Below are 72,089 nucleotides of genomic sequence, written 5' to 3' on the forward strand. Positions count from 1 at the left end.
CTTCTATCAGTAGGCTCATTTAATTTTAGTTATGTTAAAATAATTTCCAGAGAGTCAGAGATTAGGGCTGTGCAAGCTCTTTGACAAATTCTCTTTGAGAACAGGACAGGATTTGAGATGCTACTGCAGTCTCACACATGGCATACGACCACAAAGTCTAGCCATTTGGGGCTGCTACTCTATATACAATCTACCACCCTATTTGCATAAGAATCTCCAGCTTTGGAGACTTGTTTCTTCATAAAGCTTCAGAAATCTTACCCCTTAGGGAGAAACTGCATCAAAAAGTAACTAAATTCAACTTTTGCAGGCCCAATGGCCATGGAATATAGTATCATCTAGCAATTTCTCTTTTTTCTAATCTGTAGCAGTCATCCCGGGAGCCTCTCACATCATCCTATCAGCAGTTGTCCCAGGAATTCAAAAACTACCTTTTTTGCATGGCAAATGTATACTGGCATATATTGGGAGTTAAAAATCAATATGCTCCAGGACATAACGTCTGAACTTCGTTGCTATAAATCCCTTTAATATTTCCTTTAAGTTCTACTCAAGAATAAAAAAGGCAGTTTTTCGCTCCCTTTCCCTTATGTAAAATACACAGCTATATAAGTCATTGTCAACAGCTAACCAGAACTGTACGTTAAATAAATTACATTAATCCTTTACCGTTATCCAGAAATTACTGGCCCTCCTCCAGCTCTCTAGTGCTGAAACTAGTTCCAGTTACTCCCATACCTTGAGGACCCAGGACTACACACTATCAGCTCCCTGGAGCAGGGAAGGAAGGCACAAAGGTGTTGTACAGCCATGCTTATGCACACAAGTGTGCTAACAGCAGTAACTACCACTGTGCCTGATAGTAACAGATCAAAGTTTCTGTATCAGGTTTTATGACAACAGAGGCAGCCAAATGGAGCAGATTTACATCTTCTCATAGATGTTTGTAACACCCTTGTGCTCACGCTTTGAGCTAAAACTGCGTGACCACAGCAGCATAGCAAGGAGCTTAACAAAAAGCACATCCCTGCAGTTGCACAGCCTTCTGGAATTTGTTACTGTCTACAAGTACTTTGTGGACTTATCCTCTGTAGCCAGGGAAGCTTATTAATGTAGTGGGTCACATAGAGGGTGTCATTCTACCATTCCTCTGCAAAATACCTTCCAAATGCTTTCCCGTTCTACACGAGGACAAACATGACATCTTTTGCTGTCCTTTGTGGTGGTGCCTGCATGGTCCACCCTTGGCGCACGCTTAGATAACAATCCCTATTAAGATAACAATGTTTGTAAGGTGTTTGCCCAAAACTGACCATGTTAAAGAGGAAAATGACCACCAGTCAGGTTTAACAGTGACCAAGGACTTGCAAAAACACTTCTGAAACAGAGAAGGAGTCAGCCTGAAGAGAAATAAGAAAGTTTGCCACTGGGAGGGAGAGACCTTGGAGCCAAACCAGCAGTGGTCAAAACCTGGTTGGACACTGGTAGAAGCTGCTGCACCAGCATCACGCCTCTGCCTTGGCTGGGCAGAGCACTCTCCCTGCCAGGTGCTGCGAGCAGCCTGCATCCAGCTAGGGGACCCACTTGGGTGCACGTGTGACCTCGCAGTGGCTTTCTCACTGGCACGGGGATCAGCAGGTTGTAGGAAGCAGTGCAGACACGCATAAAGCTGGGGCACCCACAGGTCCAACAGGATGTGGGTGTAAATAGGGGAACCTGCATTCCCAGAGCGGGTATGTATGCTTGCAACGCACATTTTCAATGGAATAAGAGAGAGAGAGAGAGAGAGAGAGATGGTTATTCTGCCTTTTCCCAGAATAACTAATAGGAAACACAGCTAAGCTATGAAAGAAGCCAGCAGAGCACGGGCATGAGAACGGACCTCACACAGCTCTGTGGTGAGCTTTAAGTGTGAGGCTGTTGACAGAGCTAGGTTTTGACTATTAACCAGAAAACGTATCTCAACTTAAAAATAATCTTGAGAATAAATTCCCAGGAAATATTCTGTTTTTTTATTAACATTTCTAACGAAAAACTACACTGAAAACTTCCAAGGCAGTTTACTAAGAATGATGAACAAGCTTTCTAATGCAACTCTAACAGAGACACTGACTTCTTATGGCCCCTGGCCAAGTGACTTCCTTTTATACACTTTTGAAATAAGATCAGTACTTCTCACTGTAGGGGTAAGCTCTTAGCAGTGGCTAGTATATATTTCTAGAGTGTGCTACAATCCTGTGACTGCTGCCTCAAACTTCTTCATCTGTCCCCTGCGAAATATTCTGTAACAAGCTGGCAACTAAGTAGAGATTCCAGAAAAGGCTGTTGGGTTCGTTTTTGTAGAAGAAATTAGAGAAGGAGGACGTGAATCAACAAAAAAGATTGCCATTCACATGCTCTGTACAAAATAAATGGTAGATTTTTGGAACTGTAATAAAATTTATTCTAAAGAACCTTGTTACCGGCTTTGTCCTAAACCTCAAGTACTCGCTCCTTACCATGGCTTGTCAGCTATTGTAGCAGTGAAAAAAATCAGTTACCCTTTGAAAAAGGCTGATAAACACTACACAGACACAGGAAAACCACTCATTCTGAAGTGGTTTCCTTTTGCCAGCCCCTAGGGATAGTAGCTGCAGATGTTCTAGCATCCACAACTGCTTCAGGTATTTTGGAAAACGGAGCACCATGCCCCACATCACATGAACAGGGAGAGAGAAAAATGCCTCATAGCTTTGGTATCAACTCTGGAAGAAATAGGTTTGTGCAGGCTGGGTTTTCTGCATCACTGCTGGAGCCAATGTCTGGTAATGGGCAGATGTCACCGCCACCCTCACAAAAAAAAAAAAAAAAAAAAGAGACGTTGAAAACTATGAACCATCGTTCATGTCAAACTTGACTGTCTGTATTCTTAGAATGCTTGGCAAGCCCTGTCCTAAGGACAGTACTGGACTTTCTTTTGTTATTCTCATGGAAAGCTTCTGTAAACATGAGGAACTTCCAAGCAAAATTCTGCTCTCAAGGTTAGGGAGAAAATGAACTTGTCAATAGCTTCTTCCTCCTCTCGCTGAAGTGCGCTGACTGAAGACAAGACAGGTTTTGCCTTCATTCTGCAGCACAGCTGCAAGTTATAAGGAAAAAAGTGTCTTCTCACCCTTTACTTCCTTTATTTCTCCTTTCTTGCCAGATCGTTTGCTTATTTCAGTCACCTGCTGCCATTATTACCTCACAGCCCATAAACCTTCTGCACACTCATCATTTTAAAATTTGACTATAGCAATAGCACGATGGAAGGGCTGAGCTGAACGGCCTCTTCAGGACTCCTGGCATAGCTGCTGCAGAGAGAGAACAGGATGAGAAGCAAGCATCAATGGTCATATGGGAAAAAAATCCAGATAAACTACAGGTCCAGTTTCACAGTGTTTTTTCTTTTAGACATTTAGGTTGTTTTCTTGTATTATTGTTAGCCCTCGCTTCACTTTATTTCTTGAAAATGCAAGAAGCATATACTGTGCTGAGTTAGGTCTTGTGGTTGTCTGTCTTCGGAGAAAAAAAAGCCCTAAAGAGATTATCTTAGATTTTATATGTTCTTACTTTTTTATGAATACAAGGTAAAACACAAGTTAGGCAAAAAAAAAAAAAAAAAAAAAAAGGAAACAGGTGTGAGCATGAGCCAGTGAAAGCGAGAAAGTAAAATTCACAGAAATGACATTTGCAGACTTAGTAAATATACCCAAGACACGTCTGGTCTTGAATTGAGCCTGTCAACCGGAGTATCAGGTAAACATCATCCTCATTCAAGAGTATAATCAGACACTTTGTAGTGTTTTGAGGTCTGCGATAATCCTTTGGGTTCTGTGTTCCTATTTTCCCAATTGCTTTGTTCTGTGACTGGAAACCATGTGCAGCCCTGGGCTTTGTTATATCGCAGTTCCCTAATATTTAGAGCGTTCCATAGCAACACTCAGCGAGATTAAACTAGATGACAAGTGAAAGTGTTATTGGTTACTCAATGAACGTAAGAGGAATCAAAAGGAAGAGTGTCGGCTTGTAAAGCACAAATCTCACTACAAATAGGAGAAACCCCTCCTGCCTCCCCCCCCCGAGAATAATATGCAAACAGTATTCTGAACTTCAAGTGACATAAGCAAGTATTAGATCTCTCTTTTATTATGATCCGAGTTGGATTTTAGGGGTTGATTTCCATGAACGATGAGAATACAGTAAGAATATCTTCAATATTCTCTGAGGTTTGTTGTAGCTTTCTTTTCGGTTTGCTCTGCTTGCACCATCCTTGATGGTCAAAATTAGAGTGGCCATACCAAGCAAAAATATCAGACTACACTGTTTCTTCTGCGATAGTAATAAGATATCTGCCACCTTGTATGTAACAAAAGGGAATGTTTGCTATATGTTGAGGGGGAAACTGCCATATTCAATACACTAAACCAAATGTAATCAAGCAAAATCATACAATAGGAAAAAAAATCTTCTCATGGGAAAGAATCCATGAAGTAAAATATTTTTCGTAACCGGTAATCAGCTTAAAAGTAAGTGGTATGACGTGCCATTTGGTTAGAGAAAAATAACCACAGAGTAGGAAAAATCTTGCCATTTTCCAACGGTAGAAGCAAATCCATCAGTAATCTTCCACTATCTATCACTGTACTTTTGGTGCAAATAGGGACTGTTATTCATCATTCACCTCAAAAATTAATTTTCTTATCTGCTGAATATTTGTCTTTGCTCATTTTGTCTCTAGGTCCCAACCCTTAAAACAAGTCCAGGATGTCTTGCTCCACACTGTTTTGCCTTTCACAGCAAAAAGCAATAAATTTGTTAATATGTTTCCTCCTTCTGAATAACACTGATGAGAGGAAGGAGGTGTCAACTAAAAAGAAAGAAAAAGCTTTCAGGCTGAGGAAAGCACCTCTTTTAACGTTACAATTAAGGGGGATATTTTAGTGCCCATCAGCCTAGCTCCACTGACTTTAATTCAAAACGCGTTATTACCACGTCTAATTTTTTTCACTGAGGGTAAATAGGCTGGGGACTATCCTGCAGTGTTCAGAAAGATAAACAGAGCAAGTGTTAGCATTTCAAAGATATTAATAAACATGAGAAATGAGAGAGTCATACCTAAAAATCAAGTCATCTTCTATTTCCTCCACTTACAGGAGATAGTCCTAAATAGAGTTTAGAGTAAAATTGAAGAGTGCAATCAGAACCTAAACTCCTCAAGAAAAATCGTAGCTGCGCTTCTATACAGAATAATACCTTATTACATTGTTTTTTTAGTATCTAGGTGTAACACTGACTTAGGTTTGGTTTTTCTCTCTGTCACTGAATACAATGTTTCAAATACATTGTTTGAATGTTAAATAAGACAGCCTAGGTTTAAATGAAAACCAAGAATAAACTGTTGTAGAAAGAGGACTTGGAAACTACAAAGCTATTTTAAGTAACATTAGTAATAAAACATACGTAGAGAAGGACAAATATGTCTTAACAGCTATGTTTTCAAGAGACCTGCTGCAAACACTCTAATGTTATTGTACAACACAGATGGAATTAAATCCACTCCACTATTGTATTTAAGGGGAGATCGGAGGTAACTTAAAGGTACATCTACATACTTATCCAAACACATTTTAAAAAATATCTTAGCTATTAAAACAGAAAAGATATTAATAAGAAAGTTTCAGCCTCTTTTTTGTTTCCTCTTACACTGCCCAGGTTGTGCTAACCAATACAAAAATTCCATCTTCATCAGTGAATTGCTGATCCTGCGGCTTCCAGGCCTCGTTGCTTAGGCTAAGGTTAGCAGAAAATACATAAAACTTTCATCATTGCTTTCAGAGTAACTCAGAGCAGCATAAGAGTGTTCAGCAGGTTAACAGCAAAACTATTCTTGTCCCGAAACTTGATGGCTTCCATTTTCTGATGCTCATACAAAAACTTCCCTCCAGTTTTGCTTACTATGGTTTGAGAACAGCAGCCAGTTCACTGCGCATCTTCAAAGTCACTAAAACTAAATCACTTGAAAACTAAAAGGAAATGCTCACATATATTAAAACTCATCTGGTTTACATTACGGCAGTACTGAAGCGTACAGCACACAGTCGATGGGGAATCCCAGACCTGCCAACATATAGCTTGTGTTACAGGAATGAGTAACATTTCTCCTCTCTTTCTATGGACAATCACTTCACAGAAAGAAGGCTAAAGCGATCAGTTTTCACCCCACAATGGATGACTATAGCACTAGTGGGGAACTAGCTGGGCATATTTACAGTGTTTGTGTTTCAATGACAACATGTTAGGAAAAATCCATTCTGACAGTATGGCAACCCAATTCTTTTGAACCAAGATTATATTCAGTGTTCATGTGGAAGTCTAAGCCTTTGGTTGGTATAATAAGTAAGGAATTATACAGTGGTTTTGAATGGCAAAGGCCCAATTTTCTATGCCCTGTGATTTAGAAGAAATCAAAGTAGAGTCATTTCCCCATCAACTTTACAGTTGCTCGATACTTAGGGACCCAAACAGGCAGATAGGCATTTTAGTAAAAAAACCTTAGCACTCTACACAAGTTATATACTTAACTCCACAAGAAGCAAGTATGTGAAGAATTAGGCTATTCTTACTCAAGCTCACGCATCAGATTTTGCTAAGCATTCGGACCGGCATGCTGAACGATGCATGTCTGAAATGCAGGTGCCACTGGTAACGTGAGAGAATACGTACGGGGGTATTTGAGTTGTCAAATACAAGACCACTCGTTTGTTACAAGTAACTCGTGCTCACTGAAAGGTACCTGATTAAAGAGAAGTTCTATTTTTAAAAGAAACTCAGTAAACTTGCACTGTATTCCCTTTATCCACATTCTTCCCAGGAGTTAAATAAAGCAGTTGGTAGCTGGAATTCCCCACATGCACAGAAGTGCCAGGACTTCATAAACAGCAGCCAGCTCTCAAGTTGAGATTTCTGACAGGACTCTCTCCCATTATGCTAAACTGGCATTGATTACCCTGCTAGCAAATTCAAAACCCTTCCCCAGACTAAGTTACAACTTTTCAGCAATCTTTATAGCCTGCCGTTAGCTCCATCTTCCTCAAGCATCTGAAGGCTCTCTGAAGTCCTCACAGAGCCATCTCTTTTCCTCCTAGTTTCATCCTCCCAGTTTCAGCACTTCCTTTGTAGCCCCCATCTGCAGCAGCTGCTATCAAATACTAGTAGAACATCAATCCCTCCCCAGCCAGCCCAAGCTCTGCAGGAGTAAGTATGCAAATTCATAAGGCACAGCCAAAGTTTTTGCTTCAGTGTGGATTAGCATCTGGACTGACTTGGTCTTAGAGACTGAATGGATTGAGGCAGGTGGCATGATAGGCAGGAAACCATCTTCTTGAGCATCAGAGGGGTCAGAGATTCAGCTGTGCTATCCGTCAGCAGGATGTGTCAGGTGTGAGGCATATGGAAAGGTAGGGAGATAGACTAACAGATGGTCACAGTCTGCCCCTGTAGCGTGGCTTGTGAAACACCAAGCTCCCACACAAAACAGCAAGTACAGCAAGTATGAGAAAATTCAAGCCTTTTTGCTGTACAGATTCTAGTATCTGATAATTCAAAGTAGACAGCAGGTGAGATTCAAAGTAAATAACAGGAAAGGGAACTAAACTGTCTTCCTTTCCTGCCTCATCACAAACAGTTGGTTCTAACAGCACTTCCCAGACAGCTTCTCACTTTTACATCTTTTTATACATTTAAATTGAGAACATGTAACTACCTTCCATTTTCCTGTTTCTTAAGTAACTTGCTCCTAATTCACCTATGAGAGAACTATTTCTAAGATATATAACTAAGACAGAGGAAAGGGTAGTTTGACTGATGCACTTCCAGTACTTAGCTGGCATTCAAAAAAGCCAAACTGGAAATCCGTGCCAACTTCTACAATTACCATTCTTTCCTAAGCAGAACTCCTCTAACAGAATTAAGGTTCTATAGTGTGACTTTCATTTATTTGTTAGAAATAGGATCATAGGATAATTTAGGGTGGAAGGGAACTTGGGAGGTCTCTAGTACAGCCCTACTCCACCTACTTGACTGTCCTTGAGGGGAAAAAGAAATTTTTCCATATATCCGGTCTGAACTGTTTGTGTTGATTTGTGTCTGTTGTCTCATGTCCTCCCACCACACATCACTGTGCAGATCCCAACTCCATCTTCTTGATAACCTCCCCAGAGGTACTGGGTGGGGGGGCTGCTGTGAGGTCCCCTCAAAGCCTTCCCTCCTGCAGATAGAATAAGCCCCCAGCCCTCTTCTCATAGGGCCTGTGCTCCAGTCCCGGACCGTCGTGGTGGCCCCCTCCGCTGGGCTTGCTCCAGTTCGACAACATATTGGGAAGCCCAAAACTGGACTGAGTATTCTTCATGTTGTCTAAGGAGTGCTGGGTAGAGGGAGGTAATCACTTCCCTCAATCTACTGGCTATGCTCCTGTTAATACAGGCCAGGATACTGTCCACCATCTCTGCTGCCAAGGCACACTGCTGGCTTGTGCTCAGCTTGCTGAGCTGCTCCTCAGCCAGCCAGTCCCCAGCCTGTATTGCTGCACAGGGTTGTTCCTTCCCAGTCCAGGACTTTGCACTTGACCTTGTTCAAAAAATTTCCTGCCCTTTCTCCCAGCCTGTCTAGGTCCCTCTAAATGTCTCCTCTGCCCTTGAGCATAGCTGCCAGGCTCCTCAGTTTGCTGCTATCCCCAGACTTGACGACAGCATACTCCTTTGTCCCCTCTAGGTTATCGATAAAGACGTAAAACAGGGCAAACCTTTGCAGTGCTCCACTTGTTACTGCCCTCCAGGTAGGTTATGACCCATTAACCACTGCGCTCTGAGCCTGACCATCCAACAAGCTTTTTAACCAGCTGTTTGTTCATCCAGCTAGATTCAAATGTCCTAACTTGGATACAAGCATATTGTGAGATATAGCGTCAAAAGCCTTGATAAAGTCAAGGTAAATGACATCCACTGCTCTCCACTCATCCACAAATACAATCTTTTTATTACAAAAAGGTAACCAGGTGGGTCAGGTATGATTTACTCTTGGTCAGTCCCATGCTGACTGTTCCCAATTGCCTTCTCCTTCACATACCCAGAAATATGTTCCCAGAAGACTTGCTACATGGTTTTACTAGGGATCAACTACTAGGCCATCCAGCTTGCAGTTCCCTAGATAGTTTTTCTGGCCTTGTTTGAAGAGGGCTTCAACGTTTGCCTTTCTCCAGGTCGTTGGGGACCTCCCCAGAACTCTGTGACCTTTCAAAGATGCTAGTGAGCAGCAGACAAGTTCTCATAGCACCCTCAAATACAGCTCATCTCATCAAGTTCTCTCAGGTCATCTCTGACTCGATCCTCATCTGCTGCTGGTTGTTCTCCTCCTCCTTGAAACCTGCCTCAAAACACAGAGGCCTGGCAGACCTTATTGATAATCGCTAAGGCAGAGAATGCATTGAGTACGTCAGCCTTGTCTTCGGTTGACGTCACTGAATCACTCTCCTCCTTCAGCAACTGTCCCACGTTTTCCTTTTTGGCCTTCTAGTACTAACGCAGTGGTAGAAGATCATCTTGTTGCCCTTGATGTCCCTTGCAAGTCTCAATTCTGGCTGAGCTTTGGCTTTCCTAACAACATCCTTACACAGCTGGGCAATCTTAAATTCCTCCTTTGCAGCCTGTCCTTTCCTCCCACCCATTGTATACTGTCTTTTCAAATCAGAGCCCTGTCACGAGTTCCCTGCTTAACCAAGGCTGCCTCCCGCTACGTCTGCTTGTTTTCCTGAGGGTCAGGATGGACCATTCTCATGCTGAGTGGTTTCCAGTAACATAAGACAACCTTTGGATGAACCCATCCCCTAAGGGTTTTTATTGTCAGAGTGAAAGCTGCACTGCATATGATCATTCAGCTAAGAAATTTATAACACTAGGTATAAAATAGGCACATGAAAGTGTTTATAATTCTACTGCAACTTCAGCAGCATAAACCCCTTAACACTTTGTTACTTTTTCCTATTTAAAAAGTACATAGTATTTTTAAAATGGAAACCAAAAGTTTTAGCTTGCTGTTTACATTCAGTCAAAACTTGTGATATTTTAAAAGTAAATTTATTATTCTAAGAGATTAAGGCTATAGAATTTGACCATTATTAGAAAATTAAAAAAAAAAGGGCACCTAATTCTTTTCCACTAAGATTCAGGTGACACTGAGGCCTGCTAAATCCAAAAGCTAAGTTATGTTATGTTCAAGTATCACAAGTCTATGTTCACGCCTCTAGGTCTGCTGTGCTGTGTTCATTCAACAAACTCCATTTCATACACCACAACCTCAGGCCCTCTTCTCACATGTTCTTGCTTAATAACACATAAGAAAAATGCAGGTTCTGTGCCTCAGTGTAAATGAATAAAAACATCAAGTAGGTATTCAGAAATGATGCGCGTTTCCCAGATAGAGTGTGATGAATATATTTCCTGCACTGCCGAACATCAGACACAGGAAGCATCACCATTAGCACCCAAAAGTCACTGTACTGCAGTTTTTTCAATCCAGGTGTCGCTCAGTACAGCTGAGAACCAAAAGTCCCCTGATTTCACAGAAATCAAACAGTTAATTTGTTTCGGATGGAAAGCCCCACAATGAAAAGAATACAATTTCTGATAAACTATACAGTTTAGCTTATTACACTCTAAATAAGAAATGGTCATCAGAAAAAGGAGAGTTACTGGATTTGCACGTATCTGAGAGCAAATGAAGTGTGCATATATACAGTTCGTTGCACCGACTCTGTAGCATAAACAGAATTCTTAATGCTAAAGACATTTATCATAAAATACTGTTAATGTTTCTGTTAAAAACAAATTATAACAGTTTGAAAAGCTGCCATAGAGAAAATAACTTAAAAGTAAAAAATTTTACATTCAATAATGCTTTTTCTGTCAAGGACTTCCAGTAGTGACTCACAACAGCTACATGAGATAGAGAAACTGAGTAATATCACTGAAGTCAGACAGGCCTAGAGCTCAGCGCCTGTGGAAACATTTAGAGGTTGAGAGAGATAAAGGAAAAACACTGTAGTAATCCCTCTACAGAGCTTGTATTTATTCCAGAAAGGATGCAGGGAATGGTCTACATTTTAATCTCCATGTAATCCATAAAAACTGAGAATATTTCATTTATGGGCTCTCTATTCACAGTAATTTCAAGAACTCCTGCCAGGCCTCCACTTCCCTGCCAAGGTGCAAAACTCCAAAAGCTCCCCTGCGGAAGCAGGGGGGAATCCCTAAAAAAAAAATCCCCTGAGAACATTCTGCTAATGTTTTAGGAGTAGACGGGGTAATTTTGGACATGACTGGCTGTTTGCAGGAGTGTTTCTGCGAAGCCATTTTATCTGGACAATGGGAGTGAAAGAGCAAGAACAGAATTCAGGAAAGCTCTTGTCACTCCTCCTCCAGCCCCACGACTCTGGGTCCGTCGTGCATGAGCTAAGTATGTTCTTTTTGCTGCCCACAGAGCAAACACACCAAAACTTTTCAAATGGCAGATATTTAAGCAAAGCTTAACTTGTGGCTTTCCTTGTACCGGGTCGCCATTAGGTTTCAGGTATTTTTCAAATATAAGAGCCCTCTTGTATTATGAGAGGTTTGATACCATTCAGCTCTGGTTATGTCTTAATGATGGCAAAAAAAAAAAAATTCCACTGGATTAGTTAGGAATAAAAGCAAACATTTGAAACATCTGAAAGTTCAAGCCAAAGAAATATATCTCAAAGAAATAAAATTAAAAAATAAAATAAAATCTAGAGCAAATCAGTCCAACACCAAGAATGAGGCCACTAAAACCAGGAGCAACACTTTTATTAATATCAGTGGCTTCAAAATTTCATCCCAGAAAACATCTACTTGTAAAAAAAGCAGACCTAAATTCAAGTTTATAATGGATACCATCATTTAATTATGGATCAACCGCATGATATATTAGAGACAACTATAAAGTTTCAAAATATCATCCCTACTGCTCAATAGTTGAGAAAAAAACAACAAGCAAAAAAACTCTTTTAAAAATAAGCTCCATTTCCTTTCATATAGAAACTAGTTTCTGTTTCCTTGAAGTGCCTCTCTTGCTCACAAGATGGATTATCAGTAGTTTACCTCTTTAGGTCATGTAAGAGAGGGTAGCATTTCAAAGAAATCACTTGTTTTCACAGCTGGGCTAAAGCTCAGCGAGAGGATATTCTCAACGGGGACAGCTTTGCCAGTCTGGGCGCTGAGGAGCTCAGCCCTCCAGGCCAGCACAGGGTTTGCCAGCCAACCCCACAGAAGCGTATGATGAACAGCAAGAGCGCAGTAAAGCTAAAATTAGCCATGCCCTAGCATAGGAGTTAACAGCTTGCCTAAACCAAAATGTAATGTTCAGAAACCAAACTGAGCTGAAAGGGAGAACGGGTGAGGATAAGGCCTAGCAACAGTGAATTATAAAACCTAAAAATGGAAGGGGCTTGGGGGGGGGGGGGGACCAGAAGAAAAAAAAGGAGAAGCTTGAAATAATGTATACCAGTAAGTGGGACGTAGAGTTCATGGGACTTTTTTATACTCTTCACTTTACACCACTGAATAAGTTTAGTTAATCTCGGAAATTCTCTCATATTCTCTCCCTTGCACTCTACCAAGTGGTTGCCAGACAGAATGGGAAAGAACTCATGAAAACAGAATTAGGTAGAATATTAGCAAGTATTTGGAAGTTTCTTCTTTGCACATTAAGCCTTTTCTGTGTACATTAAGATGTTAGATGAATTACTCATGTCAATGCTACAAGAGAGCTGGAAAACAGTAAAACACAGATAGTGGTAGACAACTATGCTACTGTTGTAGGGGAAAAAAACCACCCCAAAACCCCTTCTTCTCTGTCTTTTTAATCACACTGGGTTAAACAAACACGATGCCAAACTTCGATTATAGATTAAATGATGGGGTTACTTTAATAAGCCTTTAAAACTGTTAGGCTCAAAATACACTTTCTGGAGTTTACTGTAATGATAACAACAGATAAAAGGAGACTTTAATTATTAAAAAAGTATTTCACACAGCAGCTAACAGTCATGCTCCACAGGAAGTACAGTATATTAAGATGGCGGGAATTGAAACAAGTGGGTCTATTACTAAACCTTCTAATGGAGAAACAGGAGGAAAAAAAAGAAAAAAAAGCAAATAAAGAGAACAGAAATAACTCCGAAAGGCTTTTCAAAGTCATGTCCAAACTATTCCACACGGTATCATGTTTAATCCCACCAGCACCTGGACTACAATTCTGTCCACAGGAAGCAAGAACCTGAAGTAGTGAACCTGAATATGGATAAGCACATAAGTTTTTAAGGTATTATACACTTTAATCTTCTTTTAAGAATAAGTGGCACTTTTAACATGACAAATGTCAATCTAATATATTCAGAAGGATAAAATCATGTGGGTTGGAGGGAACCAACATCTATTCCATCTAGAGACATTAGTTCAACTCCTGTTCAAAGCAGGGTCCTGTACAATAACTACCTTCATAATTAAAAATGTTTGCTGATTTAAGGAATTCCATACAGGCTTGGTTTCCTGTGATCTACAGAAGCAAAGCACAATTCAAGTCACAGAAAAATTCTTGTCAGCCCCATTCTTCTTACAGTTTCTCTTTTTCCGCTCACTTTAATGCTATACATACCCAAGTCTTGCAGACACTTTTCCTATTCTTGGAATAAGGTAGCTTATATTGGACTCAGCAAACAAAGTCTTAAAGACAGATAACCATGACTAGACAGAGTGAATCAGTCAGTGAAACTTTCCATCAAGAAAGAGGAGTATGACTTGAAGATTAGAGTTACTCAGCAGAAGAAAGTAGTTGTCCATTACAGGGGGGAAAAAAAAAAAAAAGTGACAGCTGATGCCAGGCGGTCTCATGTCTCCCCTCTGCTTGGTAGCCCTTACTCTTTCTACCATCCAGTAGTCCATCTGTTCCTCCTTTTGACTCCTTCCAAGGCCGACAGGGTCAGGATGCTAAAGGCAAAGAGCATTATATACCCCAGAGCCCAGTGATGCAATAGCTTTTAAGGGGCTATATACTATCCTTCTGCCAATAGGCACTTTTTTGAACCTACTTGACCTTCCACCTATTCCAAACTTCCCCTGACCTGTAGAAAATTCAGCCAAAAAACCTCCTCCTAATTATTTCTGTTAGTACCCACTACCTTCAAAACATCCTTGAGTACATTCAAGACAACGCTATCAAGAAAAGGAATGTGTCATCTCCCGAAAAGGATGTCAGAAGTAGTATAGGCTGTAGAGAGATGAGGCTGGAAAAAAATTTCAGATTCACAGAACTATGTCAGATAGAAGCCAAGGTAACTCATGCATTATGTCAGAACCGAAGGTGAAGTAAGATAGCAAAGCCAAAGCTCACTGTGAAACTAAACTATTTTACCCTCCAGATTCCACACTGTTTATCAATGTATCTGCTTTCCTCTTCCAAATAAAACACCCGGAAAACATAATTCAAGTTTGGAACAACAGCAGTGTCACCTGAATGTAACTGACAGGAATATGGCTCCTTATTTACTCAGGAGAATATTTATTGCAAAAATGTGACCTACAGTGTCCTTGAAGTAGCAAGGTAATTCTGATCTAGAAGAAGGTCTGAAGCTACATCTGTAACTTGCATAGATCTGTTTAACATATCCCAAGGGTAAAGTTAGTCACTTCATTTCAAACAGAGCAACAGGCATTCTTTGACTGGTAAATGAAGTGTCACTATCCCTGCCTTGATAATAGCTACAAACAAGTAAACTGGCTTGTTTTTCAGGGAAGCAAGCCTATGCAAGTCCCTCTTAGACTCACAGAACCAAACCACGCGGCATCCTTATACTTGCTTGTAACTACAGGTTCAGTGATGCCCCACTTCCAGCCTGCAGCTAGAAAACACAGAGAGTTGTGCCAGGCAGCCAGGCTCCCTCACCTTCTACGTAGTTTGTAAGAGCTGAACCATGCTCTCCAAATGCAATTTACACTCAGTTTTGAAGTATAAACAATTTAATAAGGCTTCTAAACACATGTCTATGTAGATATCCAGATCACCCCAGATGCAGAAAGAGGACATTTATCCATCTAACGCTTTGAATATATAAATACAGCATTTGTTGCCCATGTCCAAAAACTGCATCTGGTGTGTTACAGATTAATTCATTATAAAATCCTGTACTACTATAAAAAAAAATTCCAAGCGTCTCAAGAAAAAAAAAAGTCCTTATTATAGAACAGAATCAGATTAATTTAGCTTGGAAGAGACCTCTAGAGACCGTCTAGTTCAACCCTTGTGCCAAGCAGGAATAACTTCAAAGTTAGAACAGGTTGCTCAAGGCTTTGTCTGTGTTTTGATTATTTCCAAGGACACAGATTGCACATATTCTCTGGGCAACCTGCTTCACTCTCACTGAATTTTTTTTCAGTGGGAAATCAGTAAGATTTTTCCCTTGCTGCAACTTGTCTGTTGCCTCTTATCCTCTTACTGAGCAATTCTAAGGAGAGGCTGGGTCCAGCTTCTCTATAATCCTCCCATTAGCTAGCTGAAAACAGCTACTACCTGAAGAAACTCAACCCCCTTAGTGTCTCATTGTACATCAAAAATCAACATGCTAGGTATGAAAACAAATATGGTGCTGATAACATCTCTCCCTCCCTTTTTAGCCTTGTTTCGGGTTAGGAGCAGTTAATAAATAAGTCCGCCTGTACAAAGGTCACTGTTTACCTGACAACGTGAGATAAGCGTTTCCTGCCGTATAGCCTGTGCAGACGGATTTATGTCACTGATAACATTTGGAGGACCACTAGCCTCCTGTGGCTACACCCATCTCGATGCAGGCTTAACCAACCTGTCTCCTTGCATACACGCCAACCTGCAAGCAGCTTTCTGTCTCCGTCCTCTGTACCACAATCTGCTACAAAACTGTAGATCTGCAAGCAGCTTCTCAGTTACCATGATCATATGCAGCTCTGTACAAATCATTCCTGAGGTCTTTATGAGAGATCAGAATTGCTTGCACTGTGTAATGAAATGAAATTTTTCAAGCTTCCCAGAAATTACAGATATTGGGATGTCTGGGAACCAGATGAAGTACTTAAACTTCTAAGTCATCATCCCAGAAAGATAAACGGAGACAATTTCTCCCTCTCCGGTAACATTTCATCTTGCTCTGCATCTGTAATGGCTCCTTTGCAGCTGAACTCAAATATATGAGAAAAATGCACGCTTCCCTCAAATATTCTGTAATTTGCACATTGCCTCTACAAACAGCTCTAACTCAAACCAATCTTATACTTTGCTAATCCACTGAAAATTACAGAGATATCCCTGACTCATAGCAGTGGGCTTCCAAATAATCTGACCTGGAAAAATTGAACTAAATTCATTAAGTGCAGCTTCAAAACCCTTTCCAACAACAACCACTTTTAAACACTTTCACTGCACATGTGTTTAAACAAATTAGATGCTTCAAAGTACTCCATTTTCAACAGCAACTGATAAATACCTGACTTGCAAATATCTTGTTGAGTAAGAAACCTTAATACTGGCATATCTTAAAGTATTTCTTTCTGATATTCCACTGAGTCCATCAAATCAATTGTAAAATACTGGATTTCAGAACACAGCTGGTGTATCAGGTGTATAGCAGGTGAACTTTTGTTGAGATGAAACTGCAATACTTGGAGCACATTTGATAAATCTCCATATTTGCAAGCACCAATCAGAAAGGGACAAGAATTCAAAGTTCTGGAGGGGATTTTTTTTTTTGCTAACACACACAGACACACAAAACAAACCCAAACCGATTCAGTCTCATCCGGTTTAACCTCAACCACGAGACATCGCTGTTTTCTTTCTCAAAAGACTCACGTCACCGCACTGAAAAAAAGGGAACTTCCACAGTTTGTGGTAAGGAAATACGATAAACAGATCTGTTCACACCAACTAGCAGGGCTGCCTGCGTCAATAAAAGGCAGCAGCAGAGTCAGTGAGCTGACACTTGGCGCTTGGAGGATTACCATTGCAAAAGTCATTTCATATCAAAGTTGAGCATAATGCCAGGATTATTTTTTTCCCACAACAACATGACTGAATTGAACGAAAAAGACAACTGCAAGCTTGCAGAAGGCAAAATCCATAAAAAGCAGCAAAAGGCTTTGTAAGTATATACATCTTAGTATAAATTCTAATTTCTTAGAAGTGAAACTAACATTGGGAAACTTGGAGACTATGAATTAGCGCCATTTTTCAGGCTAACTCACTGCAAAGACTGTTCAAAGTTCAAGACTATATCACCAATAAAAATGGCTTGAGCTGATGCAAGCCGATGAGCTGATTCTCTAAATCAAGCAGGAAAATAATTTGGATACACTGGGAGCCTGTTAGTCTTTTGAAAGCAAATACTTTGATATCTAACTTCCCAAACATCAATCATAGGATGGAGCTGTTTGCTTCTGTTTAAAAATTTTAAGAGTTCATGAAGAATTGAAAGGCAATTACAATTCCAATATATAACAAATGTCTATTCATTGGTTTCAGTGGTGCAGACCTCAAAAACTATTTGAAGTGCATGGTACCACATCTCGAATCCGGGATCAAGCCTAACTCCAGAAATGTTAGGTAAGTACTGAGATACAGTAAACTATAAAAAACAAACAAACAAAAAAACTAACCATCGCTAGGTTGCCAGGTAAAACTATTGCATTTATTTTTATTAATTTCTAAACTACTTCTACAACAACAAATTATTTCTAGTATCATCATCATGTCAGTTTCCAAAATACAGAAGAAGTGTCAGGAAGCAGAAGCTATTCATGGAGATGAAAGTTATTTCTTAGTGATACATACATGTTTGTGTGAAGTGATGGGGGAGAAGACTCCTCAGTTATATCTATTTCCTTCAGAGGCATATTGTAGCCATCTCTAATGTCTTAGAAGCAGCGATGCATTGCACTTGGTGAGGTCCAGAGAGATTTCCATTTATATTTCAGGAACATGGAAACAGTAGGACAGACACACGCAAAATGATTTGGTCATAGTTACAGCAGAAGCTCACCCCTCTGGGAACAAAATTCAGGATAACCCCTCAGATCCCTCCTTTTCCCCATTCTTGGATTGTTTCTCCTCAACATGGGCTTACTCTCAGGATCTCAGCTCTGTGCGAGTCAGTCACAAGCCTAACAAATACCTGACACATGATCCTAGAATAGAATAGCAAACTGTAACACTTGTCTCCTTGAAGTATACAAACAAATACGTATGGTTTCTTGCCTAAAGCCTTTTCCTTTCCTTGTTAACTTAGGCTTACTGCAGAAGAAGTAATGCAGTGGTCCCAGTCTTTGGAAAAGCTCTTGGCCAGCCAAAGTAAGTATATTACCTCAATATTACTTCTTCCTTACTGAGGATGAAATTTTATGTAAACCGGTCAAAAATATGAAGCTGTAGTGTTCTGCAGACACTGCCAGAGAACGGCCAGGCGCATTTCAGTTTTTCACAGCACCAGTGTAACATGGCCAGGGTATTCAGCTATGTTTCCAAGTTTTTTTGTTCCCCTCCCCACCCCATTTCCCACTCCCAGTAGAATGCAAAAAAAAAAACAAACCCAAAACCAAAAAAACCCACACATACCAAGTCAGTGGTGTTTGATCAGACTTTTGTTCTTACATAAAACTCCATTTAGTCTGGAATTGTATATACAATTACATACAAAGACAGTTCATTTAGAGGAAGCTAGAATCCATTAATATAGTTTAGTATCCAGGGTCTAGTTCTAAAAACCCCTGGAACATCAATAGGAAGACTCCATTGCCCTTGGAATTAGAGTATTTGCAAGATGCTGAAGGGAGGTATGATGTATTTTGGCAAGATTTTATAAGAGATTTCAACAGGACTTCTTCTATGAACTATTTATTTTATTCTCCCTGGTCACAGCTGTCATGCTATAATGACATATTTATGTTGGCTGCAGGTGGTCAAGGTATCTTTCGGGAGTTTCTGAAGTCCGAGTTCAGCGAGGAGAACATCGAGTTCTGGCTGGCCTGTGAGGATTACAAGAAAACCAAGTCCGATCGCTTATATAGCAAAGCGGAGAGGATTTATGAGGAGTTTGTTCAGGCAGATGCTATTAAACAGGTAATTATAAAACTGATCTGTGCAGCGTTAGAGCAGAAGGATTCTGGAAAAGCAGAAGAGGGAAACGTAGATTCACCGAGATGTATTTACATAGGAAGACAACATGTTTGCATGTTCTTATGCGCTGACCCGACACATTACTGCCTTAGCTGTGAGATTATCAGATCTCAAGTATAGTCACACAACACAGGCCAGTACCAAGAGCAACACCAGCAGCAGCAGCTGCGCCAGCGGCTCAGCACATGACAGTGGTCTGAGTCAGCCCCGTTCGAATTACGGGTGGTGTTTGGAGTCAGGTGCTTACAGCAAGTTTGGCTGGTACAAGAGCTGTGGATTTTCTCTTCTCCTTTGAAATCTGGAGGCACTTTGGAGACTCAGAAGTATTGTATGTTGATCATATTTCAAACCTGAGATTTCTGTTCTACACAAAATTTCTCCTATTAATTGGAGGGTTTTTTCTACTTACTCTATTGTTTAATCCTATTACTTCTGATTTCCTAAGAAAATTTATTTACATACTGAGTAGCAATTTTTGTGCTCAACTGGAATGTAAACTTTTAAGTCTCCTTATTTCGCAGTTCTTAGATGGAGTTATCATACTGAGTGCTAAGACTGAGAATTTATTTACTGATAGGACAAAATAAAGAGAGAAAAAGAAAGTAAATTTAAGATGTCAATGATGTTTGTTTTTCTCTTTCTAGATCAATATTGATTATCACACAAGGGAAGCAACAGCCAAAAGGGCGCAAGACCCAACTCACACAAGTTTTGATGAAGCCCAAAAAACAGTGTACATCCTCATGGAAAGGGATTCATATCCCAGATTTTTGAAATCTAAAGCCTACCTGAACCTTTTAAATCAGCTGCAGACCAACAGCTCAAAATGAAGGGGCTGAGGCAATGAAGAGCCAAGCAGACCCTGTGCCAAATATCCTGCGATGAGCTTCTCAGAGGTGGTTGGATGGCCGAATCCCAGCAAGGAGAACGCCTGCTTTAGGGGAGTACTAGGGGAGATGCCAACAGCTCCACAGGAAAGAAAACGCAAGATAAAAGCTGGCAAGATGGTTATAAGTGAGAGAGCAACATGAAGAAAAAAAAAAAATCCTCTCCTCTCATACACCACAGACCCAAGACAGGATACTATTTATTATTTGAATAACACTGTGAACATTGAACCAAGATCTAGATCCCAAAGAACTGCCAATTCTTAGGAAATGCCAGGCTACCATGCTCCTAGCTGAGAGCGATGGAGAAAGATGATCAAGTTCAGAAGAAAAACAAGTACAACTGACAGTTTTCTTCATAACAAGGAAATGCCCAGACAAGATAGACAATGGCTTTTTTTTTTAATATGTGAAGTGCTAATAAGCGTGAGTGCAGCTCCATGATGACATTGTACTATGTAAATACAAATTGACATGTCTTCAAATTGATTTATTTTTACTTATGTAAGAATTATATAAGCTGTGTTATTACTAAGTATGTATTCAACAAGCAGGTATGTAGCATATTTTCTCTGTTTAATTTATTGCAAAATAATAAGCAACTCTTCAATTAAATCTCCTGAGAAAAGCATGAAAGTTCTGTGGTCGTTTCCCATCTTATTTTAAGTGGTCTATCTGTCATAATTAGTGAAGTGAGCACTGAAGCACGTGGTTCCCTTCTGTCCCACCCTGTCATGACTTCCCATGTTCTTATTCAAATAGTAATTCCTCCTACACCCCAAGACTTTCTCTCTTCCACCTATTTTACGCAGCTCTAATCTTAGTTATATGGAGGTGGTGACCTGGATCTACATCAGCCCCAAAAAACAGAAGCAGGTCTAAGTTTCCTTCCTATTTTTCATATTCACCCAGTTACTACCACCTGAATCAAAACTCGAATATAGAAACCATTCGATCGCTGACTCCATGGCTCAATCCTCTTCGGTGTGGATGACATGGTAAGCACAGCAGATCGCTCATGCTTACTTACCCAGCCAGGCAGTAACTGGCAGACTGTCTGGCTGTCACATTCCCCACAGTGTTAGTGCTACACAACTTAATCTTGGCAAGATCCAGACCTTAATTTACAATATCAATATTAGCAGTGGAGGTCATTTACTTTTCACTGCAAATGTCATGTTACATTTACTCTGTAAGACATGCAATGCTATGAACAATCTATACCACAGGGGACATTGACCGGAACCAAAATAAAAGATGAAAGTAGCAATTACACTTGAAGTATATAACTTCAAATGCAGGCGCTATCAAACCTGGAGTGTTTAAGGTCTTGTGACATTAGAGTTTGTAATGAAAATAAATCAAAGAGCACCCTGATGTTGATGAGTTACCCTCATGAGACGCAGAAATCACAAGGGTGACAATGCAAGATTTTCTCTCATCCTTGTAAGATTTTCCATTTTCCAGAATAGCACAAGCTTAGTCAGGCACACTCCATTATTCTGTACCAAAAGGAGAAGCTGTAATGCCACGGAAGTCACTGCCTGGGGAGCGCAGGCTGTGTTTGTGTTATACTGCCACCCTTTGGGGACCTCAAGGCAGGAGCACAATCTAACAGGCAACACAATCCTCAGTACAGAAGCAGAGTTCTGCTGGAAGCAGCATAAGCAATGGTTGTCACTGCCAGTTTCCACAGTCATGTCCTACTGAAGCCTTTAACTTTTAAGAATATTATATGCTAGGGGACGGGGAGGGGATTGATTCATGCCGGTCTTGCAAAATTATCTTCCTTTGGTTAAATATCTAAAACTGAGGAAACCTCCAATTTGTAAAGTTGGAATGCTCCTGCAACAATGCAAACTGGTCTCACTTTGATCTCTCTTAGATGAACTAGTTTTCCAGGATCAATAGCAATAAGGCTAACCGTCGTGAAGCACAAATAACAACTATGCCTCCCAATACACACAAAGGCACAGCTTCAAATTTATTCCAACACAGTCACGTTAAGATGTGCTGAACGTCACTGTGAGCATAGTTCCAGCCTCACTGAAGATGAGAAAACTAGTGCTTGTCTTCTTGCTGAGGGAATGGGGCTTGTGTGTGCCAATACTTGCTTACTACAGAAGCCAAAAGCAGCAGTTACCTATACCTTTGGACATCGCAGGTTGTCCGTACAACACTCTGAAGCGTCGAGTGCCACGGCAGCCACTGCTCGCTACAAGAGCTAGCTGAGGTTGCCACCTGGGTCCCCTGCCTTTTGACTTCACAACTGGCAGAGGAAACCTTTTGACTAAAAGATTTGAGTGCAAGCACTGTAGTTATTCAGGTATTCAGACTCTGCCCATCACCCTGACCTCCTACAACTATTCACTAGGCCATATACCATAGGTCTACCCTAACAGGAAACGATGAGAGACACACTAATGCACCGGTTAGAGACCTCCAAAAATATTCCAAAGTTGGACAGAGAAGAGAATTTAATGCAGCTCTCCAACACCCTCCAGGAGCACACCAGCCACCTGTATCATGCAGAGCTAGTACAGATCGGCCTATTTGAGGATGGAGGAAGGGACTTTCACAAAAGTCCCTCTGGTCCACAACTTGATACAGCATAAGAAGGGAAATCTTTTTCAAAGACAAACTGTTTCTCTCCTTACAACCGAACTTTCACGCATCCCCAAATCTTTCACCTCATCCGCAGTAAGAGCCCAAAAACAACCACAAAGGTCCATCAAAGTCTATATAATACTAAAGACATTCAAGCCCGATCCCATGTCCCTAGCAACATCACCATGTCTTACCAAGGAATAAACAGTGTAGCATAAATTCAGAGCTGTCTCTGTGACGCAGTCATGAGCCTAGAGTTATATAGCTGTTGCTATAGCACGGCTATACAAAGCTGGTTGTTTAAACAAAGTGCAAGTTCTGAAAATATTTTAGCGCGATTTATAGTGCCATCCATATTAATCTGCTTTATAAAAGGGAAGAAGCTGTAAGTAATAGTTTAATGGTACAACTGAAATAATTTATTATATGCTTTAAAAATAGTCAAGAATTAGGTATTTTTATTATTTCTGCAAAAGCCATTTTAAGAAATGTGATACATGATGCTTATTCTGCAGCGAATTCTTTCTTTGAAACACTGTCTAAATGGAGGTTCTCTGGACTCAGGGAAACAGCAGAACAGATAGTTCAAAGGCATTAAGGACTCAAGGGGCTTTTTGCTTGTCTGCAAACCTTGGTTCATTTACAAGGTACAGGCACATCAAGTCCGTTTGTGATTTCTTGCTCATCTCCTCCTCCCCCAACCTGAGCACACAAATAGCCTCAGTAATTCACATTGGTTTCACAGCTGTGGGTTGGATACCACCAAGCATGGCAGACTCTTCCAAAACAGTACATGTTACACATCAGAACGTGGAAAATGTGCCTCTCTGGAAACTTCCCATATTCAAAGAAGAAACTTATGAATACAAGTTCCATTTACTAACCTGTAAATAAATTAGTAGGAAATTGAGGGAAAATGTCCTTCTTCAGCACATGCTGGACAGAGTCAATTATTAGTTAACTAATAGTTAACCCCTTAAACTTTCCAAAACAATCCATCTGTGCAAAAGTGAATTAAAACTTTTGCTTGACCACAGGTTCTGCTGACAAACCCTTAATGAAATATTAAATATGTATACCAAGATCTGATTTGTTTTTTTACTTTTAGCTTTTCTCTTTTGGGGAAAAAATACCATAAGAGAATAGAAGTTTGCAGTTCCATTCATGGACTTTAAGAAAAACCGTTAAATCAGATCTGTCATCAGCTACAGATCAGTATAGGAAAACAGGACGCAGTACAAAGAGAACCTTGAAGATTTGATAGTGGTGACTCAGACTCTTTAAGCATTTTGCTTTATCCATGAAGGAAACATTTTCATTATCTGTCAGAATTTCAATATCAAACAAAAACCCATCCCACGATCATCATACCGTCTTAGGACGTACTTTGAAGCAAGACAACTTCTCCCTGCAAAAAAGAAGTTTTCTTTCTAGTAGGACTCGGTAGGCCAGCTTTGCAGTGCCTGAATATGGATTTAGAAGATTGACTTCAGTCTCTCCATTTTGGAAAGCCTTCTCTAAACGTATCCCCTGAAATATATATTTTTAATATTATCTGCAATAGAAATAACAGTATGGTTTATCATATCAGTCACTCACATGTAATGAAAATACCATCCACAAAAGCCTGTAATTAGAGACATCCTATTGTTATGCACTGTAAAGCAGGAAGGAAATTAAAGGCCAGGCCTAGCTAAGATGGTAAAGAATAGCATATATTCATCACCTTAAACCGCTACATGCCACTCCTCCCTGCCCACACGCTGAAGTAACAGACTTTGTGAATGTCATTGCCTCCTTTGTGGCTGTGAAATGGGTGTGAAAGGCAAAGAATGTATGGGTGGAAATAATTAGACGTTCTCATCTTCCATTCAGAGACATGGGTTGCTGATTATATCACAGGGTGCAATCCCTATAAACGAAGCTTTTTGAGAGGAAGTCTTTAGTCATTAAAGATGGGCAGAAATTACAAAACAAATTCTTGCTTAATATTCCATGCACTAAAAAGGACAATTTAAATTTGTCTTGGATGCTCAAAAACAAAGTCAGATAAGATTTAAGATTATTCCCTGGTTTTGTTTGGATGAATACAGCCCCAAAGGTTTTAGTCACAAAAAGATTTAGATCTGCCAAGAACAGAGATACTCATTTCAGGAATAAGCTTATTTTCTCCTCTTACTCAAAAGAGGGCCAGAAAGTACTCTGCTGAAAGGCCCCAGAGAAGCTCAACGCTCAATGCTGAGCGTTTCCCTTCGGCTTCTTTGAGCAGCCTAGAGTATTACCAAATCTTAAAGCGTTCAGCTAGACTACTATGGTGATCAGCTTTCACATGGCTCCTTTTCACTGATAAAATTAAAGATAGCTTGGATGGAAAATGAAATGCAGAAATGTAAACCTTTCAGCATCACTCTAGACTTGTGTGCAGACACAGAGCAAATCAGCAACACTTCTCTTCAAAGTTTAATGTACAGTCAATGTACTGAAGTGACAGTACAACTGCCTACAAACTTTACACCTTCGAATATGAGAATCATGAGGATTTTTTTCCCAAGTTACTGTGTTTGGAGAGCTTCTGCAACTAGAGGACAACCTTTAAAAACAAAAAAACAAAATAGACACCCTTTATATAGTAGTAATAACTTAGAAATCCATGAATTTCACACCACTTACAGAAGAAGTTTGCATTATATTTATCATAGCAAAAGGTTTAATCAGCCGAAAAGATGAATAAGGCAGCTTTATATATCCAGAAGAGAGGCCTACTACTGAACGGAATTCAGAGTTTAAGCAAGACAATATGCTTGTTTGTGTCAGTCTGAGCAACACACACACGCACAGGGTATTCAAATCCCAAAGTCAAACCAGGAACTGTGGGTGTGCTGGCATAAACAGCTAGGAGGCAGGGGACCCTGTGCTAACACGGTCAAATATTCTGGCAAACACACGCCAAGTAGTAATCAATAACTTTGCACTAAAAACAATCACACAAAATCCTCCTAGTGTGGACGTAGCCAGGGACAACCAGCACCTTCAAAACAGGTACACTTGCACAAAACACAAGCCAGTAGCCTTGCGTACTGCTGAACTCCTGTGCAGGGGTAATTTTCAGGTTCCGTGAGTACTAAGGGCACCCAGCGCTTCACACCCAAACCACAATACCCAACTCTCCGAAGCCTGACTGAACGGGAGGGTTGAAAGTTCAAGTAAAAACTAGTCCAAGCTTCCAACCACATGACTTCCCTTTTCTGCATTGAGGCTTACGTGATGACTTCATGGCTTTTAGGGAAAAAAAAAAAAAAAAACAGGATGAGAAAGGTCATGGCATGCATGTGAGGCAAGGTTTTCAGAAGTGCTGTCTGAACTTCAGTTGAAGCACTAAGCAGGTGATTCTCAGCTGCTGATCTCTGCAAGCTAAAGTATGTAAGATGTGTCCAGCCCTATAGCAAAAAACTGAAAAAATCATATGTATAGAAAACATTATAACTGTTGAAGTCAATAAACACCAGCAAGCCATGCCTGCTTCTGCCTAGCAGCAGAAACTACTGCATCTTCTGAATAGCTGCAGAGAGTTGCACGGCCACGGTGCCCAGCAGGAGGACCTGAACCTATTCTGTGAATGCTGTTATCTGTTGCCCTGGCTCTAACTTTTCCTGAAGTTATTTTCAGTTGTGTAGCAAAAAAGTTACCAAGAGAACCTGGTCAAAGCCACCAGTTAAGATGCAGCCAGAAAAAGGGGACTGTTCTCTTGAAACCTCAAGGGCTGTACTAAGTGAAAAGCAAGAGCTTTGACCTGTTACTTCTGTACTGTGACCACTCAAAGAGCAGTGAGGATGAGTGGCACTTAGATCAGGGTACCTACTTTCTGTTCTCCCTGAACTTTAGCAAGGACTTCACAATGTTTTGCTTAATTTTTTCTTGGGATAGGTCTTAGATCTCTAGGCACATCCTCGGTGGTCCTATTTACATGCCCTTATAAGACATGGCATGAGGAACACGAGCCCCAGGCAAGCCCCAGCAAGCAGCATTCCTATATTTATGAATGCCAGTGTGGGGGTGCTCAGCAGGAGAAAGAAGTGATTGGTAGCTATGTGCAAGCAAGGGAGCATGTGGGTAGATGGAAAGAATGGGTATCAGTACTGAGAGAATGAGAGACAGGACTTCCAAGTTCATTAGTGCGAAACAGATGTAGGTGGGTGAGATGTTTATTGAGCAGAAGAGCATTAAAATAGAAACACAATAGGAAAGAGTGAATACAAGAGCAAGAGGAAAAAAAATCAGAGAAAGCATCAAAGTTAAAAATAACGATACTAGCTAAGTGAAAACAAGAATAAACAGAAAAGGAAACAGGAGAATATGAACAAGGGAGACTGACAAAGTACATTTAGAAAAATGCCAAATGGTAACAGAAAGAAAAAAAAGCTAATATTGACACTTAAACAGTCTTTTCAGTAGCAGGTAAATCTTGAAGGCAGTCTTGCTGTATTGCTTGTATGAGGTCATACCTCTCAGATACGTTAAAATGGTTCTGAGAGCCAGGAGAGGTTGTGGAGGACAGTACAAACCAACACAATCTGGAGTATAACTCATTTTCCACAAAGCCTTAGGGGATTCAAATGAGAACAGTTGTTGGCATCTGGGAACTTTATCCTAGCTAAGAGGAAAAAGTTGCTAGGACCAAGCTGGTCAAAGTGTATTGCCTCGACCAGTTTGCAATTGATAGTTCAAACCCTGGAAAAAAGAACAGGCCAAAAAACCCCCACCAGGCTCTAGAGCAGCCCCAACATGATATAGCCATTTCCTCCCCTCTGTTTTGATTCTTCTGCTTTACTTCGTATTTATTTTGTTAATTTCTCAAAAGTGTGTCCAGCTCCACTACTGAACCAAAATGCAACAATTAGTTCCTTCTCAGCACATACCCTCACAGCACTGAAGTTGTCCTGCAACTATACACATGCAACATTGAAGAAAGGTTTCAAAGGAGTAAGACCAGATCAAAAGCCTGTTCAACATGTCCTTCATTTATCTACTTGTCTCTAGCTCTCCTTTCAGGCGAGAGGAGACCATTCATTACAGTGAAGCACTTCCCCAGAGCCTGCAGAGACCCATATCCACCCTGCAGAGAGACCCAGTTTGAAGTGATGCTCACAGGAAAAAATTCTCCATTCTCCTGCAGGGTGATACCAGATGACATCTAGTGGCATAGTCGTGTAATAAGAACAACATGATTTAGGCTTGGTCACAGAATTTTTCATTGAAAAAGCGCTCCTGGTTAATCACCAAACCTTCCAGTCCCGTTAAGTATTCTGGGAAGGGAAGTAGAAAGGCAACGTTCTGCATGTCAAGCCTTGGCAGTGGAAGAAACATATTGTAAAAACATATCTGCAGTGAGCTTTAATGGAGACGCAACGAGCCTAAATGGCAGTAGTCCTGTTGAGAGGGCGAAGACAGACTCTTTATGTGGGCCATGAGGCACAGCGGTGGCAGGCAGCTGGCAGGCAAATTCCCATAGCCCCTGAGGCTGCCTCTGCCTCTGAGGACTCGCACCTGCAAAGACCTATTGGATTTCCCACAGCCCTTTATATCCCTCAATTTGAGCATGCTCTAATGATACAATGAGACTGCAAACATGAAATAGGCCAGAAGTCCTGCATTTCTGATTCCTCCCACTGTACAAGTCAAAAGTAGGTCTGGACAAGTATTTTTCAGTTTAATAGTAAAAATAAGCTTATGAAAAGAAACAATTATTTCAACTTTAAACATTATAATTTAATATCTGTAATATGTAGAAGAAAATACTTGAAGAAAGTCACTGATTACTGAAGAATCATACTCATTTGCTGCACAATTTAGAGATCTCACATATGATGTTCTAATGATGATGAACATGAGCTGATAATAGAAAAAGCCCTAAATAGCTCATTAGCATGTTTAACAAATATTTTAGATGAATTTTCTTCTAATGCCAGTATAATTTATTGCATAAATAAGCATCTTTTGCAAAAAGGACTTGCATCAACACATACAAATGTATATCTATCCACGAGGTTTTTAGAGTGAGTGTGCTTGTAGGTAAATCAAATACTGGTTTAAATCACTGGTGGAGAATAAGAAACAGGATTGGAACTTTTCGTCATTTTTTCCAGAGTCTCAGTATCAGCAGCGTTTATAAGGCTTTTGTTTTTTGGTTTTTTTTTTCTTAAATAATTATACAGGTAAGATTCTATACATCCATCATTAGCTTACCAAGTTCAGGCCAAAGTTACTCCCCCACATACTTTTAGTGCATAACTGTCTGAACGTGCAGCTCATAAGTATTTTTCCTGAGGAGATACGTGAGAAAGTTGGACCATCTCACCATCATGGATTACTTAGCCAAATAATCTCAAGTAACATTACACAGATATTTGCAACTGCCCGTTTTTCTTATAGAAATGAGGAAAAACACCCCCCCAAGCTATGAAGATGTGAATAATAATAAAAAGTAGAAAGAAATACCAACCCACGGAAAAGACACTGCACTGTGAAATTTATTCCTCACTTTCCATAAACACATGCTAAGTCCCGTAGCAAGTTCCTTCCAGGCAAGCTCTCCTGCTGACCTGCCTCTGGTACAAGCTGACCGGTTCTGCTACAGGGACGCGTTGCACGTGTTTTCTCTCAAGCAGAACCTTTACTATTAGAAAAGTACGGATTTACATTCTTCTACACTAGGCTTGTACATCAGGAAGGTGCAACTCAATAAAATAAATTTGAGTGTACAATATTATTGCAGTTTCAGACTTTAAACTCTTACTGAGTTCATGTTTTGCCTAGGAGCCATTGTAAGGGGAAGACAGACAAGTTGGACCAGAGAGAAGATTCAAAGCACAATCACACGTGGTTTTGCTGGCCTGTCCGATAGAGCGGGCCAGCCCTTCCCTCCAGACACAGCCCATCCAGTGTTGACACAGGCAAATCCCTCAAGATCGCAACTCACAATTGCCCCAGAAAGGGCAGACAATCCCTCTAAAAATTCCCCCCTCTCCACAATGACTCTAGTCTACTTTCATTTGAAGCAACCCAACTACAGGAATAAGTGAACTGTAAATAACTGGAATCCCAGTCTAAAACAAGGTCATAGCCTGAGCAACAGCTACGGGAAAAGTCACAAAGGACCCCATACAAGTTTAAACAAAGTCCTGCTTCTAACACAGGTCAAACAGCATGCAATACAAAGTTAACTGGCTACAAACATAAACACCTCACACTAACTGGTCAGAGCAGAAAATAAAGACTCGCTTGCACAAACCAAAATTATCTGCTTCACAATGCTGCCTGTAAGAGGATCAAACCATTGTCTTTAGTGGAGGATACTTGCACCACTCATCTTATTTCAACATAGACTTAGATTTAATATGAGCAACTTCAACTAAATTTCCATCACTTTATCACAAAACTTGGACAATATATGCAATATTTCAAAAAAAAAAAAAAAACACAGCTTCATTTCATTGCAGCTAATCAGTAGAGATGTCAAGATAATTTCAGAGCAAACAGCCTCTATCAGCAGTGCATCAGAGTCCAACTGAACTTTTTCTGGTAGAAACCACAGAGACTGTTTGCATACGGTATGTGTAATAAAGGAGTCAGACACTTAGCATCAACAGTGTAGACACAGCCAAAGGGTAGTAAGACCTTCTCTATTAAAAGAAAATAATGAAGAAAAACGGGTCAAGGAATTCGGAAACTTGTCCCCACAAATGCAACTACTAAATGAAACATTTTAACCACGGGCAACCATCCAAGAAGAGGTTCTGTAAGTATGAGGTTTTGTACTTACAAATATTAATGGAAAAAAGCATAGCATAGGCAAGGAAACACCCCTTTTCAACGTGGTACGTAAAGTTATCTCAGAATAACAGCGGCATTCATTTTAGAAATGTTTCTGATGTATAAACAAGTTCATCCCTATCTACATGTGACTATTTTGTGTAATATTCTTACTACCAACTAAACTGAATGAGATTACAGAAGTAGAACTTTTACACAGTGGTTTCTTTCTGAAGGCTCCACTGAAGCCAACATTGTGTACTAAAAACTGTGAGATTAGTTAGTTTACAGATTACAGCATAGCATAAGAATGCTGAAAAACCAAAGTGTATGTTGCAGTTTGAAAATAAAGAGATCTTGTTCTTTGATCTACCAAAGCAGTTTTCAGTGTTTTTCAATGTAAAAATAAAATTAGAATTAAGCAATCATTTCCAGATCAGTACTGCTTGTATCTTTTATAGAAATAATTTCAGGTCTCCAATTTGTTTATCATTGGACGGGTAATTCATTCCCCAAAAGTGCTGTAACCATATGGCTTTCCTTTTGATTACATGAGCTGCAGGAAGCATAGATCCTACATATTAAAAAAATGTGTGGCCTTATTGTGATAAAGCCTTATTACAAGCTAAAAAACTGTTATTACTTTGTATATTATATTATTATTGCAACAGGTGAAAATAGCTCCTGTGGCCCAGCTGCATAACTAGCTGAACTCAGCAAAGCCGTATTAAGTAATTCAGATGGGTACAAGCTACAATTTACAACAGAGGATCTTTTTAAAAAAGAAAAAATATACACACACAGCACACACACTGAAAAACATACAATCAGCATGCTCTATTCCTTGGTCTATTAGGAAGTGTTTCTTATATAAAGGAAACAGAGAACTGCACAGCCCTGCTTTTATGCATGGTAAATGTGCTTACTCAATAAGGCCTGGGGCACAGTATTTGCCTGAAGCCTCCAACTCAGATTATTGTTCTGAAGAACCTTTTTAACATCTCCTCATGCAACGTGGCTTTTCATCTAGCAACCACCTGGAGAAAAAAGTTACTAATTGATGCTTTGAATTCAGATAGAAATGGTTGAATCATATAATGTAATAACTTGCAATTCATAACAATATTAAATAATCTGATTAGAGTATTATATTTAATACTGCTTCATCTAATACTTCTTGATCTTTTCAGTTCAACTATATCAGCTACTTTAGGTCTCAAAATGAGCCACAGATGTTTTATTTGGTTATATTTTAGTGAACAGTAGACCAATGACTGTGATGCGAAAATACCCAAAATAAAGGGCATTAGGTGTCCTAAAATAAGGTGATAACCGTATATTAGAATTTAAATGCATAACTTTGTTATCTGAAAAAGAATAAATCGAGTATTAGACACTTTTCAAGGATTGTCTTTTGGCAGAGGGCGGGATGAGTAAATATTAGGGGAGAGAAAGGAATAGATAGGTATGAAGAAAGTCCTACAGCAAACCAGAGATTGTGGTTCAGGCAACTCTACAGAAGCCGAAAACCAGCATCGGCCCCTGGAAATCCTGCAGGGCTGTTGGGAGCATGAGCAGGAGTTTCAGTACAGCATTCAGGCAGAGTTATGAAATTCCACTACCCTGTAGTAAAACTGTTGGGTAAGATTCTCAAATAATGTAAAATTGGATATACATTTCAGGGGCACGATGAAAAGAACACCGAGGTAAGTGTGATCGTCTCCCAAGTCCAGACTGCCCCAATGGAAGATGCAGCCTTCTCTGTGCCTTGTTATATGTTCCAGTTGGCTGGAAAATTTGGTTGTATGAATGGTATATTCTGCCAAACCTTCAAGTGAAAGAAACCAAGTTTAAGTAATTAGTGTGGAAGATCATTTGCTTTTAGGCAGGTCTACACAAACTCAAGTGTCCCACACAAACTTGGCATCTCTTGAAAACCAAAGAAATAAACATTTCCGCTCACAAGCCCCCTTCTCCCCCCCCCCCCACCTTTTTTAAAGGATGAATATATTCTTAACTACCTCATCTCTAAGAAAAATAGCATCACTTCTTGCAGATATTATATGTATATGAAAGTTAAAGACACAAATTTTTATTAATATTGACTAGGTGGTATTCAACCAAATACTTGTCTCAGACATATAACAAGTTGTTTGGAGTTGTTCAATTCATACTAAGTTTGGATTCCAGACCTAAAACTTTCTCAATTTTCAGTGAATAGACTATTTTCCCTTTGCTTTGAGTCAGGCTCAAAATTAAGTTTCTTATAGTTCTCCCTCTTTCCTTCCCCACTTAACTTTTCTGTTTTTAACCATAAGAGATATCCATCAGGTTGCTTGATTCGACCTTTTTTTTTTATTCAAAGTTCTACACATTAAAAAAAATATGTTTTGGTCTAATGCTTCAGCCATGATTTGTAAAGATAGGTGCATAAAATAAGAATGCTGTTAGAACTGGTAGCATTGCTATAAGGAGACTGAATTACAAGCGAAATCTGAGGTAGCAAAACTGAGCGCAGCAAACTTAAAGCTCGTGTTTTCCATGTTTAGGAGAATGAGTCTAAATACTTGCTGGCTTTGCAAGATATTCAGAGCAAAGAAGAACAGGGTCACTACTGAGTAAGTAATAATATTTTTATTCTCATTAATATCATGCAAAAGTATGTAGCATCTTCACAGCAGCCCCAACTGACCATCTTTAATATAGCCAATTACTTTACAGTAACACAGCTTGTACACTGGTTGAGTAAGCGTGGATCCCTTCTGCGCACGAAGCTGCACTCTGGGGAGGATAAGAGACATGGCTCAAGTGTCTCCTGCAAGTCCTCCGCTCCCACCTAGCTCAGAGGAGGCCAAGAGCATTCAGGTCTTCAGACGACACGCTGCACAGGAGTGGCTGGAAAGCTCCCATCCAACATGTCAGAGAACTGGGTGTCAGGTCACGTGCTGTATCTATTTATTGACCGCAGAAAAATACGCCTTCCACAGCAAATATTGAAGTGTGTTTGAGGCTTCCCAAGGCTGCTGTTTGAGTGAGGTTAAGTGAGAGCACGTCAGAAACCCAGACAGCATTTCCAAAAGTGCCGTCTGGGGAGGACTCCTCTGCTCCCCAGCGGTGGCTCAGCCAAACTGGTGCAACACAGCCAGGGAAGCCTCTCGCACTGAGGAGAGTACAATAAGTGAACTCCCACAAGGTGTTACAATAGCATTTTCTAATTTAAACCTTTAAGCTTCGGATTTTTTTTTTTTGGCAAATTTTTCAAGTTTTTCAGTGTAATGCGCATTCTCCAGTGAATTCTTATCATGTAGCACATCAGTGCAGCAAAAAGATTATGTCCTGGAGAGCAGCTGAAAGAGCAGCATTAGTACAGATCCTAATAATCCATGCTCACGTTTTCCTCACTGACTTTTACATTTTCCTGAGTTTAAAAGGAAGAGAGGGGGGGGGAAAAAAAAAAAAGAAGTAAAAAGCTTTTCCTCTGTGTCAGCTGCCTCATCAGGCGGTGTTCTTTCTGCTTCACAGATCAATGCTAAAGACAAATAATCAGAAATGGAAATAAGATGGCACTGCTGATGATGCTCAGTGAGACAGACAAGATAGTCACTTATTCTATACAGAAGTAGCATTGCTGACAGAGGTAAAAATTTATCTGCGTCAGTAACAGCCAACATGACTCAGAAGTAGCTCTTAAAGAGAGACTAAGATTCTCACTTCCAATAACCACACACTTCATGAGTTTACATAAAGAGGAGGCCATCAGTGCATGAGAAAAATGTCTTTTGACAAGAAACAAGCACCTATTAGCAAGAGTTACAAGAGAACTAGCCCCCCAATTTGTTAGTGGTAGAGTTGCTATTACTACGCATTTTTGAGGCCATGAGACTGATCCGGCCAGCCTGACATAATAAGTCTTTCAGAGAAAGAGTGAGAATATCAAATTAAAAAATAAAAGGGTGGCCACCAATGAAAAAGGCTACAAACCCAGTGATGATTGCTGTGCAGAGAAAACCTGTGCAGCAACACACAGCACTCATACCAAAGCCAATTTTGCTTTTAAGTTGTATACGTACCTATATCTACACTCTGCAATATTGAGTAGCAGCTGTTCAGATTAGCAGCTCATGGGAAAAGGCCACGCTCAGAGAGAAGAGCGATCTCCTCCCCAGTGTGCCTGGCACACAGCAGAGAGCACCTACTGGAACGCATTCTCTCCGTTTTCTTCTAACATAGGCTTTTTCTCCCCCCCCACCCCAAAGTTGCCAGCATTTAGGTCCTACAACTGCAAAGCTTGGAAAAATCAGCTGGTGTAAGTGGAGCCATGACAATTTACATTCACTTATGATCTGGCCACCAAGTATTTATTTTTGGTTAAATTGTTTAGTCTCTCACCTCACCGCTTTTATACTCTTTCCCAGAATCAACCAGGAGACTCCTGTAATCTTATGAAATTATCACTTGAGAATAACAAACATTAAAAAAAAAATTGTCTTCAATCACCTCCAAGAACTATGCCTAGATTAGTAAATGCGTCATACTTTGTTATAAACAACCGGAGATAGAACGGGTAATACATCCCTGCACAGCTGAGATTGTATTAACCTCAGATCCCAGCTGATAATTCCGCTGGCTGGTAACTTGGATTGTAAAGGCCTTTAATAACAAGGTGATCTGGAGCCCTCAGAGACTTTGCTACTAAATACAAACCTAACCTTCGACATTTCATAAACAAACTATATGGTTCTGTCCCAAAGAAGTTACAGTCTAGAAAATTAGTGCTTTCCTTGGGCTTATCCAAATAAGCATATGCCATTTCCCAAGGAATTAGAGGGAAGTATCTTGAGACGGAACTGAACGTTTAGTAGAGTGAGGAGAATATTTTCTTCAGCATAGTTAGCACAGGATCCGAGATATGCAGAAAAGCCCTTTTAAATGCAAAATTCATGCTCATCACATTTAAATTAGGGGATAGATTTTCAATTCAAAATTTCAATTTGTACACTTTGCTTTAGCCAGCGCAAACTATACCTCCTAATGCTATGATAATCTCCTTTTTTCTAAAGGGTGTCTCTGGAGGAAGTACTCCAGTGGTCCCAGTCTTTTGAAAAGCTGATAACAAGCAAATGTAAGTAACTGTATATTTTCATCCTAGCTGGATTATTGAAAAAGTTTCTATAAGGGCAAGTCAAGAAGCCATAAGACGGGGTGTGCACTATACTCCATATACAACTACTGAAAAGCACCTTTCTACGTGATACCCTTCGCACGCGTTGCACCCTGGCCCCCCTGCGCCTCGTTCAGGCCTCAGAGTTATCCCACACAGGTTTCACGCTGAAAGTAGGTCTTACAGTTGTAAGCACTGGTCATGCTCGACAAGCGACAGCCCTCGGTGAAGCCTCAAAAACGTTCTCCTGGCTACAGGCATCTTAACAGCTTTGTCATCTAATTCTGTACAAAGCGGGTCAGATGAAATGACGACAAAAACAAAAGGGGAAAAGAGTCATCTCAAAAGTCTAATCTTTGCTAAGGTCCCACCACCTGCTACTGTCCAACGCTGTCACCAGGTGTTTCAAAGACATGTCCTCACATACAGAACTGCTTATTTACTAAACAGAGCATTCTTTTAACTGCTTCACTTTATGCAATTATAGCAGCAAGGAAAAAAGTCACTCTTTTCTTGATGCAAGAGCTTAGGAAGAAAGCGAAACTAGCCCAAAAAGAATGGGTTTTATTTTTATACATATCATGATTATTTGTTAATACTTAGATATCTTCTACGCAAAGCTAGGACTGGTGTTTCAGAACAATAGTCAGTCTTTGGATATATTTGATAGTGTTTCCACAGATCAGGAAGCACAAAGCTTCCCATGTCATGTCCCTGCACAGTGAAATGCCACTGAGGTTAAAGGGAGCTCTGCACATATAACGAAATACATGCTTGAAGTCTAGGGCTCTGGGGCAAGTTTGTGTGTTTAATCCCTCACTTTGTTTCTAACTTCTCTTTTTTTCTACTTTATTTCTAATAAGAATATTTACAGGTGTAGAATGAAGCATTACACTGCCTTGTAAGCCTCCCTATTGCCTTCAAAGATCTCTAAAGATAATACACATATACATGATGCATAAAGTTTGACTTCTGAAATATTTACAGATGGGCCTATGATCTACAAGACCTACTTGGAGACAGAGCACAGTGATGAAAACATCACTTTCTGGCTGGCTTGTGAAGCCTATAAGAAGATCACATCACAAAGGAAAAGGATTTCGGTGGCCAGGAAACTTTTCACAATTTACATTCAACCCCAGGCTCCTAAGGAGGTGAAATACCATAGCGCGAGCTGTTCATTTCCTTACTAAAAGTATCTGAAGCATAATGTAGTTCACAAAATGCAATAACAAATGCTTGGTACCTCTTGTATAAGAAAGTGCAAAAACCTTTGCCAGCCATCCTCCCCAAACCCTTCTGCACCCAGAATTTTAGTACCTGCCTCCACTTCTTTGTCTATAGGCAAAATCTTGCAACCAAATCCACCCAGGATACAAGCAAAAGGCACAAATGCATTCAGAACCAAGTTCTTAGATCTCTGTTCTTCTTTTCAGGGTGTGATCCAGGGGCCATTCATCTCATTTTAACAGAATTTGGGTTAGGCCATTACTGCATGTATATGTTAGTCCAGTCTTTGAAAAGTAAAAAGAAATGAAGTCAAGTAAAAACTCTACCCAGTCCTGTCCCCTCAGAAAACTGGTCAGAGGAAAGGTTCTGAAAACAATCATTTTCTACTTATAGTAGCACAATGTTTAGGAGAAGTAGACCAGATCTGTATGTAGAGTGTTCAAGAGTGTTTTTTTTTTCCTAGCAAGCAGCTATACCAAAAAAAAAAAAAATCATTCCTGCTCAGCAGGTCATGCTTTCCAGCCTTGAACTCTCTCAGCTTATTATTCTTTTGCACTTGTATCTGCAGGCCCTGGCCATCTAACATAGCTTTAAAAAAAAAAAAAAAAAAGTCATGCTAGATTACATTTTAAGAATCCTTAATACTTTTATCATTATGCATAAAAGAAAATAATCTCCCTGTTGACGCTAAAGGGCAAGCCAAAAACAACCCAGCTTCATTCCCAGATGGTGTCCGAGTTCATTTGCAGCTTTAAACAATTAAAACACTTCCACTAATCTATAACTTTTGGAAACTTGAAGGTTTTTTGTGGGGGTTTTAAATCACAATTTGAAAGGCAACACATTTTTCCTGTGTCTTTTTTCTGATTTCTTATATTTTCAGCATGTGCATGCCATAAGAAACTCAGCAAGACACTCACATTTTCAAATAAGAGATGTCAGCATTGCCAGCCACACACTCATGAATCAGAAGTAAAGCCTTAAATCAGGACAGTTAAAAATAAGCTGTGTGATTTCCTCTACCACTGAAGTACTATGTATTTGAACCTTGTTATTGGCTTCGGGTTTCTAGGTCTTCAGGACATACTGGTTTCATATTTCCTTGCTATTCGCTATTAACGCAAGAACTAGATACCACTCTAAAATGGTAAATTTAGTGAGAATTTTAACACAATTTATATTCAAAGTTCAGTAGTATTTAAAAGGTGCAGCTCAAATGACTCCACTAGAATAGCACAGTATTGCAGCAGAAGAGCCTCAGGAATCGAGCCTTTCCCGAATAAGTTTGATATATAGGCTCTATCGCACCTTAAACCAGAGACCATCATAATTTCAGCAAATTAGTTTTCACAGGTACTGTGAACCTCATTTGAGCTCACCAAAAAAAATTAGGCCTCCTATTTAGGAAACTAATCACAGCTCTAGGAACAGTTCTTAGCAAAAGAAAGGTGGTCTGGATGTCAGCACCTTCCAGCTACTCTTTCTACAGAACATCCTCCAGGAAAAAAAAAACTTGTACTGCAGCCACTCCGCAACTCATACCTTGGGGACTTCTTCCTCCACCTGAATCACATACATATTCTTTTTCTTCCTGGAAGTACGAAGCCAAGGGAGGCTTCAGAAATACCTCCCTCAGGCTGAGCACCTAGGGCCCATATTCTGTATATGGCCCCAGCAGTAGTGGCTTCACCACTGCTTGACCTTCACTCATTGCCTCATTGCCATAGTCCTCATTAAACTGGCCTTGCCATTAAGGGTGTGGAGCAGACTGCAGCATCAGGCAGCTCCTAGTCCTCAAAGGAACAAGCTCCCTATTGAGCTCCCTCCTACTAAGTCCCATGCCAAAAGAGGTATAGGAAGAGCAGCAAGCTTACTAACAAATAGGATTGCAAGTTTTCTGGCCTTAAAAGGAGAAAGCCCCTCTGTCACAATCAAGATTTTTGATTAGGTGCTGACTTTACAGTGGAGGGGTTTAAAGGCATGAGTGCTAAACTGATGTCTACCTCATTTTATTTTTGGTAATAGCTAGCATATCTCCTTTCTGCATTCCATGTCACATAAAATATATCATAAATATTGGTCCAATAGGTATACACACACTTATATAAAAGGCATTCTGTACAGCTCACCTAACTTCATTCTTCCTCGCCCTTCCTTTTCACATTTTCAGTGCAACTTCAGTAATGTTATTTTATGTTTCAGATTAACATTGACAGTCCTGTGAGGAAAATGATTATCAGGAATCTTCACGAACCGACAGACTCCTGTTTTGATGAAGCACAGAGAATAGTTTACATGCATATGGAAAGAGATTCTTACCCCCGATTTCTCGAATCAAAGTTCTACCAAAAACTCAAACACAGCCTCCAGACTAATAGCAATAATTCAATGGTAAATTAAATAGAAGGGCTGAAAATTTAGAAGATTTCTTTTGGCAGACAAATGTTTCTAAAATTTAAAGTAAATAGGAAAAAAAAAATCAGGCAGTAGATGAGTACTGTTTTTAATCTGCTAAACTGTTATGTCGATGTTAGAATTAATGAGGAACTATTGTCCCATCTTTCCTTTCTTCTCACATGGGAGAGTTCTGACCCCTCCCCCCAGTAAAAGTCTGAAAAATGGTGGAAAACCTCAAATTCAGAAAGTTTTCAGCCAAAAAATAGTATGACAGTCATTTATTGAAATTCAACAGCTCTAATAGCATATTTTCGGTATTCTTAATTTGAAAGATCTGATATAGAAAAGAGTGAGGCTGCTAGGAAATAAATGCTTATTTGACTGTTTACAACATACAGGAGGAAAAAAAAAATCTGTATTGCTTCACTTACCAAGTTTGTTACATTGAAAGAATATAACGAGATCAAAGAAAGAGCAACAGCCAAAGTTGAATTTGTTACTTCCAGCTGTTTGCTTAACCTTAATTTATGAAGTAGAGTTTTCATATGGTGTAAAGTCAATTTTACACTGAATTACGATATATAATATGTTACAAAGGTACTTAATCTACTGTACTATAATATTACGCACCTTGCACTAGTGTTTCCTATGTTTATCTCTACAGATAAAACTCTTATTAATTCATGTCTTTTTCTGGATATGGACAAATATACTCTTTAAGCACCCAAACAGTTAGATGCAAGGAGAGCCAACATTAAAACATCATCCTCTAATAAGAACAGCTCTCTCCATCTTTCACTCTCACACATTAACTGCAAAAGTAGTCTTGCTGATCTATTGATCAGGTATCAATGTACACTGCATTTTGTAAAAATAATAAAAAACCCACACACGTACAATCTTAACACTTAAAACTGGAACCTCTCAATTTTTAGTGGACTTCAGCACAGACCCTGAAGGCCGCAGTAAGTCAGGGCTGCTTCTAGCACTTGCTCAGTCCACATTATTCCAAGGAATGGAAAAGACCAAGTTCCATAATCGAGTGACTCTGGCAGCAGCCCTGCAAGCCCCGATAACATCACACTGATCCTTTAGGGTGATTTCACCCAAAAAATGAAATATTTAGTCAGATTACTTTATTTGACTAAGGTTACTTCAATTATGTTGCCAGTTCACTCTTTATAACAATTTACTTCAAGCTGTAATTTGCTGCCTAGCTAAAAAGGAAATTTTTTTATGTAGAGATATATATACACATATATATCTTTGTGTCATCTCTCTGAGCCACAGACTGTTGGAGTATGCAGGAGGTGAGAGGATGCTCTCAAAAACAAGAACAAAACAAAAACACTGTGTGCTTTTTTTTAATACTTTCTCTAGTTTTCTGCTGTTGTAAGAGGCAAAACTCTGGGACAGACAGACCTTCAATCTGGCTTACTATGCTTCTTGCGAAGTCCTGTTGCCCCGTTCTGCTAAAAACATTGGTATTCTTTGAAGTCTGGATCAAGTCAAGCCCCTGGCTACTGTTGGTTAGTATGTCACAGGCCTCTTCCCTTCCGTATCCTCCTAGAATCGATACGAGTTTATGGAATACACCACTCCGAGTTGCTTAGACAAATAAACTGACTAGACTTCCTACTCATTGTAATGGGTGGGTCCGATTATTTGTGTGCTGTTGTATCACTGTGTTCTAACTGTGCATACATCCTAGTGTCAACACCCGAAGTGGGTTACAACATGATCACTTACAATGTACTCTCAGTTAGAAAGGCTCCTGGAACTCTTAGTCTATTATTTTTATGAAATTCTCTTGCTGGATTTATGTCTATGTCTAAAGAAAAACACAAAGCAAGCGTGAGCCTAGCCTAAGTTGTACAGAAGGCTTCAAGGGAAGCTCAACATTGTGAGAAAAGAAGTTGTCAACATAGGAAATAACTTTTCCCTCTGTACTGACTTTATATACAAGGATTATCATATTAAGATTCAGCTCAGATAAAGCTACTCAGCAAAAAAACTCTCTACAGGAAATCCAGGCAGGGACAGCGCAGTCATTGCTGCTGCTAACTTGGCTATTTGTACGTTACATTGGACTTTGGCTCAATTAACCTTGCAAACATCACAGCCTCACGGGCAAAGAAAAACTGCAGGAACCATTGAGAGGCAACTGCTGCAGAGAAGCAGATCTGCAGCCACAGCCAGCCTGGGCGGAGGCTGAAACGAGCTCCTGGGCTAGCAGTCACAGAAGGACATCCGGCAAGTCAAAGTCAGGCTCACGGTGGGGGGAAATCTGCGACACTGGGGAAGGCTGCCTGTTTCTGCGAGCATTAGGAATTCAGACAGGCTAGACGCTGGGCCTTGGATGGGAGAGGCTTGTAGCGCCCAGAAAGGCTACTCCTGCCTATGCAGGCTTAACACACCACCTCCTGAAGGGGTTACACCTGAGGCTGTTCAGGCAGCGAGCTGATCTCTGAGAAAGGCGATTATCCAGGACAAAAGAAAAAGGTCCAGAGATTGCTCAGAGAAACCACAGAGGAATGGCAAACACAATAAGTTTTTATGGCATGAAATGATATCAGAATAAACCCCGACCAAGTCATATGCTTAACATCCCTATCGCTGCAGAGCTTATCAATTACATATTTACTGAGGACTTCCTTCTAGAAATGACTAAAAGGTTTTAAGCTGGGGGAGGGAGGGAAGTTCCTTCCCTTAAAATAGATTTATTGTTAATTGGTAAAGATATTGCTCTTGATTTTCCTTCTCTATTAGCACATGCATGACAACAACAATGTATTGCATCAGGTCACACGATTCATAATAACACTAGCTAATGGCGGCAGCAGTAACAAATCACTGCTCTTAACGTTTTCATTAATAGCGCTTGAATGAGTTCAGATGCACTTTCCATTGACGGACAGCATTAAAAGGTATTTGCTCACAGTAGCTTTTAATGATTAATGTGAAGAAAGATAAAAGTTTAAAAATAGTTAACTAAGTTGGCAGAAATCTTTCTTCCCACTTTCACTTAATAAGAACTAAAAAAATAGAATTAAAAATTCTAGCAATGGCAGTTCTTCAAACACATTACATTTAGCAAGATAAAATTTACAGGGATAAAATCTACTATATTGATTAACTGTACCTGACCCTGGGACTGTTGACCTGTTGGGACTCCCTAAAAAGCACACTAGAAAGTTGTTGTTTGTTTTAAAGAGCTGATAATTAGATCATATTTAGCCTTTAAATGTGAACTGTGTTGGCCTACTTTCTTAATAATTAAGTGATGAAATTCATACTGTGTTGTGACACTGCAGTTTTCATGAGTTTCACGTCCACTCTTGGTGTCCAGGTGATGATAAATGGAGAGTAACAAATGCAGATGTCAGAACAGGTCTAAAAGACACCAGGTAAAAATCTGCAACTAGAGCGAGTCAGAACAAAATTACGAGAATAGCATAGACCATCCTTTTCTACACAGATGAGTGTTAAATGAGACTGTACAGTGTCTCTTTGTAGCTTAACCAAAATCCTTCACAAAGTTAGCTGTTAGGAGTTTTTTCCCCCTCAATATAGAGCATACAGTTCTGTTGCACTCCCGGGTCCCTTCAGAAGGTGATGTTTAGTGTAGTGTTCAGTAAACATAGGGGAAAGCACATTGGGTCAAGCCTTCCAAAAAGAGTATTTTGCTGCACATGCCACATTAGACAGCTGGATTAGTGGGCTGTGGATTGTAGTCCTTTCCAGTGGTATGATACCAAAGTTTTCAATGCTTCCAAACTGAGCAAGTACTGATGAAGATGAACCATCATATTACCCTCCGAACAACATTCAAAATACATACTGAAAGGATGTGAATCATATGCATGTTTTAGGATACACTGAAGGCTAAGCAAAACCTATGAAATTAAACATCCCTTATGGTGGTCTTGATCATCAAGAGAGTCTTAAACTTCTTAGCTCAGAACAAGACCACTTTATTCTGAGAAAAAAAAGTCAGCCTTTTACTAACTCATTTTGTGTTTCCTTTCAATGTGCTCGTGATTTAAAAATCTTGAGTCCAATCTCTTAAAAACAAGAAAAAAATTCACATTTAAAATAGCAGCCACAATCTGATTAGAGTACACAGGTGATTACTACTTTTCCATACATGCACTAAAAAATAGTAGAGAAACAGGTGTGGCACATTGTATAGAGAAATAATTTAAAGCATACAAGTAACAAGTTAAAAAATTGGGAAAGCATATAGTGTGCCATTCTTGCAGATACTATACTTCACTGTTCTCACAACCTGCACGTTTATGAAGTCTATCACACCAGTAACAAGGAATCAGTCATTGCAGGCTGAATTGTATAATTGGTTCTTTATATGAGTGTAATTAGTAGGAGCGCAATAGTATTATATAATGGATTACAGGTAGTGTCTTCTCATTGATTTTAATGTGTCTGCATGCCTTTACAGAAACAGCGACATGGAATCAGAAAACTTCAAGCGTAACGCAGGCTGTCAGCACTAAGTACATATACACTCTGGCTTGACTCAATTGCCTTAACACTACTAGGTAGCGTGCAGTGTTTATTTGAGATGCCCTTGGGGTGCCCAGGAGGTCCTCTGTGGCTGGCTGATCTGACACAGGTAGGTGGACACACTGCCCACTTCCCATCACAGTGGCAAGCGGAGGTCGTCCAGGGTATGCTGGGGTAACTCAACAGCACTAAACGCCTGCGTTTATGCAACAAAATCAAGCCAGCTTTCTCAACTATACCAGAGGCTTCACATTTGCTAATCTTACTCACCCATCATCACATCTCAAACCATTTACTGAAAAGCTGTTCTATCCATAACTTTATTTTTTCCCTTAAACTGCTATCATAGTTTACCTCACTGCAGATGAGCAGGCTTATACAGAGATTTGTCTTGTACTTGGGATTTTGCACAACTCCGAGTACGTTGCAAGTATCCAGGGCCTAAGTAGAGACATGTACCTCAAGATGGGAAACAGGGTAGGTCTACCCTGGGAAGCCTATGCAAGCATGGGATTTTAACTATGGCAAGCCCCCACTGCTGGGCTACGGTCCTTCATAGTCCCAGGTCAGCAGCGCCACATCCTCTCTCTGGACTTCAGCAATGCATGCACAGACCTGAGGACGAGGAAAGAACCAGAAGCTTTACAGCACGAGGCGCAGAGCCTCACAGGGAGGCAGGGGACAGAGCTGCGGGTCCTCCTCCACAACCTCATCCCCCCCGTAAATCCTTTCCCCTGGAGATCTGTGGGAAGCAAGTCAGAGCGACTCAAAAAACTAGAAAGCACAGCAAAGGGTTTATGTGGGCATTGCCTTTCCACTCAGCTGTGAGGAGCAGGAGCCTTCGCTGGGGTAGCGGCACATGTTCTGCTGGGCTGGTGAAAAGGCCTAAGGTATAAAATGTGAAACCACAGCAGAAAGATTACATTTCACAAACATCAGAAGTGCTTATAATCGGAGAAGATAAATTGTCAGTACATTTGCCAAGTCCTGAAGGAAAATGGTGTTCATCTACTAGCAGATTTAAGTTGTTACCTCCGCTGTGTGTTCTGGCTCGCCTATCTCACTAGTCTCGTGTTGATAAGTCAAAAATTCCCCAGAACATCCATCACTAGGGCTATTGTGATGCCAAGCACCAGCCAAGACAAATAATTTTTTCTCCCACACCTTTGTCTGTAAACATAGATTCCAGTAATCACCTCAGTAACAACAGGTGAATAAACAAGAACAGGATCATTCTTTTTTCTGTAGAAATAGTTACATATTCATTTACTTCATGGAGCTATTTCCTTCCTACCATGTCATGATCTCCTTTGCCTTTGCTTAGGAAAATAAGAATCACAGAACTAACTTTATTTACATAAGTACTCAAAGAATATTCCATTTTGACTTTTCTAAAAGAAGTTTCTCCATACATTTGTGATTATACAGATTCACCATTCATGACATGCTCCGGTAGGTTATTAATGAATCAGGCAGTACACCAGGGCAGATTACTGTTCAACAGTAGGAACCATCAAAGGGATTTTTTTCTTTTATGATTTATTCTGTACTAATGGACCCTGTTTCTAGCCTCACATAATTCATGACTTTCACAATTTATTTTAAAAAGTTCTACCTTGTGAATCATTGTTCATCTTGTTCCTTCACTCAGTTTTGTCTGGTCTTGAAATACTCCATCATAATGAAAGAGGATATCATAACACCAATTCTAATTCCCTTAAATCTTAGTTTTCCAGACTGCAGTATGTCAGAAACTTGCCAGACTTCCTACCATCCCCTTGGAGAAATCTATGAGAGTACATTTTCCTTCTTCAAACAGTTGCTAATGCAAAAATTACTTGCTTAATCCCTCATCTTATTCACTCTCTCTCACTACTTTTCATTTTAGCATCAGTTCTGCTGCTGTTTCTGCCAGTGGTTATACCTGGAACTTTTTTTTCCCTTGAACATCTGCCTCATTAGCTCTTCAGATTCCTTCCCTTCCCATCACCCTCCCATTACTCCCTCCATTCTGTTTTTTTTTTTTTTTCAAAAGCATATTTAATTCTCATGTATTTGAGATGCGTAGATTTTTTGTCTTTGTTTTTTAATTAAAGGAAGCATCTTATAACACAGTTCCAGTAAATTTCACTGGTTCTAGATGAACCTTTATCGCTTTACAGACCCTGAAGGAGTGGCACCCACCCAGCCTACAAGCTGAGCAGTCTGTGGATTTATTCACAGCTCTACTCACCTGGATCTAAATACAAGCCTGGGGTCACAAACACCGCTTTATCAAACACAGCTCCAGAACACAAGCACAGCAACAGTTCCACGGAGCAAGTTACAGCGCGGCCATTCCAATTAAACCTGTATTGCTGCAGCATCACTTGGCAATTACTTCCTAGCAACATGGTTAGTGCTAAATTAGGATAAACTTGCACAGGGAGGATGATAACCTCTATCATCTTTGCACTTGTAAGGCACCGGATGAACAGATCACTGACATTTTAAAAAAATCAGATAGTTTTACATCGCTGAGTACTGAAAAGTAGGCAAAATCCACCTCTAGTATCAGTTATAAAAGAAGTAATTTAAGTTGCCTTAAAAGTCAGAGCAGTTGCTGGGATAATCATGTTCTGTTAGCTCTGTTTCTCTAATATATTCACCAAGGTATAGTATTACAAAAGCTTCAAGGACTGCTGGAGCTTTTGTAAGCCAGTCTGATCAGCAATGAGATCAAATAACAACGGTTAAATCTAGCAAACAAATTAGCTGTTCTAACTGATGAAAATTTCATAGAGCATGCTGAACGTTTTGCCTCTAGTAACTCAGTCTGGATTTATTGATTACTGTACAGTGGCACATGACGCTAATATTCTAAATAAACCAGTTATTTTTCCACAGCTTCTGAAAAAGAAATGTCTTCATTTCTATATCTGCACTGGGTCTGCCAGCCATTCTGGCTATAAAATTAGCTTTTCTACCTGGCATCTAAAGGCTTAGTAGTGAAGTCAGCTAACTAGAATCAATCTACAGCCTCTTGCAGAAAGGTGTTAGTTCACCCTGCCTGCACTTCACATCAGCAGAAGATCGATCAGTTTTGGAGCCAAGAACTTCCTGGCCCCGCTAGCACATGTTGATAACCACCACCAAGAAACTGGTTTGATAAGAGCACGTCACATGACACTGAGGCAGTTGGGCTTTAGCAGTGATGTAACCTGGAAGGATTTCTGGATGCAAAGGGCCAGACTGCCATATATTTACATCATGTTAGTGCCAGTAGTCCTCAGGAAGAGCCTCAAGGCATTAGGGCATTCTACTTCAGAAAAGCCATGAAGTAGTAGCAGAGAGCTGAGAAGCCAACAGGTGAGAAACTTCAGTAGGTATTGAGGCATCCTAGATTTCTTGAGAAAATACATCCCTGAACAAGAACAGCTGGAAGAAGTCCAGAAGAAGGCCTGTTCTTCCCCAGCCAGACCTCCTTCTGCCACCACCTTCTTCTCTGGCCAGGCCCACCGCAGTGGAGAGCCCCCTCCCAGCCACAGCAGAAAGGTGAAAAGAGCCTGCGGGCTCCCTGGGAAGCACACTGACAGCAACTCAATCCCTCTCCAGCAGCACAGACCTTGCCTCACAAGGCAGTGGATTTCACACCTCTGGAAAGGGAAAACCCCAGACCACTGGGGCACCTTCTTCACCCACTACAACCAACTAGCTAAAAAGTGACCAGCCCCCTCCTCCCCCGACCCTCACTGCAAAAAAAGCAACCTAACCACAGTGCTTTATTTCTTGTAATCCATTAGAAGTGAGAGTGTTTTAGATGCTATCACCATGCTGCTAACTGCTATTGTTAAGCGTTGTAAAAGACGAGTTAGAAATTAGATAACATGAATAAAACTACTTAGATGGATTCTTTTAAAATGTCAAATTAAAAAAAGAATATCCACATTGCCACATCAAGTCATCTTAAATTACAGCCTCTATTTCAGTAGAAGTGCATAATTCCATATTTTTAATATTAGAAGAGTATTTTTAGTGTGTACAGCCTAAAAAGTCCAGTTTAATCATTTAGGTACACAGAGACACTTAAAGCAGCAAACTGCATCAGTCAAGCACCTAAACATTAAACAGAAAACTAAAGTTTCCAGCAGACTACTCTCATTCCATTTTATTTGAATGATTTTCATTTAAAAAAACCATAATTAACATGTGACCAACATGCTTCAGAAGCCAGAATGTTTTAATCAGGACACTGCTCCTGCAGGAGCAGAAATAACAAGAGCTGAGTAAAATAAAGAAGAGAAGAGTACTATAAAAAGACTCTGACTTTCTATTTAGTCTAACAAAAGTTTTAAAACCTTCCCCAACAATTTAAAGTCTACCACATGTTGAGATGAGAAGCTTTCTTCTCCCTCCCAACTTGGACACAGTCTGTTCATGTGAACACACCAGAATACACTGAAACAGCAAGATCCAAGACCAATTCTATTTGGTCCAGATGTGTAATAATACTGCCAAAGCAATGAAGAAAGTGTTTATGATCAGTACTGTAAAGTGACAATTTGGATCTCATGGGAAGCGCGAGTATGGAAATGCAATACTCCCTTGCCTTTCAATGAAGAAGTAAAGCATCTTTTGGTCAGTTTTCCACTGTTGCAATTTCTCCTTTATTTGCGACTCTACTCTGCATTTTTTTGGTCAAGCAGCTCTACCGGCAGAGCAACTCAAAGCAGATTTACTTCTCTGGACAGGCACAGTAGAGCCTTGTCTTATGTGATAAAGAAAATACAGTCCTCAGGGATATTGAGGAGGCTAGAATTGATACTGCCTCTCGTCTGAAGCACTCTACCAGGAAATAACGTCATCATGTTTGTAATTTAAATTCGGCTGCTTACTACTAACGTGAAGTATAAGATTTGAAAGGAATTTTTACATTAAGATTAAAGCCTTTGACAATTAATGAGTGACAAAGCTCACTGCAACCAAAAGCACAAAGCGTACTCTGCTTTACTCCAGCATTACAAATGAAACGGCAGATGTGACCACACCACCCAAGAGCAGAAGTAATCCCAGCACAGAGATTCTCAGATAAGTGAGGAAACAAGAAGTACTTTGTCACAAGCAAGGATGTGCCTATACTGCATTATCAAAAAAGAACATATCTCTGTTAAAAACAAACACAACAGCGCTTTAAAGGCAAAGGCTCAAGGTAAACAGCTTTACAAATTAGATCAACTTTAAGATACCCTATATCGTACTCCTGTATCAGTCCTGAACCAGTCCTGAAAGAGGATGAACAAGTAGCATCTGAGTACGCAAACGGGTTTGCGAGAGAACAAAAATTTATCTGTGCGACAGAAGGAAGATTTCAAAGATATCACCACAAACAGAACAGCGCTTAGAGAAAGGATCAGGAGATATATGAATTACCTTCTCCTGCCCTTTTACACACCTCCTTTCTAGCCTCTCCAAAGCTGCATTGATTTCAACACGCAAAGTGGCCAGCTATATCACAGCCACATACCATTACCCTTCGGATGGGAGCATCCCTTCCATCCAGAGGGACTGTCCAGCCAAAACTACCCAGAGGGAAGGGAAAACCAGCAACCGGATACCGCCCATGACTTCTCGCATGGAGCCATAAGCCTCATGCTTGCCTCCCTTTCCTAATTCATGCTTTTAAGAGTCACATGACTGTCAAGCATCAGTTTGAAAGTTACCGAAGACATCTGAAAGGCCTCATCAGCTCCCAGCAAGGAAGTGGTTTCCCGATGCTGCTTAAAACATTACCGCATTTGTCACAGCAGTTTCCAGGGGAACTTGTGCCAAGTCACACTGAAAACTGGGCTCCAAACATGAGTAAACTCACTGACAGCATTAACCAAAATGCCAGCTTCTTTTGGTATACCAACAGTTGTAGGTAGCTTGGAGGGAGGCAGATACTTGTTTCTGCGCTTGTTTCTTTCCAATTCGCTTGTTCCTCCCTTGTTCTTTGTTAGAGGTCACAGTTTACAATACACAAGTCTGCCTTCCTTGTTTAAGAGCTAAATTCAGGAGCTGTAATTATATGTAATCTACATCTTCGCCAGTAGAAGTTTTGCTTCAAGTATAATGGTATCTCTACAGGTGTACCGTATCTGTCTAACTTGCTATTGTAACCCTTTTTCCACCCCCCCTACACAATACAGGTTATATTATCTTGTTGATAATCTAACATACCAAAGCACTGAACCAGTTATATCAAAGCACTCGTAGAACTGGAGATGGCAGCGTCCAGAGCGCAGATGTACACTAACTACTGTCTGCGGGGGAAAACGGCCAAGGAAACACTTCCTTTACCTTTCCGGGTCTCACTGCATCAACTTCTTCCCCAACTAAGAGCTGGTTGTGAGAAGTACATTGCTACTTTATTTACGACGTGGCTTTATTTACCATTACAAGTACTTAGCACGTAACAAGGCCTCAAAACTCTGAGCTAATCAGGTACTTCTCCTGATTAGTTAGTAGAGTATTAAGTATCAATCTTCAAAGAGTTAGTGCAAGCCGTTAGGCATTGTTAGGGAGACCAATTTATAACATGTCAAGTACATATATTCACGTGATCATTGCCAGCATTATTTCACAGTATAGGGATATATCTATATATACACACATATACAGATATATATTCTAAAGTAAATGTGAGAAGTGTTCTGCCTTTTGTTATGGCTGCATAATTTTCTACCCCATGTAGAGTTTTGTCAGAACATGAAGGTTAATGCAATCAATATACATTTAACCTTACAAGTAAGGGAGAAGGCAAAATTACTACTACAGATTTACTACTGTAACTGCCATCATAACTAAGGAGCCCTTCTTGCCCTTTCAATTCCTTCAGTCACAGCATGCAACTCCAGGCATAAAACCCTTAGAGCTACATGACGTGATCCTTAAAGGGAATACAAGACAGTACATGCCAGCTATCTTCAGTATCTTTAAACAAGTTCTGCCAAAAATAAATGGCAATTCTAACAAAATGGGAGGTACTTCCCTCAGCTCTCAGTATTTCTTTAATTGCTGCTTGTTAAATTTCAGCATAGGAAAAAAGCTCAAAACAAGTGTCACCGCCCCACCCAAGGACTGCAACGGTAACAGGAGAAATTAAGAGACCTTCTTCATTTCTCTATGTTATTACATTCCCTGCCAGTTCCAAATCTTGACAACAAGGCATTTGGTACTAATACCAGCTCCAGGATCAAAAAAGAACAAAAAAAAAAATCTTTCTTTAGGAAGGAAACCTCTACACCAATTTGAAACTTGATAGTCCTTCTGTACATCCTCCCAGATCTCCGGAGAAGTCTATTCCCATGGACCCACTCTAGCACAGCTCTAGCACAGGTATGGAAAGAATCAGCACTGCTGATTTTTCTGCACAAAGCATTTGTCATTCTCTTTTGGACTAGATGAGGTCTACTGATAGTGTTGGTATCATAGTTGTGTCAGCTGAGATACAGAAATAGGTCAAGGGGTTTATTGTTACTCAGTCTGCCTAAAGTTTTCTGAGCAAAGCCTAAGCTACTAGTGCAAAGCAAAATGCATAGGCCTGATATTTAATAACAGCTTTTTAAGAAAAGCTAACAACCAACCACCCGCCAAACACTGAGCGGAGGCCAGACCAGCCTCCTGAACAGCAAAACAAAGTCACTCAATTACTGCATCAAACATTTTGTTTCAAGATATTTAACAGCAAAACAAAGTCACTCAATTACTGCATCAAACATTTTGTTTCAAGATATTTAACTGTTTGATAATAGTTATCAGATGGCTGATATTTGACCTGCAGTCTCATTTTTCCCAAACCTTCCTCATCAATACCCCACAACAGTGTCCAAAAAAAAGGACTAAAAGATCAGCCACCAGGACACTTAGATGACACCAAACCCAAGACTTTGCCATTCTCCAAGACAACGACAACCAGACCATTATTCATCCTCCCTGAGGCAAAGCCAATGTCATGTTCAACAGCCACAGAGCCTCCCCAAATCAGCCTTCCTGCCCCAACCCTTCCAGTCCGCTTGGCTGCTTTTGTGAAAGGTCCCTAACTGCTGATCTAATGTTCACAGTGCTCTCAGTGAGCTGATCTGGATGTTCACACGACCAAGCCATTGCACAAAATGGGACCCTGGACTGCTCAATGGGAAACAGCAGCTGTTCAGCAGTGCACAGTTATCAGCCAGATATCACTCATCCCAGGGAGGCTGAGCCCCCGGGCAGAACAGTAACCAGCAGCTTTGTTACTGCTATCCATCAAAGCCTCGTTCTGCACAGAAACGGATTTTCTTTTTCCTGTATCTTATGTATAAGCTATCAGAGCAGAGGGTAGAAAACTCAACACAGAAGACTGCTTAAATGCTATACGTGTCTTCAGTGTCACCGCTTTTAATTCGAGTGTCTAACTCAGCCCTGCAGAATCTTATGAACCAAGTCCAATTCTTAAAATTTCTTATCTTCTGCTTCTGGACTCAAATTGAAGGGCCAAAAATGTGTTAAAACTCAAATTCCCTCCAGGTATTCTTTCCAATTGGTGACAAGGGACTATTACAAAAACTTGAAAAGCTGGGTTTTGCCTCCGTCCAAATCCGACTGGAAAACTCCCAAAAGCTACACTTGCCCTTGTCACAATTTACTTCATATAAAGCAGTTTGAACAAGCTATTTACAGTAAAACTCATAGTCACCTCCCTCTGTAGAGTCTGCAGTTTGTTTGTTTAATAGAAGGAAGGTGATGGGGCCCAACAGCTGACATCTCCCAAAACTGTAACGGGGACACGCACGTTGCAGAACACAGCAGCCAAATCAAGCAGCCCATGCTGTTCTAGCACATGAATAATATTCATTAAGACGTGTCACTTGTGTTCCCTTTCAGTACATCTTTAAAAAGCTGCTGCTACCAGAGGTGCAACTTACTTCTCCCTTCCCACTACTGTAAGCAATGCAGCTCTGTTTAGGAATTCTTTTTATTTTTTATTTTTTTTTTTAGAAATTTCTAAATTCCGGAAATTGGCCAGCTCTTACTCACAAATGATCGAATAGAGTGTCAAGATATAAGTATAAAAGAAGGGAAAAAAAAAGGTTTGAGTAGCTAACCTACTTCTTTCAAGTGAAATGGTTTCTAGAAAGATATCTCAAATTAAGAGTTCAAAAGTGTTGTGTTTAAATACTAAATTGACAGAATTTTACACAAATACTAATTAGAATTCTACAAATAGCTTGTACCATCATCATATAGCAATATATTTTTAGTACCTGGAATAAAACCCAAAATCCTGGCCTGTCCTCCTGTCTCATCCATAGCTGCCTCTATAAAGAATGAGTAAAAAATTCATTTAAGTGACCTGCAAATTAGCCTGCAGATTTAACCATTTGCTGACTGTTTATAACTTGTAAAAGTGTATTTACTGTTCAAAACTTCTGTACCAGTATATGAGGCTTATGTTTTGGAACATTAGTTACTCACCAAGCCATACATTCAATACTCATAAATAGATATGAGAGTTGTATAATTTACTGCCTTGATGAGATGGAGCTCACAGAGCCAGCAGGTCTCCTTTACGCCTATAGTTTATATTCACTAGAGAACTAACCGAAAAAAAAAAAATAACCTCAAAGTAATCCAATAATCCTCTGAAAGACCACTCCTCTTACACCAGTTAGAAGAGGCAGCATATATAACAGGAGTATATAGGGCCCTCAGCGTTAATAAGACACTCTAAAAGGAAGGATACAACCCTGAGACTTGGCAAGGAGCTCAGAAGTACATTTCTTTGCCGACAGAGATCTTGAAGGGATTTTTCTAGAAGTGATCCTTTTCTTTCCAGGGGTCATACATACTTGTCTTCTGTAAAGAAGAACTAGCCAACAGCAAAATGATACCTTCCACCACCACAGTTTTCTGGTTATGATTTAAAAAGATGTGCAAAAAGACAAGTTTTGTTTTGGCAACAGTTGTTGCCACCGAACACTTCTCCTCCGTGAAATTCCCACTGCGTAGCTTTTTGCACAATCAATTTTTCTCTCATTGTTCACAAGAAGGGAGATCGGACACAAAGCTGGCAGGTATCAGCTTTGTAAAATCCAGAGCACTCCTAATAAACCGCCCTGCCTACGGCTGGCGTTTGTATCAGGAAATGGGATAGACGTTATTTCAGATGCACAAAATAAACCCACGTATACTGTTTGTCTTCTAATGCATTACAGCATGCATCCACAACAGCGTTAATCTCATCTTCCATTTTGACCATCCTCTTCCCTATGTGTGCGCACAAACGCTTCACAGCTTTGGGGAAAGGAGAAGATTAAGCTGTGCTGCAGTGTTGCCCTGATCTCCCTTTCCTCATGGGGTTGTCTAAAGAGAGTAGTTTTCCACAGAGAGCTGCCAAGGGTGCTTAATAGCATCTACTGAGAGATGCTCTGATACCACAGGGTTGGAAGCACTGAAAAATTGAGATTAACAGCACATTTGACCAAATAATTACCAGGAATAAAAAGCAGCAAGAAGTGCGTTGCCTCCAATGCCAACTGGAATTAATCTTAATGAGCAAGAGAGCTCCACAGAGCTGAGAGATCTTTATCAGCAACAGCCCAGACAATTCCATTATTTTCCACTTTTGATAAAAACCAATGGTCTTTTTCTTGTGCTATAGAAAGCTACTGGCAAGTTCTGATAAGGAAAAGATATTACAACAAACATTTTGTGTATCTGGGGCGACTTAAGCATCCAGCTGAGCAAAAGCTTTTACTTCTGAAAAGAGGGGTAAGAACACAACTAAGATACACTCACATGAGTTTTGTCTTTAATTTGTGGGCAAGGTTATGCAAGAGAATCACTACAAGATAAGAAGCCAAACTTACTATGTTTGTTTTTATAAGCTTATAAGCAGGGTTATAGACTGGCAGGGAAAGGAAAGACAAGACAAGAAAGTTGAAGTTCATCAGCTACATCTCTAACTGTTACATATCTCCAGATGATATTTGCCATAAGTAAAATGTTCCATTACTTATCACGTGGATCTGCTGAATGTCTGCATGTTAGGCTTCAACTGCCTTCTCATGTCATCAAGTCTTTCCATGAAAATAAAGGAAAAGTGATGCCACGTGCTGGGGGGTGGGGAGGGGAAAAGCACTGTTTGTTGTACATCAGTTTGTTGTATTCAACTCGAATGTGTTCCAACACTGCAGATCAAATTAGACGTGCAACAGAAGAGAGCATGATGCTTGCATTTAAGTGCCCAAGTTTAAGAGACAGACAGGCATGCTGTAAAAATACAAGAATCCTCTGCCAGACATTTAGATGAGATAAAGAGGTTAACCTAGCTGTTTCCTCATCACACAGCACATCACTGTGCTGTTCTTTCCCTTCCATCAGATATGGGCAAAAACCCTGCTCTGAAGCAACTGCAGCAAATTTCCATCAATAATCAACCTAGCATTTCCAAGCAGTTCTGCATAGCCTAAAAAACTTGGAACAGAAATCCCAATAACAAAAGTAAAATAGGCAACATATACTTGCCACTGCAGCTGGAATCAGGGAGATGGAAACGACTACCTGCTGTGCAAATAAGGGACCCAAGGAAACAGCCCTCCCTGCATTTGGCACCTATGAGTAAGGGTGGTTGTTTTGTTTTGTTAAGTGTTCTGTTTATCTGTTCTTCTGTCTTTCAAACAGAAACATGAATGTCCCCAGTCAATGAGGCACACTTCCTCGTGGTATCCTTAGGAAGGGCACAGCCTACCTCCAAACATTTATGCAGCAGTGCCTTCAGAAGACTATTCATGTGATACCTCTCAGGTTTCCTGGTTGGTGTTTTTCTGCCTCTCCTGTTGGCTGGACTACAGGAGAAAGAGCACTTGCTGCGTGATGAAATTAGAAAGCCTTGCTCTTACAGGTAACCTTTAGCAAGGAAGGGAACAGGAAGGTGCAAAGAGAAAGAAGGTGACAGCAGACAAACAAAATACGATACAACTGCTATGATAAAACTTAAAGCAGTACAGGAATAACAATGCACAATTACACTCCACTCTCCATCAACACTGCGCTCTTCAGCAAAAACGCTGCTGTGGAAAGTTTTGCCTTCTCTCCACTGTGGGACAGGCCCCACCAGCCCAATGGCATGAGCAGAGCCACCAGCAGAAGGCCAACCCACCCAAGAGGCCAGCCTGTCCACCACCTGCCCAGCTTGCCCCTGCCTGGGATCTGCCCCGTGGCAGGGACAATAAACAGTGGATGTTTTTGTCTTTCCTTTCCTGCTATGCCCAAGCTGCGAAGTGTGGGCTATTAGTACACCAAACACATAATAAGAGTGAAATAAGGCAACTTGTTTTTTTTTTTAATCCATTTCATTTTGGTTACATTTTAAACCATATGTTTTCTCTCTAGCTTCTGGAAGAAAAAAGACAGAATTTAGGGACGGATAGCTGAGTCACCTGCCCCTAAGACACAGTACTAATGGTCCCTGTTGATCTAAATCCTTCCAGATTCCTTGTAGATAAGGATGCTTTATTTTTATGCAGTAAACAAAGAAATTGGAGGTAACTCATAAGGTACGTATGAATCTGTGCAAAACTTATATGACTAGATGAGAATATCAAGCCAAATCTCCAGCATAACATTAAAGCCAAAAGCTAGTTCCACATTAGCCTGGTCCCAATCAGTAGAGACCCGACTTCAGACTGCGCAGGGATCAGGCCAGATTAAATAAGAAAAAAAAATGTTTGCAGCTTAACATAGCTTTTCTATCTTTCTATGCCAAAAGAACAAAATATTTTAGAACAGCCTGTTCAAATTTGCTTCCAGATGCATAACCGGAACATTAATTTTTCTGTGTCACTTATTTTTTGCCCTGTTTTTCTTTTTAGATATTATCTCCTGTGACACAGTAGCAATATATCATGAATTGTAATTACATAAAACCTAATAAAGCAAGTGCCAAATTACTTCAAGGAAGGCTAGCAAGGATGGACAATTCATTGAGCTCATGTAGTGTTCTGTGAATCATAAAGAACATTTTTTCCTTTATACACATTTGCAATATCAAAAACATTTACTCTATACCCACTTGCTATCACTATTTTCAAAATGTTACAGATGGAAGTAGAGAAAGATGGGGCCTCTGACTTTTTTTTTTTTTTTTTAAATACATACAGTGGCAAGTTCTGCCTTGTTATGGTTTCTGATTTCTAAAAACCTTTATACTTCTAAATACTATGTCCCAAATACTTTTTTAATACTTTAATTTGCAAAATAATTTTTTTAAATTCACAGCCAAACTTTACGTGAGGAAGAATTTGTGAAACAACCTGTTCTCTCTTTTTACTTTCCCTCTGTATTGTTTCAAAATGCAAACATTAAACTTGATGAAAGGAGGAAAAAATTTCTGCTAGTGTTTGGCAGTGCAGTTTTCATACAACCATGATTTATTTCAGTTGAAAACCACTTACATTTTGTAGTATCCCAAACCTGAAGATAATCAAGTCAGAAAAACAGAGTTGCCAATACAAGAAACAGGCATTTTGATGGAATTTCTCCTACTTTGGAGTCTAAAGGCATTCCTCACCAACACAGGAGCTTGCACAGCTATATTATGTAAAGCAGTTGCAGAAATAACAAATCTCACAGCAAAATAATGGCCTTGTTTCTTATTGATACATTTAGCATTGTCAATAGGGAAAAAATCCTAATTCATTCTAGAGCATGTCTATACTTCACATGCTAAACATCACTTCACTCAGACTGTGATGTGATCAAAATGCTACAGCTCTTAAGTGAGACACTTCAGTGCAAAAGCAAGTAAAAGAAAAAAATATTGAAGCCCCAATTTTGTGCTCCCCCTCACAACAGGTTTGGGTGCCTGTCCAAGGAAATAGCTGCAGTGACATAAGGTATTTCAGAGATAAGCAGCGCCTGCAGCTGAAATGTTAGAAGAGCAAAGAAAAAGCTCATGATAGCTGGGAGGCACTGAGGCAGATCCAGGCTCAGGTCTGGAGGCATCCAGCCGCTCTCCAGCCAACGCCTGGAGAGGAGACGCAGGTGGCAGAGGGAGGCAAGCGCAGAACCTGGCTAAAACTTATTTCTCCAGAAACAACATAATGATGGGTTTCAAAGAGAGAATGAAAGAATGAATATACACACAGCTTCCTCGTGTAGCACTGGGAAATGCTGCTAGTCAGCCTCTAAGCATCCGCAAGCCCTCCCGAGCTGAATAGCTTTAATAAATTACTGAGCAGCGAGTACATTCTGTCCTCCTGGTAACGGTTCAGATCTATACCCCCACTCCCCAAGCACATTTCTGAGCGGTTATGGGAGGACTTACAATCAAGTCTTTATCAAACAATAATAGAAAATACAAATGCAAAGAGGAAACAAAACTGATAAGAGACACAAAGCCTGTTGCGTACTTTCGCCTAACATACCTTAGCCGTGTATCAAGCCTATGGGTTGTCCACAGGATCCCTTGCAAGCAGAAGCAGGCTTACTTGGCTCATTACCAAACCAAACACGAGCTCTTGCCTGTGCTCCAAGATGCTCACAAGTCGTACAGCACAAACCCCAGAGCAAGACTGCCAGCCTTCCAGGCAGATCCAAGCCCGAGACAGCCGCAGCAATGCCCCTTCCCAACAACCCCACGCGTGGGCAAAGCCAGCTCATCTCTGCCTGCAAACGCCACTACCGTTTCTCCTGAGCAACGACTTTCAGGCACCATAACACTTGAATTCAACGTCACAGTCTTCATTCAAACTTCGCTGCTTTAAACCTTGTCCTTTCAGTGGGCTGAACAGGCTTCAAAATCTTCATTTTAACACACAGCTACCGTTGATAGCAGAAGAGACAGCGTTCACTCAGGAGGTAGGAAAGCCCAGCTCTGTTCCTCCGTTTGCCTGAGGGCATTCATACCCACATTGCAGGGAACTTGTGATAAAATATAAATACATTTAAAACAGGAGTGACTATTCAATACGAGCAACTTGTTTACTTAAACTCACCAGACTAGAATCCCACTGCACTTAGCTACAGGTTGCACATCCGGCCATCTGTACTGGAGGAGCACGTCGTATGAATGCTTTGGCCTCAGTCACTCTGATGCTTTGGTACAAGAGTCCCGCTGTTGGATTATGTAGATAATTCAGCATAGTTTTCACTTCCTAGATCAGTCAGTTATGTATTTTAGGTGAGCTTCTTTTACAAAGTCAACTCTTCACATTTAAATCTACAAAACCTCTGCTCAAAACCTCCTGAGCCTTTAACATCTCTATATAATTGCCATTAGTTGCTGAAATAGCAGTTACCAAATCACCTGTTTACCATTTAAGGCTACCCCAAACCAATGGGGATCCAAGGCTGTAATCAGGAGCTGCTAAACGAGCTATTAAACCATTATGTGCAGTAAGGCAGGAACTACTAGTTGTTCCAAGCTAGGCCATCCTGACCCAGGTCACTTAGATGGCTAATTTTAGACCATGTGAGTATTTCCCTCCAAAAGTATTGCATGTTTTTCCTGATGTTTCTTCACTGTAGTGGCCCCTGATAAATCATTTTGTCTAGTCTGAGGCATTAAATTTTATTTGCATAAACATATCTTTGGCATGCAAAGAAAACATTGAGTTAAACTTGAATTTGCAAAACCCATGACATAACACCACAATTAGTAAACTAGAGAAACCATGTACTGCCATCCCATCAAGGATCATTAACAAAAAGAACTTTCTGCTTGTACTCTGTGTCCCTGGGAGAACAACTATCTGCCATTCTTTTTAAGCAACTGAACATTTGCCATCACTAGGTCACCTTCAGGCTGATTTGGACTCACTGTTAGCGAAAGCAGAAAAGCACTGCAGAGTCTGCCAATTAATTCAGCATGAACTTCCAGTAAAGATGGACCCAGGGCAGAAACTTGACCTAATTTCTTCTGATTTCAGAGGAACTACAGAGGGAAAGATGACAATATGATTATCAGAGCCTGCCCTTGTTTTCTGAGTAGAAGGTACATCATAGGATAGCTGTTACAGTTATTCTTTGGAGAAGAAAAGTAAAATAAAAATGGCTTGTACATTGCACTTCAGGAGACCTGGGCCACATTTCTCCAAAAACCAGGCGCCAAAAGTTAGATTCTTGCCTGCACTTATACACATAGTTATACGATCTGCATTCGAGTAGCTCCCATGAACTTTGGTTTAGACTGAGCAAGGTTTTGATGAGACATTCGGTCACTCTGCCCTTTCTTAAACTCAAGCCATTTATTTGCATGCTTAAATGCAGAGCTGGAAGCACAGGTTTGGGAGGCAAAGTGAAAAGTGTAAACCTCCTCAGGTTAGTAACAGAGAACTACCTCACAACATAACATACAAAATCATTTCATCAGGAGGAGCCCATTGGTGAGCAACTGGAGTTTAGCAGTTAAATAGCCATTTGTGCAAACTGCTGAGTGATAGCACTGATTTGTAATGAAATGATTGCAAAATGCCTCTGATTTTTCCTTTAAACATGACTGCTACCATATCTCTTGCCAAAGAGTACTACAGTTTTGTCAAAAAGCTGTATTAATTTTCAGTCATTGTGGCACATCCTTAATATCAGTTTAGAGAAAAAGGATGGAACAAAAAACACATCTGACACCTACGCAAACATATGCTTTCCAAATCCTATTAGTCCTTAAAAAACAACTTGCTGACTACCTCCTAGCACCAAGCTAGGAAACACTCTGAACCTACAGTAGGACATAAGACTGTTTTTCATACAATTCTCAGCTCCGTACATTCAGCTATATACTGCCATGTGTTCAGATTTATTGCAGAGTTTCAGCTCGGCTTAACACACTATACACAGAGGCACTATCTCATGTACAGTGTGGATTGTCCAAACCATAGAAGACTGGCAAGCAGAATTTTGTATATCTTTTCCTGGGTTTTATACAAGTCAACTGTTAGTTCAGTTTTCAGCACTGTATTTAGCATAATTCACAAACACTGTAGCTATTCTTTAGCTTCCCTTTTCTCTACCTAGCAGATGGAAAAATGTTCCTGTTAAGAGAAAAAAGAAAGTGCTTTGCAAGAGCACACTGTTCCCTGTTGCCTTCATTTTACAATGTGCATTTCAGTAATATGCAGCAAATCACTACGGCAAATCACTGCTGTAAATAGGGGCATCTTAAAACCACTTCATCCCTGAAGGAACTGTGTTCCAGATTTAGCCTTCCAAAACTTGCCTTCAGTTTCCTATTCCCTTCTAAACACACACCTATTTGAAAACAAGAAGTCACGGCATCCTGCAAGGTATGTGATACCTTTCATGCAGTTAGCACTATCTGTTTCTTGACCTTCTCAGTGGCTCTTTCCCTTTCTTCTCCATCCCACATTTCTCTATTACCATTCATTTGTTTTGCAGTAGTGTTCTCATACTTAATTATCTCCAGTTAATGTCCCTATCAGAGGACGGGACAGTTTATATCCAGCTATCCACCCTAGTCTTTGGAGATTGCCATCTCGGTTGCAGGGATGATTCAGCTGATCATCAAACAACTACTGAGTCTCCACAATGAGCTGCACGAATTTCAGTTTGTTTTAACATAATAGGCTGCAAATCTTGATGGATCAGTAGATGCGTAGGTGCTGGCAGCTGAACTGTCCCTGCAGCAGGGCAGATGGCTGAAGACAGCAACTGCTGCAGCCACCCAAAGAAGGAAAACCCTGTTCTTAAGCCAGATTTCACCAATGTCAGCGCAATTCTGCTTCTGCAGAAGGACTGCAGTACTTCCACAGTTTTGTTAAGGAAAGCTAGTCATAAGTTGACATTCGTGTGCTAAATGAAGTCACTACAAATCTTGACTATTTTTTTGTATGAAAGACTTTCAGCCTCATTCCTATGAACTGAGGATTAAATAAACATTTTGGTCAATAAGGAAAAATATTATTTTATGCAATGCAAGACACCTCAGATCAGTTTCTCTGAAAATATGTCAAATGTTTACATCATGATTAGCAAGGTAAAGCCAAAAAACCACAAAAAGGAAAAGAACATTATATTTTATGTGTTAAACAAGTCCCCTGGTTCATTCTCTGAACATTAAGAGAGTAAGCACATTGCTTTTCCAGCTCCATGAACAATATAATAGGAATAAAACAATGATTAGAGCTTATAGCACTGTTAGAATAATATAGTCTCTCCAGAATAAGTTCATTACAGTCATCAAAAAAAAAAAATCTGTGAACAGGTTGCATTTGGTGGCTCAGTATCTCTAAGACAAGGTTCTTTGGGGCTCTACGCTCAATCCACAAGCATTAGGTTCACATTCATATACATTGCCAAGTAAGAATAATCTCTCTGAAGATTTTTTTTTGATTCTTTAACTACTAGATCGTAAGTTTTTTCTTTCCTCTGCCCTTCTCCTATAGAGAGAGGGAAGACAATACTTTTCAGAGTAGATATTAATACATAAACTTCAAGTTGCCCAAAACATGCATTCTTATCCTTCCCTGCATTCTTCACGTCACAGAATTTTTGTTTAATGGCTAAAGAAGGAATATTTTTAAGTGGTACAAGTTCTGCTAAACAACAGGAAAAAGGGAGCAATAGTAACTTTAGAGAGACCTTAGCACCGGCTAAGCAGGGAGAAGTGCTTGGCGGGTCCTCCTAGGCCCCTTACAAGCCTTAGCACTGCGAGCCAGTTACTCTAGCAGCAAAGCTGCACAGTACGATAGGTTTGGCTGTTAGTTATGCAACACTAGGGAATACAAAGTTAGTAGCCTCACAAGATAAATAACACATGACAGAAATAAGGCATTTTTGAATTTCAGCATCCCTGAGGCATCTATTTACAGTAGACCAACAACAACGCCAATATTTATACTACCAAAGCCAAGCCAAAATATATAGTTGGGAGAAACCACACGATACAGCTCTGTTTACGTTCTCATAGGCACTGCAAGCTCTCCTTGTGAGAATGTCTGCAAAGAGCTGCGATTATTTACCTTCTGAGGCACCTCTTCCCCTCCCAAAATTCATAAGCAAAAATCCTCCAGTCTTGAGCAAACTGTTATGACTTTCATTTCCCCACCACTGCCAGATTAGCATTTCTACACAATATTGGGGAGCGAATCTGGTTGAGTTTTAATTATCTATTTCTAATAATAAAAATTCCAGAAGTGGAGTTTCTCTTATTGCTGTCCCAGGAATTCTCTCGTTGCTGGAGAGAGCCCGGAGAGGCACAAACACATCCACTGCGCGGTCAGAGGAGGGATAGCTTGGGACCACTCTCAGAATATATTTGCAGAAAAGGAAGGTAGAGCAGCACTCGCTCCTGTTGTTGTTCCTTGCTTCTTTCTAGCAATCCAAGAAGAAAACTCTGCTGGAAAAGGGCGCTCTGGCAGCTCTTTCTCTTCCTTTTTAGATTTGCCTCTGGTCCTGAGAAAGTTGACGTTTTTGGTATTGCACTGCAAGAGCCAGGGTTATTAATGTAAGTAGTCTTCAAAGGCTTTAAACATCATACTGGGAAGTTCATTTTTCCCTTTTTCAAGAAGAGATTGGATTATTTTAACTTTTTTTTGGTAGTGAAACTGCTTTTCTCTCCTTCAGTTTTGGAATGTGTGTAAGCAAAATAATGCTAATGCTATCTCCAAAGTACATGCTAAAAATGTAAGATGTTCCTGCCTTTGAAGCTCATGCCTCTCCTCTCCCTTTCTCGGGACTAAAGGAATATGAGCCTCTCAGAACTGGAATCTTCACTGCAGAAACGAATTGCTAAAAATATAGAGTTTTAGCAAACAACCCCAAAACAAGCTTGCTGTGGCCTATGAATAAAAATACCCACACTAAAGCTAAGCCTTTGTCGTGAAACTTGGCCACAGCAGGCCTCATTGCAACCACAAACCAGGAACCATTAAAAAGATGACATCTGTTAAAGCACTTGTTTTTGGAAACCTATCCACAATCCTGACTCTAGTATTTAGCCCATCAAGACAGCCCATACAATACATATATCAAAAACATTCATAATTTATTGAACACTGTTATCCAAGCTTTTGAGCCACCCAAAATCCAGCAATAATACTCACAAACCCTAAGACTAACCCCAACCCTAACCCTGTCTGTAACCTGAAATCCATCCTAAGTCATCACCAACCCCTGCCCCTACTGAAACTCTGCTGGCTAGCAACGGTCATTAAAAAGGTACCTTCAGCCCTCCTTTACTGAGCCCTCTCTTGGCTCTAGCCTAATGCTGACAGCCTTTCTCTGAACAGCTGTATAGGCTGCACGGCACCGAGATTCCTGCCATCATATTTCTCATGTGTTCTTTCATTCTTGGGAGCTAGTTTATTATCTTTAAAAAGTCAAGAAATAAGACAAATAAATTGGAAAGGACAGGTATTTTTTTATTTAAAGATTAAAACCTGGCCATCTCACAAGTACGCTGAACTGCGCTGAGTATATTTTACTAGTGCATATAATATTAAAAAATAGGCATTTTATGACATGTTTATCCTTGTTGAAATCTGCTCATCAGCAAGAGGGAAAGACTAGTGTATTCTCCTTGTGAAGGAAAAGAATAATAACATGCTACTCTATTGCCATCAGTTCAGGTTTAAAATAAAATGCTTCATAGGAAAAAAAAATGCTTTTTTTTTTTTCTTTAAGTCTTACTTCATCTAGCTGCTGTGCTGGATTTTTTAACAATTATGGAGTCCAAAGGAAAACAAAGAGAAAGACATCTGCTGTACCATCGGACCATCTCCAATCTTTCAACTTAGCCCTGTTTTTCTCATTGTTATAAGTCTCATTTCTAAAAACTGGCTCCCTTTTTATTTCACCAATTCATCATTAACAAGAGGAAATAAGAATGGAGCCACAAAACAGGTCTGGTGTGAAAAAGAGTAAATACTGTCTTCATAACTTTACCTTTTACAAATGCCTGGATCTTTATTTGAAAGAAACAACAAAGTTGTTTGGGTTTCCTACAGCTACCCAGTAGGTAAGTCATTTAAACTGTGCAAATATTGAACAGCGTCAGGTATTGAATGGAATATTCTGGAGTCTGATTTTCAGGAGCTCAACAAAAAGCACTTTTTTGCCCTAAGCTTATATCCCTAAGAGAATCCTTTTGTAGCTGCCCCAAACTGCAGGCACAGGACCCAGTCCAGAATCAAGGAGTAGTCTGCAAGTGGCTTCGGGGGTCCTCCCTTGCAGCTGAACCAGTGCAACAGTCAAGAAGCACTGAGAGGAGCTTTCCCCCTCACCCTCTTCCTGCTACTTCCCCCATGTCAGGTCTAGTGGTCCTGGGACAGTGAAAAAACACTCATTCTGCACTGGAATAGGCGGCTGAATTGCACTCAGAGACCATATAAGGGCTGGACCCAGCACATGGAGAAACAAGAGTAAGACCATGGCCTTCAGAAGCAAATCACCATTTGATCTGTTTAGCTGTAAGGTGAAATCACAGCATTTCTGATCCCTTTTGAGGAAACACAAACAGTGGGCTGAAGGACAGTGGGGCTTTGCCAGCAGGAACATCTGGGAGCTATAGAGATTGAAATGGCTCCTGTTTAAAATCACTAATGGTTATTCCTTCCCATAACATAAACATTGTCCTGTAAACATATTTTTTTCTCTTTTGCAAGAATTAATTGTCTAGCAGTAGCCTCCTTTTTCTTATTCCTGCCTTCCTTATTCTTACAGTAGTTTTCATGTAGAAAAGAAAAGAATAAATACAAATTTCCCACCACCAGGGTAAGTTGTCCTTATATTCTGGACAAACAAACATGAGTCACTTGTCTGTTTCTGCTTCTGCTTGAGGTAGTATCTTGTCAAAGCTTCCAACCATGGACCAATCCATGGTTGACATTTCTTCCTGGAATATAGCTTGCTGAGCTGAACATTTTTACTGTCTCATACGTTGAAAAGTCTCGACATCCATGACACAAAGACAGAAATTACCGAATACAACATAAATCTCTCTGCTACGAGGAGTACTGAACACCACAGAGCTAAAGTGATAAGTGTTTAAATGACCACCCTAAGGAAATTCGCTCCCATGGAGAATATGATCAAGTTAGAAATCATTTGGGCAGTGAAATTCATAATGGCAATATTTGTCTTACCTTTATGAAGGCACTGCTTTAAATTGGTAGGTTAAAAATCTTGGAGATGAGCCTGACCAAAACAGCCAACAAGTCTTAACAGTTTATAATGTCCAAAGCAATCACACAAATATTATAACTGAAATAAAGGACTGTTTTGTGACGAAGAGGAACGCACAATTGTTTGCTCCTGTCTGTCGTTCCAGCTACATTCAGGGTTGCAAAAGAAATAAAAATAGTTAAAGTGATATACGCTGTGGAGGAGCTACCAAATTAATACAAAATTATCAAAACACATGAAGAGCCTTTAGGCAGGTAAGATCCTCTGAATTTGAAAAGGAGTGCTTGAAAAGGAGTAATAAATTGATAGATTATGCAGAGACCTCCAAATACTTGTTCCGGAGAGAAAATATAACAGTCTGTTGCACGGTGCCTGTTTGTGATGCTAAAGGCTTTCCATTTGTGGTGCAGTAGCCTTCCTCTCACTTGCAGCTCTGCAACCTCTCACCCGAGGTGCTGTGGCCGCGGTTTTTCCTTTGCTCTTCTCCTGCTGCAACCCCCAATATCATCGTTAGGGCAGTTTCTCATGGGAAACGATTGCCACTGGTATGAGGCTCACCCCTTCTTTCCTCTCTTTTCCTATCCTTTGGCTGTAGCTTTTGGTTTACATCAGGGATCCAATAATACACATGTGCAAGGTTAAACAACGTCAGCACTGCAGCACCTGCCCGTGGTCAAAGCCTGCTCTAACCAGCACTAATGGCATCATAAGCAGGAATGTCCGGTAAGGAGTTTGAGCAGGTCCTGGTGAAACCCATATAATTACTATCGGAAAGGTATTGTGGGGGGACCACCCGCTGCCCTGGAGAGGGGGCTCGGCGAGGAGGCTCCCCGCAGCTGGCTACTGACAAGAGTCTTCCCTTTCCCATCTCTGTCTCCCTCTCCTTTTATTTTTCCTCAAAAGTAACTTTCACCATTAAATTTGATGTATGCCATCATCTATGAAACCCACTAGGAAACCTTTATGCATATGAACCTATGTCAACATCCTTTGTGCCACAAGTCTCACTTCATAAACAAATTAAGTAAGGGTGAAGCTTGGTACGTGCCCTGACGCCATTATATATTTTTTCATACTAAGAGGAGGAATGGCCCAGAGTCAATGAAAAGAATTCAATAAGACTCAGAAGAGTCTAAAAATCAGTAATCAGCAGCCTGCTGACTTGCAGAAAAAAATGCATCTATTGTATTTTATCTAAGTGCTCTTCTTGCTTCTAGGGTCTTTGCGCGTTAATAGAGCTGCCTGAAAGAGATTCTGTTCAACCTGTGCAATTTCAAACATGCAAAGAGATATCACCTGGGATGGTAGAGCTGGACAGCCAACACAGTCAGCTGATGAGGTGCAAGGGCAGATACGATCCCCGCCTACGCATCCCCGGTGTGGAGAGCTCAGGGAGTTGGGTACCCAGATAAGCCACGAAGCACTGCAGATCCGGCCAACGAGGCGACAAAGAGCCCAGCGCTATAGCATCTGCCTGGCAGCCTGCCAAAGAGCCTGCCGAAGTGCGAGAACAGCCTGGAAGGAGCACAAATGATCGTCTCATTGATACTACGTATTCCAGCAGAACGTCTGCATTTGGAAGAATCAGCATTTTCTAAGAGAAAACCGGTCAGCTGGAAAATCTCCAAACAGCTCCAGCACTCAGTTTAGTCACTCATGTGTTTATACCCATCTTCCAGCTAATTAGCTACTGCTAATACGATGTATGAAGATTTGCTACCTCTGCAGGTAGGATCTCTCTGTGAGGGGTGCACGAACCACCAAAACTGGCATCTTTGCAAACACTCACAGTGGACTGCTTGTAATCTTCTCTTGCCCGTTACTAAACACGGCCTCATAATTCAGCCACTAGATTAACATACTTTTCTCACTTCTTTTAACTGATAATTTAAACCTTCTACAAGTGACAGAACACTAAATAATTTTGCTTATCTGATTTTATCTGTACTTCATCTTCTAAACATACTCTGAGCCAGGGTAAAATTAGAAAGAGATGTTCTAAGTCCTTGGCACTTCAGATCTCAAGCTTAGCTCAGCTGACAGTAACTGAAAGTGATCATTTATACAGCTCTGTAAATGTTCATGTTACTGTTTCACCAAATAAAGTATAAGGCCGGAGTCTGGCAAATCTTGAGCACAGACAAGGTCCTTAATTGTAGGCCTTTGGGGGCAGGGGGTGTAAATGCTTTAAATCTTAAATCTGCAGCTGTCTGAGTAATAACTAAAACTCATAAGGACTTAAGAAATGCCGCAGCGGGTCATGCTACTGCCTCATTTAGCACAGGAGTCTGCCTCCGGCATGGTGACAGAAGCAGCTAAAGAGGAAACCAAGAAACCAACCACTTTCTCGGTCCGTTCCCCTCACAGTCCCCTAGCAGCCACAGTTGTTCTATTAGAGATGTCAGTGGGTCCTGGTCCTTTATAGCATTCATTTATGCCTCTGTGGTCCATGACCTTGTCTAACCGCTGTCTTCTGGAGCCCGCTGACTGTCCCCCTCCACCGCCTCCTGTGGCAGCAAGGTCCAGAAATGCACTGCCTGCTGGGGAAAGGCACGGTGGCTTCTGTTCGTTTTGAACAGGTCTCCTATTGCTTCTATCAAGTACCTGCCTCGTTCTAGTATCGCGAGACTCGGCAGATAACAATTGTGTGTTCACAGCCCCCACCTCCCTCGTGACTTTGTAAACCTCGGCCGTACCCTCCGTCAGCTGCCTCCCCCCAAGGAGGGGGCTGCAGCGTGCTAGCCTTTCCAGTCCCTTTTTGCGAGGCAGATGTTTCATCCCTTTGATTACTGTATTTCCCCTTTGCACCTTCTCCTTGCTCCTGTTAGACAGGCCCAGCTTCCAGCTCTCCTTAGCTCCCCATTCACAGCCCTGCTGTCCACAGACAACAGCATCCCAGCCTGCCCCCGAGAAGAACTAACACCATGTGCTGTAAGGCCCCACACATCAAGATACAAAATCACCTGGAAGACTTACCTCCTCCATATCTTTCAAATGGTTCTATACGTGATATTCTAAAATGGTGAAAATTAAGCAATGAACAGTAATTGCTTGTTAATGCTTTTGTCTTACACCTTCAGTACTTGCAACGTTTCTTGAGGGCATCCATAATTAACCAATGACTAAAATCTGGTTAAAAAATACGAATAAAGAATACAGGAGCAAAGGAAACGACTAGGAATTTCATGAAGTGTGCGCCTAGAAAATGGAGGATGTCTTGCGAGGCCATGATGGATAGTATTGTGGTAACTAAGGACCGGGCAGAGAAGCAGTTCAGTTTACCCAGAAGCTGATAAAAACCAACCTTGTAATGACTGAGCAACGTGTGACTGCGATGAAGTAAACAGTGCAGATGAATCCGTCTTTCTGGAGAGGCTCCCATCTCAAAATTATCTCAGAAAAAATCTTTGGCGTTCACTCTCTCTATACAATTATCCTAAATTCCCAAAAGCACAAAGTGTTACCACACTCAGGGAACATTCAGTCCAAATTCAGCTCTGCTGTAGATGAGGATAATTTCATGTGTCGTTGAGTCTGCTCTGCAAAGTTGGTCTAAAAAATAAATACATTTAAATCAGCAACTGGATTTAGCAGAAAACTAAATACCTTATAACAATGGCTGAAAATATTCAGTTACATGCATCCTAAGCAAAAAGAGTCACTGAGTACATGAAGTCTTTGTTATTAATAGCAAAGAAATGCAAACAAAACACAGAGGATAAATGCTGCTCAATTCAAATATGATACCCTACTCATGGAAAAGAAAATGCACGGGCACAATTTAGTACTCAGCTGTCCATGATCCAAAAATCACGCAGTACCAAACTAAACTGATCTAAAAATCTCATCTTCAGAGTACGTGCTACCTCTGCGTAGTCTTTCCCACGGATTTCCTTCTGCAGTGCTCTGACTGGCTGGTTATAAAACTTCATCTCATTTCCCAAACAGCAACCCAGCATGCTGAGTCTTGGTATTAAATAAGAGTTAGTCACTGCCCTCTGTGAAGGTAGTGACTAACAGCAAGTCAAAATACAAGCTATGTTAGCTTACCTACGCTGCTCTGCTATATACCCCTTCGGTTTTAAAAAGAACTGTGTACCAGCCTAAGCTCTCACTTTGTGAAATATATTCAACAAATCACCAGGACTTTCTTAAAACTTTTGAGACTGCAAAATCTAAAAATCCTCCGTTACTGTAGAAATAGCAGGATGCTTTCCAGGCAACAATTTCTCCCAGATTTCTGAAAACAGGTAAGTGGCAATCTGATCAAACCCTCCTCTGCATCTTCCAGTAGAGTCCATTTTCCACGTACTGCCAGTTTAGCTCCTTGTCTCCAAAGCAGAACAGTTTTATAGTTCAGCTTGTTACAAAAATACCTGCTGGCCCGTATATTATCTGCTTTTGCAAGACAGTATATAACTTATTAGTGTAAGTAACACTCTAATACTATTTAATCTTACAGATCCAGTCCTTGGACCAGGCTTTCAGCTACACACAGCTTATACAGAGCAAAGCAAGTGAGGATGAACGTCAGGCATGGCGCAGGTTAGGGCAGCCAGTATAGACACCCACACATTTTCAGAGTGCTTGATACTTTCTCATTTCTTTCAATATTTGCTGGACACAAGATAAAAATACGACCTGCTCATTGCCATCTTGGTTACCTATGAGGACCCACAGAGCTGGAAAAATGCTGTAAATCTCTAGCACGTGGTAACACCTCATCAGCACAGCTCAGTACAGTAGATGGGAAAAAACACTCCAGGTTTATTGTTTCTTTATGTAAATATTTATAAATAAATATGTTCTCAGATATACTGTAAATAGTAATGAGCTGCTGGTTTCTTATTTCTTTGTCCCTTGGGTAATTACTTATGAATAAATGTGCTTTCAAACATACTGTAAATGGTAATGCGCTGCTCCTTTTAAAGGCTTAAAACATATACCCAATACTGTCGTTTATTGAGAGTTAACAGAGAAGAATTACAATCACAGTGGAACTGAATACGCAGTCCTCAGAGTCAAAAGAAAACATCAAATGCAAAAAATCAAAACAAAAAACATAACCCTCAGCCTCATCATCCTGCCGGCGTCATTTTAACCAGGCTGCCGAAGAGCGAGCCCAGCGAGGGTTTCAAACACAGCGACGAGGAAGCCACAGGCAGATGTTCCTAGAGCAGAGGGCAGCAGGCAAGGCTGGCTCTGGCCCCCGCGGGCGCCCCTGCGCCGGGCCGCCCGCCCCGATCACCGGCGGATCTGTGCCAGCCGGCGAGGCTGGGAGCGAGCGTGGCTACGAGCCAGGTCACCTGCCGGGCGAACCCCCGGAGCCACCTGCCAGCCTGGCACTGCTCTAGCGCTGCGCGGTTCCCTTCGGGCGCTGAAAAACCAGCACTAACGCAGAACAGCAAACGCTGGCCTCTTATCCCTCCGACAAGTCTCTTCTCCATCCAGGCATAAACGATTTTCAATGCTCGTTGGCAATAGGTGCAAAAGTAACTTTCACTCGTGCCAGGCAAAGGGGAGGCTCAGGGAGAAGTGCAAGGAGCAACCTGTCTACCCGCGCGGGCAGCTTTGCTCAGGGCAGGCTCAGCCCGTCCCACAGTCGCTCTGCCTGTGCGCCCGGCCACATGGGCCCAAGCTGGATCCGGTACAAGAGCCCTACGGCCACGTTTGCACGAGGTGGTGCTCGAGGTAAGAAATGCTGGTTTTCAGCAGTACAAGCGTCGGGATAACACAGCTCCGTTGCCAAGACGATCAGCCCAAAGCACAGGCAGAGCCAGCGAAGGTCCGGTGGCACCTACTCAAGCAGACGTTTGCCAGCTAGTTCCTGCCGTCCAGGCACGATTCGCTGCAAGAACGGCATACACAGGTGAATTGTTCAGCCACAGGAACTTAAAAAACAAGCAAGCAAAAAGCAGCCCTACTAGGCTGCCATTAACGGAGACGGCTTCCCTCACTCGTGCCGCAGAGTTTCTGGCAGGAAACCACCTTCAGTGTCATCTCGGTGCTTTTGGGGGAACATCTGGTCACATCTGAGCTCACTCAGA

The 72,089-nt window shown here is 40.6% G+C and overlaps 2 protein-coding genes and 1 long non-coding RNA gene across 3 annotated transcripts in view; 2 read left to right on the top strand and 1 right to left on the bottom strand.

The window, feature by feature from the left end:
- The first annotated feature begins 16,907 nt into the window (after nucleotides 1-16,907).
- Nucleotides 16,908-20,810, top strand: RGS1 (regulator of G protein signaling 1). Its single transcript, XM_009669744.2, has 5 exons — nucleotides 16,908-17,257; nucleotides 17,638-17,718; nucleotides 18,401-18,462; nucleotides 19,067-19,230; nucleotides 19,932-20,810. The coding sequence occupies exons 1-5, from the start codon at nucleotides 17,154-17,156 to the stop codon at nucleotides 20,115-20,117; spliced, it is 597 nt and encodes a 198-aa protein (XP_009668039.1). The 5' UTR covers nucleotides 16,908-17,153; the 3' UTR covers nucleotides 20,118-20,810.
- Nucleotides 20,811-30,373: 9,563 nt separating this feature from the next.
- On the top strand, nucleotides 30,374-41,016 carry RGS13 (regulator of G protein signaling 13). Its single transcript, XM_068952504.1, has 6 exons — nucleotides 30,374-30,576; nucleotides 33,140-33,208; nucleotides 35,651-35,712; nucleotides 36,739-36,905; nucleotides 39,184-39,372; nucleotides 40,759-41,016. The coding sequence occupies exons 2-6, from the start codon at nucleotides 33,144-33,146 to the stop codon at nucleotides 40,852-40,854; spliced, it is 579 nt and encodes a 192-aa protein (XP_068808605.1). The 5' UTR covers nucleotides 30,374-30,576; nucleotides 33,140-33,143; the 3' UTR covers nucleotides 40,855-41,016.
- A 29,926-nt stretch (nucleotides 41,017-70,942) lies between these two features.
- The window catches only part of LOC138067987 (uncharacterized), an 11,922-nt gene continuing 10,775 nt past the window's right edge, over nucleotides 70,943-72,089 (bottom strand). The window contains exon 3 of the long non-coding RNA XR_011142457.1: nucleotides 70,943-71,890. This is a non-coding gene — a long non-coding RNA (uncharacterized lncRNA). The remainder of the gene's footprint in view (nucleotides 71,891-72,089) is intronic.

The sequence above is a fragment of the Struthio camelus genome, chromosome 8, assembly GCF_040807025.1.
Source record: "Struthio camelus isolate bStrCam1 chromosome 8, bStrCam1.hap1, whole genome shotgun sequence".
Taxonomy (NCBI): Eukaryota; Metazoa; Chordata; class Aves; order Struthioniformes; family Struthionidae; genus Struthio; species Struthio camelus.

What these genes read in the sequence shown, in the direction of transcription:
- RGS1 (XM_009669744.2), top strand. Translation starts at nt 17,154, where the DNA reads ATGCCAGGATTATTTTTTTCCCACAACAACATGACTGAATTGAACGAA. An exon ending in AAAAAGCAGCAAAAGGCTTT is followed by an intron (nt 17,258 to 17,637) that starts GTAAGTATATAC and finishes CATTGGTTTCAG; the next exon opens with TGGTGCAGACCTCAAAAACT. An exon ending in AGGCAGATGCTATTAAACAG is followed by an intron (nt 19,231 to 19,931) that starts GTAATTATAAAA and finishes TTCTCTTTCTAG; the next exon opens with ATCAATATTGATTATCACAC.
- RGS13 (XM_068952504.1), top strand. Translation starts at nt 33,144, where the DNA reads ATGAGTCTAAATACTTGCTGGCTTTGCAAGATATTCAGAGCAAAGAAG. An exon ending in AAGAACAGGGTCACTACTGA is followed by an intron (nt 33,209 to 35,650) that starts GTAAGTAATAAT and finishes TTTTTTCTAAAG; the next exon opens with GGTGTCTCTGGAGGAAGTAC. An exon ending in CTAATAGCAATAATTCAATG is followed by an intron (nt 39,373 to 40,758) that starts GTAAATTAAATA and finishes TACTTTCTCTAG; the next exon opens with TTTTCTGCTGTTGTAAGAGG.